General features: G+C 25.5%; 2 protein-coding genes and 1 pseudogene across 2 annotated transcripts in view; 2 read left to right on the top strand and 1 right to left on the bottom strand.

The window, feature by feature from the left end:
* LOC145836094 (uncharacterized) overlaps positions 1-3940 on the top strand; it is a 4738-nt gene extending 798 nt beyond the window's left edge. The window contains exons 3-6 of the mRNA XM_082943897.1: positions 828-949; positions 1743-1852; positions 3065-3210; positions 3456-3940. Of these exons, the coding sequence (XP_082800023.1) occupies positions 828-949; positions 1743-1852; positions 3065-3210; positions 3456-3940 (863 nt within the window). The remainder of the gene's footprint in view (positions 1-827; positions 950-1742; positions 1853-3064; positions 3211-3455) is intronic.
* A 19941-nt stretch (positions 3941-23881) lies between these two features.
* On the top strand, positions 23882-32673 carry LOC145831240 (hippocalcin-like protein 4). Its single transcript, XM_082938399.1, has 3 exons — positions 23882-24090; positions 27743-27911; positions 32064-32673. Exons 1-3 carry the CDS (start codon positions 23882-23884, stop codon positions 32262-32264), a joined length of 579 nt encoding a protein of 192 aa, XP_082794525.1. The 3' UTR covers positions 32265-32673.
* Positions 32674-35670: 2997 nt separating this feature from the next.
* LOC145836100 (visinin-like protein 1 pseudogene) lies at positions 35671-60345 on the bottom strand (annotated as a pseudogene).
* Between the last annotated feature and the right edge of the window lie 11744 nt (positions 60346-72089).

Genomic DNA, 72089 nt, shown 5'->3' on the forward strand with positions numbered 1-72089 from the left:
TTTTTGTATGGTTTTCATTTTAAAACAGGTGTAAGTAGAAAATAAGTATTTAAAAGTATTAATATTTATATACTATTAATAAATAAAAGTTTTATTAACAGTTTTGTTAGAAAAAAATCAAAAACGTTGCAAACAGAGTAGTCAGATATCAAAAGCACAAAGTTGCTGTATTAAATCACACGGTTGACACGCGAATCAGCTCTTATCGCGTGTAATAGCTAGAATTCAATGTAGTTTTAATAAAAACACTTCATGTTTTGTCACAAGACACAGTAATAACTGATGTTATTAAATCAATTTAATATTAAAACTACTTCACATGCTACACAGTGGCAAACACATCAAATTGACAATAAAATTTCTATATTACTTTCAAATTTATAAGAAATATATTATTATTTTTTGAAAGTTTAATATTATTTTAGATAACTGAATTTAGGAATTTTTGTTTTTGATTGTGCGTAAAATTAATTTTCACACTAACTTGACTTCAAAAGTGACTGTTTTAAAAAAAAACATTTGACGGCTGATAAAATTTAAATTCTTGTCTTATCTTAAACTGACAGCTCTTACGTTAAACTTGACTGATTGCAAAATCTAGTGCACAGTTTAATTATTTTTATAACTTTATCTAACTTGTGCGTAAAGTTTGTTAAAACGTTTTAGATTGCTTTTAAACTTCAACCTACTAAGCTGTATTTATACTTAAACAAAATAAAGTTTTAACCAACTAATGTTACGTAGCAACCCATTAATACAATGTTGATTGTAAAAGGCTGTTATTCAGCATTGTATATAATTATAATTTTATGGTTTTGTATTTGCAGACACAGACAGAGCAGTGAAAACTGAAATAATAAAAATGATAAGTCATCTCAGTAAGACATCAAACAAACGGGTCGACATTCAGCACGTAGTAAGATCTACAATGGCAAATGTTCTGCTACAAGTAAATTTATATTTAAAATATTTTAAATTTTGATTTACGCAGCTACCTATTTACACGCGGGAAATTTTTATAAATTTTATAAATTTAATAATTAAATTATGCCTTAAATTATTTTTTAGCTTTTATGTTACAAAGATATATCAAATTAGTATACGATTTTATAGAAGAAAGTCAAATTATGAATTTTAATTATATATGATTTCTAAATATATACTTTTTTTGTTAAAATTTTCTAAGCATCTGTAATTAAAATAAAATTCGAAATTATATGTATAAAGGTAAAAGCAATAAACCTAATCTGAATTAAAAAAAAAAATAATTTAGCATAAGCTTTAGTTTTATTTTAAATTGTTTATTAAATTTATCCATCTATAAAACTTAATTAAAAGTGTTTTCAAACAAAGATTAATTAAAATACCACAATTAGGAGATTAATACTATTGAGAGCTTTAAATTTAATTAAGTTTTACAAAGTATTTTTCGGTTGTATGACTGTGTATAAATTTTAAAAACTAAAAATTTTAAAACATTGTTTTCGGGCTGTATAGCATGCAAGAAAAGGATTTTATTTCATAAATCATTTCATAATCTTAGAATTTATCTAAATTACTTTACAGAATTAAAAAATGGAAGCATAAAATTTTTATTTAGTTTCTAATAATTAGATTTTAATCAGAATAAAGTCAACATTAAGATTATTTTTGGCATAATTTATTTTTAATTATATAACATTTTATTTTATTGTCAATACCATCACTACAAATTAGGCAAACAATTATATATATTTTACCAGACACTGTATTCCAAATCGTTTGATTATGGAAACCCAGAGTTAGAGAACATTATGAAACTGTGTTGCATTGGAAACACAGAAAGAGATAAAGGAACTGGAAAAGTATTAACGTTAGACTGGATAATACATTTTCCCTCAATTAAAAGGTAACCTTGATGTAATTGTATTTAAAAAATACTAAATTTTATTGAAATTCACTTAAATTATTAGCATTTTAGAATAAAAGTCTCTAAATTTATCAAAAACAGTGTTCAGTAAATCACATAAAACAAATAGACGTGAACACTAAACTAACTAAAATTTAGCAAATAAAACTTGACTTATTATACTTTTTTTTTCATTATTAAAGTAGATGGTGTAAAGGTTGTTATAATTCTTTTAATAAAAAATAAAAAACATTTTTATTATTAAAACAATATTTCATTACATATACGAGTATTTTTCACACATTATTAAACAGTAAAAAATTATATTTTTAAAACATTAGACTAATGAACGCGAAACGAAATGAACACAATCAAGTAAAGAAAATTTTTAACAATTTTCACGAGCAACGGTTGTCTGGCCCCGATGAAATAAATGATCTTTCCTCAGCTTTTAATAAATGCAAGTAAAACATTATAACTTTAATTGTAATCTCATTTAAAGATACAGTATATGTACTAAAAAAGACTGACAATAAAACGTGTCGTTTATTTACAAAGCTGTACAGTATTTTGTTACAAATGTTTTAAATTGTATGATTATAATTTTTTTTAGTTTTGAAATAAAATGTTATAGAAAATAAATGTAGAACAGTAAACATTCAGCACGTTTTGGAAATTAGTTTTAATTAAAAACTAATTCCTTTAAAACTTCTTGTAATTACAAGCCTTACACGTTAAGTGTGAAATTAGTATGACGAATAAGAATAACGAAATACAATTTTTTTAGTATAAAATAACTGTTGGGTAAATTTACAAGTTTTCAAATTTGTTAAAAAAAATAATATAAAAAGAAGTGTAGCATTTATTAAAACTTTCGTAAAGTAAGAGTTAAAAAAATGGTTTAAGTTAATAAAAAACAAATGAAAACAAGTCTGTTAGAATGATTATTTATTGAAACAGAGAGTTTCTTTTTCATAGAGCTCCGATACGGATAATTTTGCAGTAACAGAAAAAGTACTAGGGTTTGTAAAAAAACAATGTTAAGTTAGTAAATTGTCAGTATGTTTATAAAAAAAAGATATAATATTAAATAGTTAATTTTTTATTGAAAATTATCTATAAAAAAAAAAACTTAAACATTGTCTTGACAACAGTTTCACCTGAGCCGAAATTCAGGGATGAGTTATATTGCATGAGCGAGGATTCCATGACGGGTGGTACTCAAACGACGAAATGTCAATTTTCCTGGATTTTATTAGAACTTCTTAAAAGCGGCGAAGCGTTGCAGAAAGTCGAGCAGGAAATAGAAATTGTTTTTAAAAGTTTGTAATTAACAACAAAACCGTTTTTAATTTTTGTTTGAGATTTTCTTTTAATTGTTTAAAGAGTTTCTTTATACTTTAAGTGCTTCACAGGCACAGTTGTCACAACTTTTATTTTGTTCTCATGTTTCAATGTATATTTCAAGTATTAGGCTACTTTTTGTAATAAATGTTCACCGGTTACATATAGTTTTTACGTGAAAACATAAATTTATAAAAGATTAATATAATGTTAATTCAAACAGACAATAATGACTACTTCGACAAGGACTTGTATTCAGAACTCCATTACTGCAAAGCTGTAATCGAGGAGGGGCTCAGATTGCGACCCATCGCCCCCACCGTCACCCCTCACTTCACCACCCAACATTCCACGTTGCTGGGCTACCACGTCCCCAAAGACACCAACATCCAGCCCAACCTGTGGTCCGTTCACAGGGACCCCGTGTTCTGGTCGCCCGACCCAGACAGCTTCAGACCCGGTAGACATTTGGACGAAAACGGTCGGTTCGCCCCAACTGGCAGGGTGCTGACGTTTGGATTGGGGAGGAGGCAGTGCGGAGGGTACAAGCTGGCCAAGCAGGTCATTATGACGTCACTGGTTAACTTGATGGCCCACTTTCATATAAGGACTGCCGACGGGGTGGTTGCTAGGGATTTGGGGGAGGGTACCTCCGTTCTTATTTACACTCCGCCAATGTTTGAAGTCGTTCTCACACCTCGTCATTAGTTTTTGCACTCGTTCTGTTTGGTCGAACTTGTTTTTACTTTTTTATGAGCAAAAAAAAAAATTGTTTGAGTAACCTTTATTTCTATTTATAGAACATTTGGTTTACAATAAGCTTAAACAATTCTTGAATATGACTTCATTAATTTTAATTTATACTGTTATTTGTTTGCAATAAGTTTTTAGAAAACTAGAATTTTACTACTATAAAAGATTCAAAGAACGATATTTTTATTTGTAGCCAAAAGTTGATATAACAATTCAGCTTTTTTTACTATTAACAAAGTACAAGTTCCTGTTAGTTTTTATTGTTTAAATTTTCTAAATACTTTATTTGGTTTTTTATTTTGCGAATAAATTTATTACTTTACCCTTTTAAATTATACTTTGACAAAAGTTTTATTTTGATTGATTATGTGATGGTTAATTGAAATTTTTGGTTTAATAAAATACAGAAAACACTTATTTGTTAAAAAGTTGCAAAAATGCAAAAAGTAATCAAAAAAAAGTTTTACAAAATCATTTAGTTATTTTAGATTTAAAAAGGAATTACTAAATTATACTACATAATAATTTTTTTTATTCAATTGAAGTAATTCTTTAAAGTATAGGCTCCAAATAATATTTTAAACAACTATGTTAAAATTATGAAAACTTGCCTTAAAGCACTCAAAAGCTGAGGAGGTTTTTAACATATAAACAAAAACGTAATGATATTTTTTTTTAATTGATTTAATCTAAGATAATTTTTCAACAAAATCGGCGAAAGTCTGCAGAACAAGTCCGGACTTTCGTTTGCCGTGAGACAAGCTCAAATTTAACAAAAGAGTTGATCATGCCAATTCGATCATCAGACCACAAGTTTCGGTAGTCTGAGACCGGTTTCGTCCTTATTAGGACTCATCAGTCAGTCACAACCGAAAAACTTGTAGTCGTCAATCTACAAACGGTTTGTCATGCTTTCGCATGAAGCAACCATTTGCTGGCAATGATTAGTGACGTCAGTATTGTCTTTGCCGTGCAACGTTTAAAACATTGTCCACTAGGCAAGACATCTGGTACGCTCGTTTTAGTACAATCAACAAAATCGGCGAAAGTCTGCAGAACAAGTCCGGACTTTCGTTTGCCGTGAGACAAGCTCAAACTTAACAAAAGAGTTGATCATGCCAATTCGATCATCAGACCACAAGTTTCGGTAGACTGAGACCGGTTTCGTCCTTATTAGGACTCATCAGTCAGTCACAACCGAAAAACTTGATCGAATTGGCATGATCAACTCTTTTCTTAAGATAATTTTTATTAAAGTTTTGACTATCATTATTGTTTATTTTTCTTAAATTTAAGAGAAAAGTTGCATAATCATTATATTGATTCTGTAGAACTTCTTTACTATTTTATATCGTACTTTAAATAAATATAAAGTAATGTTTTAATTTTTGCAAACTTGAATATCTAAACTATTTAAATGTGAGGTTAAGAAAATAGAATTAACTTGAAAAATTAGTTTTTATTTCCAGTTTTAGTTCAAAAGCTATTAAAACGCCTTTGTTTAAGCATGAAAATAATAAACGAAAATAAGAAAAATTACTTTCTATAAGATTGTAATATGTATAAAGAAAATTACTACTTCAGCTTTAAAAAAATACTTTTTCGTAAAAGTTTTCTTAAAGTTTTTATTGCAGTTTCAAATTAAGTATTACATTATAAATAATTAAGTTTAAAGATCTAAATTAAAATGTTGTTCTAAATATTCTTCTAAATGTTGTTCTAAACTTATTTTCATATCTTATTCATACGTTTTTATTTTTGACACTATATTTGAATAATCTTCAACTAGTTTAAAGTAGCTGTAATAAATTTCTGAACATGTTTTACTAAATCTAGGGTAGAATTTTACTTTATCTTTTGTTTATCAAATAAGTAAAACAAGTATAAAAGCATAATAACGTTATTTAACTATTATTTAAAAGTTTTTTTTTAAATAAAAGTACTTAATATAGTACTACACTCTAAATTTAATATAAATTTTAAATTTATTATATACCTGGAAAACTTTTATAATTCTTACAAAAAATTAAATAACAATTTTTTTTTAATGTTTCAAATTAAAACAATTTTAAATAACTTAATGAAGCTTTAATGAAGTTTTAATGACATTTGAAATCAATTTAAAATATTGCAACATAATATGTTACCGAACACCGTTGTAATTTGTAGAAACATGTATCTGTTACCATGTGCATTTATGTTTTATTCACGCCAATTCAAACATAATTTTTTTATCTACAATGCAAATAACGTGTCTATTGTCAAACTACGACTGAGAGTCTTTTTATTTAATCTTTGTCATAAAATTTTGTTATTTTTTGTAATTCTTAGTGATATAAAACATAAAAAAAAAACTAAAGAAAAGTTATATAAATAAAAGGTAATTAGTACTCTATAAACTATAATGATACAAGTATTATAAGAGATATTATAAAACATAATATAAAAGTATTAAACTTTAAAATGTACCAGCAAATGTTAAAATACTATATCACGATACTGACTTGTAGACTTGAGGTATTGAATAAATAAAGTAAGCAACTACTAAAGTAAAATTTTGATAGATTTTACACAAGCCTAATAAGATAGCTAGGTTTTAGTTTTTTTTTTATCAAGGTATTTGAATAAAACCTGAAGAAAACAGCTGAGTCTTGTTTTGCTTTTAATACCTTGCTATTTTGTCGTATAGCTCATGGTTAGGTTTTGTTATGTTTTACAAATGCTCTTTCAGCACTTTTTAGGCACTTTAGATAGATTTTAATTGGTAGTTGCTAACAATATAAAAAACTTGTGTTTATAATTGAAAAGTATGTTTTAGGAGAAAAGCGTTGTTGTAAAATATTTTAAAGAAAATAGATTTAATGGGTGCGCATCTTATTTATATTTTGTTCTTTTTTGTAGTACTTTTTTAAAAAGAACTCTTTGAAACTGTTTAACACAGATAAACATACATCAGTTAAATATATAAAAGTACTGTGTAAATTTATGTTAGTACTAGTAGTATACTTTGTACATTTATGTATTTAAACTAACCTAAAGTGATTTTTTAAAATTCAAACTTGCATGTGCGCTATAGAAAACATATGCATAACACTTAGTCGTGTGCAGCTATTTTTTGGTTTAAAAAATTGAGCAGTTTGATATCTCAAAGAAATTGCGAAAGTTTACCTAGGGTTTGCATGGCAACGAAAGATCACCAACGAGGAAGTTTTGAGACGTACTGGCCTCACCACTGTTTACTTTACTCTTAGTCAACGAAGTTTCGGTCATGTTTTATGGATTGGCGAAGAGCGTTCTTGGGTTTAGATTAAGTATAGAATTGATCATTACTCTCTTATTCATTACTCTTTATTAATTATTTCAGTGGCGTCGCGTGGTATTTTTCTTAGGTGGTGCAGAAAAAAAAAAACCGAGTTGCCAGTGCTCGATTTGCCCCTACTTGAGTTGTCCCTGCTCGAGTTGCCTCTGCTCGAGTTTTCCCTGCTCGAATTACCTCTGCTTGAGTTGCTTCTACTCTAGTTACTTCTGCTCGAGTTACCTCTGCTCGAGTTGCCTTTACTCTGCTTAGCTTTGTTTTCATTTTTTGTTTAGAATAGCTTGTTGAATGATACTTAAGCCTGTACTGTTTTAGTAAATTTTCAACTTAGCTTACTTACCGCAAGATATTGATTTTGCGGTAATTCTTGAAGAAATTTAGCTTTTTTGAGTTCATTTGCGGCAGTCTGCTAAGAGTTTGCGGTAGTGTAGTGAGCAAAATGGTCGTTTTCTAAATTTAAGTTTTATGAAAGATTTTGTTCTAAAAAGAAACGAAAACGTTATAGATACTTAATTTTTTCTTACAAAGTTTTAAGGTTGTGCATTTGCGGCAGTGCAACACACCATGCGACGCCCCTGCTCTCAATAATCATTTATTTTAACTAAAAAAGGCAGTGTGTAGCTAAACTGCTAAAACGTCTATTAAATCTGATTATTTGAGCATCGGACTATTTGATCGTTTAAAAACATTGTATACTGTAAAAAACATCGTAAAAGTATTTAAAAACAAACTCGATTTTTAACCTATAAAGTTTAGTATTTCATTTTTAGATCTATGTTTTAACTATGAAAAATTAGAATAAACACAAGAATGACACAAAAAGTGTTGTTAAATTTTTGAGTTTTACATTTTTTATGGTCAATAAACAAATTGGGAATCAACTTTTTAATTTGACTAATAAAAAAATATATACTTATTAACTAAACTTTGGACTTTTGATAATATGACCTATAAGCTAAAACTGTATACAAGTTATCTGTTATCTACATATTTCACACTAAAAGGTAAATACTTATTTGCCTATTAAAAACAAAGATGTATTAAAGAGCTTTTACTTATATAGTTTTTTTTTTAATTATATTTACACTGGACAATAAGTAAACTGAACTGACTAAAGAAACGCGAAATAAGAATATTTATAACCTTGTGTATATAATTATAAAATAAACTAAATCGCTAGTCTTTGCTCTAGTTAAGATGAAAAACTTGAGTCCAGTTAGTTAGCTAAATTTTGTTAAAGTTAACAATTAATCAGTGAAAAAACATGTAATTTTCACAACTTGAATGAGCTTTTATTAGTACAAAAACCCTTAATGAATGCTGACAAAAACTAAAAAGCTTTCTAAAGACTAATTTAACGTTTTTAAAAAGTTATGTTTTTTATAGAAAAAAAGAAAGAAAAATGTGAACGCTCACAACTAAGGTCAATGTATTGGTGTGGAGAAAGACCTTTCGGTCATCGAGCTGCACACCATTTACTTGTAACTAATTCTTTGAGCTAACTTTAAAACAATAATGAAAAAAAAGACAAAAACTTGGAAAGTAACTTTTTATACATTTTTTTTTAAGTTTAAAAATGGTAAACACCCTTTTTTAACCCATTACTGCCAATATTGACCATGGAAAGCATAGTCTACTATGGGCTCCACACCGTCTCCTTCCTTAGATTTCTATTTTTATGATCATGTACATTCACATTTTTCTTGTTGCCCTTTCTACAAGAGCAACCACAAAAAATGCAACAAATATCTCAAAATTAAATAAATGGGGAGAGTTAGTGATGTAAGTATACATAAAGCATTTAGTTATGTCATAAAACTGTAAGAGCACCATGTATTTTAAAATAGTGTCTTTAAATTTCTAGTATATGTGTTTGTAGGTGAATTAAAATAGAGAAAAAAAAATAATTGTTTATTTGTTTTATAGATTTGTAAAAAATTCAGTTTTAATCAATAAGATTAGCACTAATAATTAATAGAATTTGTTTAAACTAGTTAAAATAAAATCACTCCTAACAATAAACAGCTAAATTTCAAAAACAAAATTATAAAACTTAACAAATATTCTGAAAAAATAAGGTAATAACAAAAGTATTTTAATTGATTTATATAAACTGTTTGTAAACCTAAACCTAATTTTTAACAAATAAAATTAAATAACCAGAATGTCTAAAAAATATCAAATTTTTACACCTAAATTTAGAATCTATATTTTCTGAAACAAATAAACAATTAATATATAGTTAACAAAAAACTAATATATAGAATTTAAAATAAAAATAATACATCTACTTGTTTAATCACACTGTCAATGAGGACAAAATAATACTTTCAAGTTTCATGTAAAAGAAACAAATTAAAAAAGTATATATAATAAATAATATAATAAAAATCTTAAAACCAACATATACCAATTCAGCTCTACCTTCACCCAGTTTATAAGACCAACAGCAATCAGCCCAAAATAAGTACAAACGCCAATACAAAAATATAAGTTTAACTATTGGTAAAGATTAAGCTTGATATTTTTCTGATTGTCTTTTAAGTAAGTTTTATCTCATTCCATACTGAAATTCTCTAGGATAGCTCTGATCTATTAAGTTTCTAGGCAATTGTTCCCATAGTTTACAACCAAGGTAAGATAATGTTTTAAGACCAAAGAGACTATTTACTCTGGGAAAAAAATAGTTTGATGACTTGATTTAATTGTTGTCAAAATTTGAATTGGTAGACTGTAAAAACAAAATTATAATCAATTTTGATACGTCAGCTAAAGATATATTTATAGAATATCGGAAACAAGTGCCTTTTTAAAATGTACAGCTAAAATTACATTGAATATTATAAACGCAATTTATCAAAAATATTCTTGTTCGATCTCCAAATTTTTATTCAAAAAGTTAACAATAAAGTTACGTAACAATTAATTATAAACAAACTGGTTTAAAAATTAATTCAATTGTTGTCTTTTAATTTTCACGAGACACAAGTTACTGCCACCAAGTCGGACAACGTCGTAGTTGTCTGAAAATTAATCAACGCAAGATGAGTCACCGCCTTAACAAGAAAAGAAAAGAAGACCAGGTCGTCGACATGAAGCATTTGGCGCCAGTATCCATCGTGGACACGGGCAATACTTGGCCGAGGGCGATCCAATCGCCCGTGGTCCACACCGCCGTCAACGGAAGCTTCCAGGGACCGAGAGAAGCGGTGAAGCTCGATCCCTTCGACGACTACTACAGGACGAACGAGAGCGGGCACTTTGTGTGGACCGACCAGAACGTAGTGAGGCACGGCACCGAGATAGACAGGACCATCCTCGAAGATAATGTTTACGAGTTCGGCGTGGAAGACATCATGCACACCGACGGCTTGAACAACTTGAGGGAGCCGAGCGAGAGGTTCGATTTGAAGAGAGTGCAGGGTTTCGGGTTGGAGCTGTTCGCGAAGAAAGAAATAAAAGAAGGTTTGTTCGGCGATTTCAATTAGGTTACTAGTTAAGCATGAAAATGCAAAGTAGGTCAAAGTTGTGTTTAAGTCTTTTTTTTCTAGTTAATGGTATTTTATCTTTGTTCAATTGTTTATATTTGTTTATCTGTGTAACCTACTTAATACTAGTAACAATTTATAAGTAATTGTAAACTAAAGCAGCTGGTTAAAGTAGTTAAAAATAAGGACTGTGAACAAAACACCAAAGAGTCATTTGCATGAACCATGTTCAAATTACCAAAGTAAAATGTTCGCAACACAACTTTTTCAAACGCACAGTAAACAATTTTTCAAACAGGCGTGACAATAGGAGAGTACACGGGCGAGCTGATAAACGAAAGGGAGTTCATCAGGAGGGACCTCTTGATAGGCTTCAACAAGCAGATCAACTTCTTCTACCAAACCGGCACAGGAATGACCATAGACGCCAACCCGATGGGCAACCACACAAGGTGAAGTAATCGTTACACTATTTTACGATAGAATTTAATAAAAAGTTTAAGCATAAGTTTTTGCTTTAAGATAGGTACATAACAGGTAAAAAAAAAATTGTAAAGTTTTTTTTTGTGATAAATTAATAAATGTTTCTCTATTTATCTTTAGAAACCAACAGTAGATATAGTTACTATAATATTTTTGTTGTCACTGAGAATCTCGTAAATCTCGTTTCTTAACTGAGTGAAGTATTGCTTTATAAAAAAATTATAAACTAATTTGTATATAGAAGTTAAAGAAAAGAAAAATAATAATATATTAAATTAAACTATATAAAACTTTGAGCTTGCGCCGCGGGCCGTAACTCACCGACACCTGAAAAAGTAACACTCTGATTAAACAGTCATAAGTGTTTCAGTATCACAACAATCATTAGTTCATGTCTTGCTTGAACTTATTAACAATTCTTGTTGATATAAGTAATTTTGTAGCGATTTGAATCAAATATTTTTTGAAAATCAATCAACTGCGGCTGCGTGAATAAAAACTGCTAAAACAAGCCTGAAAGCTTGAAACAAAGCGTAAAAAAACATCATTTTAAAGGTTCATCAACCACAGCTGTGAGCCGAACTGTTACGTAACTTGCCACTGGCTGGAGGAAACCGACCTGCCTAAAGTCTTCGTCCACGCCCAGAGGCAGATCAGAGGGGGAGAGCAACTTTTCATAGACTACAGCACTGACTACTTCACCGACCTGAGGTGAGGGCAAAAAATATCGTTCAAGTAAATGTTTTTAGTTTTAAAGACGCGTGTTCAAAAACTACTTTGAATGTAAACCACACGCGTGCCGAGCAGTCGTGTGTGTGTGAGTGACCTTTTGTAAAAGCCGCGCGTAATCTAATGCTTTAGTTTGAGTAAGTACAAGTCAAGAATTTAGTCGTAATATTTTTTTTTTAAGTTCGTGATCAACATTTTAACTTTCACAAAGGTGCTTGTGCAACACGGACAGCTGCCTGGAAAACACTAGGAAGCCGAGAAGGAGAGATTCGCTGTTCGAGAGGACGCCCTCCTACGATCCCGAAACATGGCCGGAAGAAAGGATGAACGTTACTTTTGTGTATTAAAGCAAATCAGACGTGCATTTCTTTGTCTTATATTAAAAGTTATTTTGACAAGTTTAAGCAGTTTTCGAGGCTGCTCGGTTAAGTTAACTTACTAAAAAAGGCTGCAATGTAACTTCAAGTGGCTTGCTTATTTTCTTATTCTATAGTTAAAGTAATTAGTAGCAGTTTATAATACAATTTAAAGCATTTTTTCAAGATTGCATTCCCGTATAGTTAAGCTAAGTTTTTATGAGATTAAGCATTGTAATTAAAGTATTACACTTTAAAAAGCTAATGAGTACAAAGCAGTTTTACAGTTTTGAAATTATAATTTTCGCAACAACCAGGTAAATATTTTCATCTCAAATCTTTGACAAAAATCAAAACGTGTTTCATCAGTTTAATTTTTTCCCGTTTTTTTATATCTTACTGTTATGCTATTTAGCATGGAAGCTAAGTAAGTTTGTTTAAAGATTCTTTAAAATGTTACCAAAACATAAGTTTGTTACATACAATTACATCTACCATGTTATATAATTGTTTGAAACACTTTATACGACTTTTCTACGTAAATATAAACATGAGTTGTATCTATAAAACTAAAGTTTTGTAAATAACTAAAGTTTTTACGCATTACCTTAAAAGTATTTCGAACGAAACTTTTAATAAAACTACTAACAAACTCAATAAACTGACTTAATTAATTTTGAGCAATAAAAGTTGAAACTTCATAATAACAAATAAATTTCGTTTTAACTTGTACCCTTATTAGTATGAATATTTTAACTTTTAAGTCTCAACACTTAACAAAATAACTCAAAGTAAAACGTTTATATAATTTAAATTCAACAAAAATACTTATTTCTGTTTTTTTTTTTGTATTTCTTATGTTGAACCTAAGTCTTTATGATACCAAAAAAACGCCAAATTTAAAAAACATTTAAAAATTGCATATATGGTTGCAAAACTCGAGCTAAATGCATGTGTTAAAATATAAAATTTTTAAAAATAGAACAATAATATATGGCGTTAGCAGTATCCACAGCACTTAGTAACTTGTTGGTATTTTGCCTGAGTTTTATACTTTTAATCTCTTTGAAACTTACAAAACAACTTGCTACTTGCAAGCTCTTTACCATTGAGAGTTTATAAAAACATTAAGTTTGTACCTTAAATGATAAGTATAAAATTAAAAACACAAACTTGCATACAAGGCTACTCAGACTGATTTAAGTATTCTGCAAAAAAAATTGCTAGTAGATTTTAGATTTTTATTTCATGGTAAGTAATATTTAATACAAAAATTTTTTTGTCTATCAAAGTCCAAATACTAGTTTAAAGTAACTGTAAAACTAATTGTTATCGCTTTGTTGCTTTATTTTAAAATACGTGGAATTTAGAATAACTAAAATTTAATACCGTTTGTATTCATTCGATTTACAGCAATAATTAGATCAGGGGTCGGCAGGCAGTTGGTGGTCGCGGGCCAAATTTCAAGTTTTCAAAATCTTCGCGGGCCACAGTTTTAGTTTTAGTGATATTTGAATAATCTTTTGGCTTAGTCTTGGTCACACCAGAGATAGTTTTTACTTTTATTCACTTTATTACTTTAAATGACTTTCAACTACACATAAAATGCTTATTTCATATATAAATATCTATTGGAATAGAATTTACATTGTTTAATATACTTAAGTCTTAATAAAATATGTACTTTCTTAAACACTTGATGAGTTAAGCTTAATAAGTTATTTTTAAGATGTAACGTTAAAAGGCGTTAAATCCTGGAGATCCTGATAAGCTAAGCTTATCGGAATATATACCACAGATGTTCTTGTGTTAAAACTTTATTTCAACTAACGGCGTTTCACTGCTCTCAAATAAATTTAAGAACAGTTCTTAAATTTATTTGAGAGCAGTGAAACGCCGTTAGTTGAAATAAAGTTTTAACACAAGAACATCTGTGGTAAGTTATTTTTATTATTTTACTTACAACCTGAATATTTATTAACACCTAGCTTGAAAGACATTTATCGGTTACTTAATACATTTTTAATATTATGAACCACCTTTTCATACTTTAAAAAATTTTAACTTTTGAAAATGGCTTTTGCGTCTTAAATAGTTTGCACTCTTTTGAAAACTCAGTAAATAGTTAATTAGATAAAATTAATACCTATCTATACTGTAGATAAGCTAAATCAATTTTTTTAAATATAATTAATGCTCGAATACTTAAATAAAACACTTTATTAGTAATTAATTAGTCTTTTACACGGTTGCCACTTTAAAAGCAAAAATGTCTGAATTATATTAGATGTTTATTAAAAAATAAAATAGCTAAAAACTTTCTGTTGATCAAGTTTAAATACATAGCTAAAACATCATTATTATAAAAAAGCACAATATGTAAATAGACAAAAAAATTACGATTAGTAAACTACACTACAGTCATAAAAACTATCCTGAGAATTTGAAGATTTATTCAAAGTGTTCGAAATAAAAGTTTCAGATACTCCTGAGTTTTATAAAAAATTCATAAACAGCTTTAACCTAGCCTGAGTTTTTTTAAATTTTTAAACTAGCCTGTTTATTTGTCAACCCTGTTTAAAATAAAGTTCAAAAAAATAAAAAAATATCGAGGTTAACAGTGAATTAATTATATTAAAAAAAAATGTTATGATTCAGCTTGAATGGACAATTAAGTTTTTAACCATTTTAACAAATGTATAAAAATTTATTAAGCTATTAATGAATTGCAAAAACCTATTTTTTGTTGAGCATTATAGCAATTCTTTATTTGCAATAAAAATGTAGCATTTAAAAAGAGCAAGTGTGAATTATAAGACGAGCTATAAGAACTATAGTACATTAGTTTGGAGTAGTTGCGAGAACCGAAAAAAAAAGACAAATCGTTTAAGTCAGTTTCAAGAACGCACATGATTATTTTCATTAACTACAGACTGATCAGAAAAACTATAAAGGCAAGTTATAAAGTAGCAAAAGTAATTACCCTTTAGAGATGAAGACTTATTAAAATAATTTGTGTTGGTTTTAGTAAAATATTTTTGTTTATTTCTTTAATATCAACAAGAAGTCGTTTTAGAAAATGTCTGAATATTATTAAGCCGCATAAACCAAATTAGGACTTAAATATATCTGTTAAAATGAGAGAACTGATATAACATATATTGCTTATTTTAGGATTTCGTTACAATTGGTGTTACTAATTTTGACAATTAAGATGAATTTCTAGGTTTAGTTCCAATACAAAGCACAACAGTAGGTAAACACATTTTAAAAGCAAAGGTGCAATGCATCAATATAAACTTTTTAAAAGTAAAACTTTTTGCTTCTTATTTTAGTATAGTAGTAAGTTAAAGGTAAAAAAAAACTGTCTTAAATAATATATAAAAATTTAAAAGATACTGTTAAGCTACTTAAAATGTGTTTTTGAATAAAAAATGTTTATATGGTAGATTTTTGGTGTCAAATCAAAATTTCATACTTTACATGTAAAAGTTGTTTGAAATTATAGGTTTTTTCGATAATTCTGAAATTAAGAATTTTTCAGATTTTTAAGTATAAATTGTCAAATTCCAAGCTTTTTCGGGATTTTTGGCATCACTAATTGTTCACACTTGTATGTAAACATTTAATACAAATAATAATTTAAATTATATCTGCTGCAAGACTTAAAATTCAAAATATATTTAATTCAAATCAACACTGTACATTGAACAAAACATACATCATAAATTTAGTTTACCACTCTTTAAAGCAAAAAACTCAGTCCGAGTGACCAAAACTAGCATGATGTTTTACCATACAAAAAGCAATTCAAGCAAAAAACTGAAAAATTACTAAATTTGCCTGAGATTTGAAGTCTTAAAATAGTCGTAGTCTGAGGGTGTGGCAATTTTTATTTGTTTATTTGTTTGATTTTGAACTATTATGATTAAAAATGTACAAACTTAATAAATAAACATTTTCAATCTAGTTTGTATTAAACAGGTAGTTCCAAAAAACATTTTTTGAAAAATCAAAAAGTAAACCTATCAATAAATAGTTTATTTTATGTCATATATTTTGTTTTTAATGTGTCTGTAAAAATTAGATATTACAGGTAGAAACAATAGTGTTATAAAATTATGCATAAACTAAACTTTATCTTGTTTAGTAAAATAAAAAGTGGTTTAAAATATGAGCATCTTTGTTCATTGGTGTGCATAGAAACTAAACTAAAAATCAAAGGTGCAAAATCAAAATAAAATTAACTTTATTATTTATTGTTATGTTGTTTTAAGTGTTTTTGTGCACACTAAAATATAACATTTAGTAATAAAACATCTATGATAGAAACTTAGGTATAGAAAACGTGCAAAAAAAAAAAAACTGAACTGTAAAGAAATGAGTTTTAAGTTAATTACTGTGCATTACTTTTGTGCAAAACGAAAAAAAATTGCATTTGATTTATTTACTAAATAAGTGTTATATAACTATTTTTTTAATTCTAAGCAATTTTTAAATTATTTTTCAAGAATAATTTGCTGTTGTACAAAAAAAATTTTTATGAAAATGAGATAAAACCTAGTGGAATGCTAACTTGTCTTTTTCACATTTTGAAGCTAAATCAGTAAAGTGTTTTAATTGTTTTAAAATGTTATACCGGGACTTAAAACTAAATTAATCAAACAAAATTAACTTAAAAATTATTTTTGCTCAGCGGGCCATATATACATGCTCGCGGGCCGCAATTTTTTTTTTGCGGGCCGCATTCCATTTAAAAAATAACGTGCTCGCGGGCCGCAGATCTACCCTTTGAGGCCCGCATTTGGCCCGCGGACCGCAGTTTGCCGACCCCTGAATTAAATTCAACAATAAACATCATTTTTATAAACCTTGATATTGAAATTTTTATAATTAAAAAAAAGAGTTAAATTGTTAAAAACTTACAAGGTTTAAAAAGTAAAAGCATTTGTAAATCCTTATGTTTTAGAGATTGTCTCAAAAATGTAGAATAATATATTTAACTTCAAAAATTCCAAAAATAGTAGCTAAAGGTAAGAAAAAACAAAAAAATTAGTTGCTTAATGAAATAAACAAAATAAAAACAAATTTTGTTTTATTTTAAAAGATATAAAATATAAAACTTAACTCAAACAACCTTTTAACTACAAAAAATCACTTTAATATGTTCTTCGAACTAATTTTAGTGATGAATCATTTCAAACTTACGTGTTAAAGCAAAATTAAACGTTTTTTCTACATACTAATTTGACTTGTGAATTTTGTTTTTCTCTTGAAACACTCATTAGTGACAGTGTGCATATTAGATTGACGTTTATTAAGTGAAGTTGTTACGAAATGTTTTTATTAATCAATTTGGACATCTAGCGAAAAAGTTTAAGCCAAATAGTGTTTAAGCCAAATAGAACATATGTATTTATTTCATTGTTACAATTTAAAACTAACTTAAAAATGTTTTAGTTTAAAATAGTTTATGCTATTTTGTTGTTTGATATTGACTATTTTTAATACTTTTGTCTTGCCTGAAGATGCATGATATTAGAATTTCTATTAGGTTCAGTAAGTATATAACTGTATTAACAAAGTTTAATAAGTTAGACAATTTTATGTAAAAAATTACAAAATTACCAAAAAAATTATCAATGAACCTTTTAAACCAAATAAAACGTGTTTGGAGCTCATTAAAAACATTTTTTGATAATGAATTTCAAAAAATTAACAACTTAATACTTAAAAAATAATTAAGTTTTACTTGAAAGTTACAATAATTTCATTAAGTGAAGTAAAGTTAGAAAAACTTGCTATGTATTTTACAAATCATAAAAATGTTGATACTTTACGTTTAAAACATATACAAAATATTATAACAAAACATTTTTTTTTTGAATTATTTGTTAAAACACAAATGTTTAGCAATTTTAAACTCTGTTAAAGCTTTTGATGCATTAGAAGTTTAGTTTAGCTTTAATTAACAGTCTGCCTGATAAAAATTTTGTTTAGTCTATTTGTGTGCTAAAGCCTGTATATATTATCTTATGTTAAAGTTGGGTAAAAAAATTTTTTGACATTAGACCAAATCCAGACAGTAACTGATAAAATATTGATAAGTTAGAATTAAAGCCGCTAACTATGTAGAAAATTTCCGTCAAAAATATGACTTTTCAGACGTAAAGCATTTTATTTTGTTTAGATTAACCCTGTCTGAATAAATTGATTATTTTTCTCCACAAAGAGTAGATTGATTGTTTAAAATAGTATGTATTTTTTTTGTGTTTAATGAGAGTAAGTTTTAAATTAGCTATTTTGTTTAGTACATTTGTGTGCTAAACCCTGTATATATTATCATATGTTAAAGTTAGGTATAATAAGTTTTTTGATATCAGACCAAATCCAGACAGTAAGTGATAAAATATTGATAAGTAAGAGTTAAAGCCGCTAACTATGCAGAAAATTTCCGTCAAAAATATGACTTTTCAGACGTAAAGCATTTTATTTTGTTTAGATTAACCCTGTCTGAATAAACTTCTTATTTTTCTTTAAAAAGGATTAAGTAGATTGATTGTTTAAAAGAAACAATTTTTTTGCTGTGTTTGAAAAATATCAGTTTTGACTTTGAAAATTTTTTAGCTTAAAAAGTTTGATTTTAAAACAAAATTAAAGTACTCTAGTGAATTGTTTGTTAGTTATATGCTTAAACCGTTAAAATATACGTCAACATTATAAATTAAATTGTTTTTAGAACTGGAAGTAAAACCCTAGCATTTAAATAGAAAAACATTTAAAAGTGAGGTTTAAAAAGTTTATAGCTTGTTTATTTATACAGTCAATAACATTATAAATAAAGTTTTCAAATAAGTTATTATGATTTTATAAAATATTATTTTAATATAACTAAAAGCTTAAACTACTTAAAACTAAAAATATTAAAAAAAACTTACATTCAAAGTTCAACCTGAACTAAAAAATAGCAGCTAGAAAGCATTTTTGCATGCAAGTTTATCATTGAGAAAATGTATTCAGAAGGGGAAATGAGTCAAGTTGGCTGCAAAATTTTCAGCTGATTTATCACCTAGCAACGACTTAAAAGCTTTGTTGACGTCTAATTAAAGCGGTAATTACTCGCTAAAATCGCTTGTTGATAGAACATTAGCTCTAACTCGACTTGAATCAGTGTGAAAGTGTTTTGTTTCTTCAAATACATAATTCTTGCACTGTGTATAGAAAGTTGATTATCCTTCTAACGCTATCTACCTTTTTTCTTCTTTTTGTTGAGCGTCACCTGCGTTTATTTTTTTTGCGTTGCTCTTGTTTTAAAAGCGACAGTTGCTTTCTAATGAGACGCATACAAGGTAAGCGGAGGCTACAGAAGATAACAGAAAGCTTTTAAATTGTCAAAAAAAAAAGAAACATCTAATCTAAAACAGAAAAAATATTTGTTACTACATTAGAGACGAAACTTAAGTTTTGTCATACAACCTAAAGTTTTTTCTTCGTTAATTCGTTTTTTAGCGTTTTTTTTAAATAAAATAATATTTTATAAAAAAAAATTTCAGATGAAAGAAAAAAGGTGTGTTAATTTAAAAATACTATAGAGTGGAAAAAAATAGACTAAAAGTGCTAACTTTGTTTAAATGTAAAGATTCAGTATGAAAACTTAAAGTAAAGATGTAGTAAAGTAACAACAGTTGTTTATTAGTTTAAGTTTGTTGTATCCGTTATGATAAGTATTTAAACACTAATACAAGACTTGTGTATTAAAAAGTAAATTTTAAAAGACTTGAATGTTTATAACTATTAAAAAATAGAGCAAACAAGTTTATTAAAAGTCTCAAAAAAAAATTAACAAAGAAACTAAGAGTTATATAAAACTTAAAATAATTGATTTCTTTTAACAGTTTAAGTTTGCCAATTATTTATTCAACAGCTGTTGAGTTTTATCGCTTCTAACGTCTGGGGCTCGATTAAAAAAACCAATAAAAATCAGTTTGAAAAAAAAGACTTAACGTTTCGAAAAAATAAGCAAAAAACAAAAGTTTTTTTTTATAATTTGAAATTGATTTAAAAGCAGCGAACTTTATCAACAGCTTAACTTTGAAATAGTTTTGAATATTTAGTTTTGAAGGGAATACTAATTACTAACATAAAGTTCAACTTTATTACTATCACGGTTTTGAAAATAAAGAAACATAAAAACTTTGTGAAGTATGTTTTAAAATAAAAAATATAACATGCTTCTTAAAGCAGTATAAACAATCTTATTTTAGTGATTTTGAATGTATTATAATTTCCAGAGTTTGAAATAAACAATACCAATTTTACATTAGTTGCTATTAACTCTTTGTAATAAATTTACTGATACTATTAATCAATTGTTTTAAAAAGTAGTTGTATAAAAAAACCTTAATAAACATTAATACCTGAAATTTTCAAATTTTTTCAATAAAAGTCAAAATTGGTGTATGTCGATTAAAAAAAAGTTTTTCTTTTTTTATATTTAATAAGATACATTTTTTGTATGTCTTTTTTGCTTGCCTAGTTATGTTGAGTGAAACAAAATGTTATTTTATTTATTTTTTTTGTTTTAGTTGTTGCTTAGGAGTTTGCATTTACAGTGAAAAAAATGTTTGAATAAATTAAATATAAAGTATATAACACAACTGAGTCTATGTTAAACAGTATTGTGAGGCTTATAGTTCATGTTTTGGTTAAGCTTTTTATGAATTAAATTCATATTTTTGATGAACTTTGTAAACTTCTCAATATAAGCTTACAAAAAAAAACATCACGCTTTTGATTAAGATATCATACAGTAATTTTTATTGGCTTATTTTAAATCATAGAAACAAGTTTTAGTCATGCACTCGACCTTTTGTACAGTTTTAAGTTTTTATAAAAAACAAAAACATTGAGAGGAATGAGTATAAATCAAAACAAAATTCAAATTTGATTGGATTTTCCCAAATACATCAAAGAAAAGAATAGTTGTAAATTATACTAAACTGCAGACATTGTTTTATTTACAAACTCTGTGTGTTCTGTTCATTTGTGTACATAAATAAATATTAAAAGAAAAACTCTTTTGTTGTAGTGTATTTTTGACGTAAAATAATTTTACTTTTTAGTTGGTTGTAAATTAACGTTCTGAATTAAAGGCGAATTTTTTTTAGTAGACGTTAATATTTGATAAAATATATTTATTGTTATACAGAAAAAAAAAAGTTTAGAAGATTAAAATTTTTGAATTGTTTTAATATATTACGTTTAGTTGTTAAATTGTTTTAACGGTTAGTATGTAATATTTAAAAAAAAAAAGAATATTAAAAATCACTTAAATTTTTTTTTTTAATTTTGAACAATAACTTCGAAAAACATTTAAAAGCAAATACTCTATATTTGGAAAAGTATAAGTTTTTGTATTTTGAAAAAAACAATTGAAAACCTAATATGACGTCACAATAGATTTTTGTGGTTGTAAAATATTACCTTTGTAAAGTCAATAAAACTTTGGTGACTTCTTGTAAGTTTGATTATAAGTTTTATACGTAACTGAAACTTGTGTGAATTGTTTAAATAATATAAAATTTAAATAGTCGTTTTTTGAAACAGAAAGTTATATATTTGAGCTGTTAGTTATTTAAGAAATTTTGTTGAGCTTATATGCTTAGACAGTAAGATATTTTCATAAAGGTATAAAATAGTAATAAACCAATTTGGCCATGTATTTGATATTTATAAATTTGATTGAAAATTTTCGTTTTGATTCAGTTTCAAAACCCTTCACTATGTTTATTTACTCTAAGAATGCAATATATACTTTGTCTAGACTCTAGACCGAATAATGGAAAAATAAACAGCTTAGAGTCAAAATAATTTAAATCAAAAAAGATCTGAAGTTTAAAGTGCTTCTATCATAAACTATTCATAACAACCACAGTAAGTATGTATTCTTTTTTACACGTATTCTAGACTATAACTTTACATCTTTCAGAAGCAATAAATCGGTTCTATGTTTTATTTTTGTTGCAATAGTTGACTAATTACTTTACAAAAATTACTAATGTTTTTACTAGTATGAGATAATAATGTCGATGTTCTTATAACACATAAAACAAAAAAAATTCGGAATTCTGGTATACACAAAAATAATAAAATTTTTAGGCTACTTTAGGCTTGTAAAATTTGTAAACCTAGTGTTTTGACTTCAAAAGATTTGAATTAACCCTGTAAGAAACATATCAACAAACTTTACAATATATAGTTGTTTTTAATTACAGTGTCATACATGTACATAAACAAAAATTGAATAAGATTTTTGTTAAAATAGAATAAATTAAAAGTGCATTATAGAAAAATTTAAAGTAAAATTCAAAAACAAAGGTGTTGAATAATTTATGCTAGTATTTAAAAGTGTGTAATTTAGCTCTGTTTGCATGAAGTAAGTACTTTTTATAAACTATTTTTATTATTAAATAAATAAATAAAAAGGAATAAAAATATAAAGATACCAATGCAATATTTTTGTAAATTTCACAGTGAATAATCATGCTGCTTGTCTTTTTTGTAGTAAACAAATCGATTCATGTCATCTGATTACACGGTTTTATTATGACGTCACTGTATATGTGAACTTGTTTACTGTGCTTTATCGTGTTTTTGTGCCGAATCTCAATTTGTATTTGCGGTTTTTCCTTTGTGATAAACAATCTCACCTTTAAAACATTTTACGATTGGTTGTGTATTAATGCTGTTGATTTTATCAAAAAAAATTTTTTTATGGTTATTAAGTGTTCATTTAGTTTTCAATGTTCAATAGAATATTATAAACAAGTTGTGTTTTGGTATAATCAGATGTTAAGTTAACTTCAAAAAAAGGTTCGTTTGTTTGTGTAAAACTTATTTAGTATATTAAAAATTAATTTAAGAAAAAAAATCATAAGGGCATATATGGTAAGAAAAAACTGAAAACAGTTAGTAAACACTTTTAATTAAAATTTTTAGATGCTAAACTTTGTTAATTTAAAAAAAAGTAAATACTGTTTATGATAACCAAGATATTTGAAAGTAAGTTAGATGTTCTTATTTTTGTTTTTTGATAAAAACGTTGTTAAGCTCTTATAATCTATTGGACATTCACAAACTGTTAACTATGACAAAATTGAATTAAAATTCTTTAGTCTTCTAACTTTTTGCAGACAATGAAGTAAAAAATAACTTTATGCTTTTATTATAGTAAACTATTGAATAAGAATTAGTTTCAAGAAAAGTCTATTTTATTTACTAAAAAAGAATGTAAAAAGTAATTCGAATGTAAACTAAATAACTACCTTTTTTTAATATAATAATAAACAGTATGATTTGAAAAATTAGATTAGTTATCAAATAAGTATTAATAAAAAATGGGAATTTACAGAAAAAAACAATTACAATAGCAGAATAAACTAAACACAAAAAAAATGTTGATTTTTTTTTGGTACAGATATAATAGTAAAACATCTTACAGTAAAAAATAAAAACAACAATTAGTATGGGTAAGGGAAGTTCGAAATTATCTCCGTCAGACCTTCATGAGCTTCAGAGCACCACAGAGTTCACAGATGTTGAAATCAGGGAATGGTACAAAAGTTTCAGAAAAGACTGTCCGAGTGGAATCCTGACGTTAAAGGAGTTCGAGAAATTGTACAAGGACATATTTCCGCAGGGAGACGCAAGCGCATTCGCTAAACATGCTTTCAGGTCAGGGGAATTTGTTTGTTGTACCTACAAATAAGTTACAAGAAGTTTAGAAAAATTAAAAGACAAATTTAGACCTATTAATTGCTGCTTAACACGTTTCTAAACTATGGTTATATAAAGTTGTATAACTAAACTTACTAAAACTTATAATTTTATGAATCAACAAAATAAAAATGATGAAATTTGAAACAAAGAAACAGCTTTAAATCAGTTTAAGAAACTACTAAAATATGCATTTTTTTTGATAATTTTACTTAAAGAACTACATTATTGCCTTCATCGTATGTGTATCTAATTTTTTACACTGTTGAGTTATTGTTTTATTTGAATCTGCTGTCCAGTGTTAAAAAAGAGTTAACATCAACAACAATGATAAAAAATAAATATAACTAGTTTTTACGCAGTAACTTAAATTAAATTTTCGTTTGTTTAAGTAGTTGAGTTTTCTTTTAGGGTAAGATTTAGATTTAATTTAGATTTTGAAGGTAAGTTCAAGCCCTAAATATCATTTTCTTGGTTAGTGTTTCCGTAGTCACATTTAACAATTAGTAATAAAGCTTTTGCAATCTTGCGCATTTTTTATTAAAGATATTTAACAGGTTTGTGCAAAATAACGGAATATTAAAACAGCAATATTTACTAAGTAATTTGTTAATAAATTTCCTTTTACTTCTTTGTTAACCTTTTTTTTATTGAAATAGTAAGACTAAATTTAACCACAACTAAATAAAACATTCATGTTACAAGTTTAATAATAGTCCATAAAAGCAGAAAATTAAACTGTTATTGAATAACTAAGCTCAACTGTTTTTTTATTCAAAGCAATAGATAATAAAAGGACATTTTTTATTGATACTTACAACTTTATGCCGTGTTTCTAAAAAGTTTTTTCATTGTTTTTACTATTTATTTTTGTCTTATATGCTTATCCGAAGTTGCAACTAATCATTTCAAATAACTATTTATTTACTAAAATAGTTATGTTAACTATAACATGACATTTTGTTCTCGAATGATTTCAACAAACAAAAATGATTTGATTGTAAAGTTCAAATTAGTTAACTTGTAAGTACCTTACTAACATTTTAACTAAAAATATTTTATTTCAAACTTTTTAAGATAAAAAATTAACTCTTGATAAGCAAAAATAAACTTTTACTTACTTTTGCAAAATACACATAAAAATTGATTTCAGCCCATATTACTTACAAGGATTGTAATTTTTTATATAAAAAATCATTAAAAATAATTGAAGTCTACAATTTTTAACAAAGTATATGGTTTTTAAATTGTTACTCAATGTTTTGGTTTTAATATTTTATATTCAAGTAACAGTTTTTTTGTCTCAATGATTATAGTTTAAGAGAATATTCAGATTTAATAACACATTGTTTAATTTTTTTTAAATCTACAAAAGCATAAAAAACAAAGATATGTGTACAAAAAGTGTTTATATATATATATATATTTATTTATTTACAGTTTTTTTAAAAGCTCTGGTCAATAGCGTTCGTCAAGTTGAACTGGAGCTAAAAATTTATTTAATTACATGTTAAACAACATCTTTTCACAGCTGTTTCGTATACGAGAAATTTCTATACCATATATTCCTCAGTAAAGCTAAAAAGTTATTAAACATGTTTTACAGAAATAAAAAAATTAAAGTTTTTATAACTATTATGATTTTAACCACAAATTTTAATTTTTATTTTAACAACAAATACTTTAGTTTAAATGGAAAGTACTGAACAGGACGAGATCAAAATTAAATTCTAAATTCGGCTGTGGACTTTAAAACTTAGAAAAAATCGAAGTTAAAAATTTGCACAAAACCATAACACTAAACAAGAAAAGCGAAAGATAAAACTAGGCGTTCAATTACCAAAAATACTTTTTAGCAAAATCAAACTTAATTAAATATCAAATTAAAGTAAACTAAGCCGCGCAGTTTAAAATATTTTTCTAATGCAATCGTTCCTTTACATACTTTACAATATATTTAACAGCATTTACTTAAACTTATTCTAAATTATTGAACCAGTAAAAATCTAAAAACAGTGTATTTTTTAAACTTAGCTTACTGCACAAAAATAGTGATTCATAATACTTATAAAATTTTCAAATTCTAAATTTCTGTAAGACATGTTTAATAAACTTTAGCTTTACTGAGGAATATATGAAATAAAAATTTCTTGTATACGAAACAGCTGTATAAAAAATTTGCTTATTATATAATTAAATAAATAAATAAATATTATTATAAACTGGAAATTTCAACAGTAACGGGGAAATTTTAGCAAAAAATAAAATAATTTCAATTTAAAACATAGCTGCACTGTCTGCAATATGGAAAAACACGAGACCTCAAAATTAAACTTAAATATAGCTTTAGACAATCAAAATAAACTTTTAGTAAATTTTCAAGCTTTTATTTTTAGTAGTTTTGAACGCTTACGCAAACTAAGTGTGTATTATATTTTTCAATGATTTATATAGTGACAAAACAGTCCTTAAAGTTTTTTGCTTAAATTTCATGTACATTTTGATTTACGTTTTAAGATAATGTTTTAATATACTATCTGGGGAGCTGTTCTTTCAATTAGAACAGTGAAAAAGTTGTATTACTAAAACGTATTGCTGTATTAATATATACATCTATATATGCATATTGATATACTGATTAACTTAAAAAATTAAACTATTCAACACGGAGCCCACCTTAAGGGCTTTGATAATCAAAAAGTTATTTCAAGATTTTAAAACTTTCAAAAGTCGAGTTTCTACGCACTCCTCAACTGCAAGGTGTTTTTTTTTGTGCTTTATTTTGAACTTGTTTTGCAGTTGAAGAGTGCGAAGGCACGAAACTTGAGTTCTGCAAGTTTTTACATCTTGTAATAAACTTAAATATATCAAATATACAACGCTGTAAAAGCTTTCGAAATAAAAACAAACTATTTGTTTTGTTATATAAGAATGTTTTGTTGTACCTTAAAGACAAGCCTAAACAACGCCACGCTTTTACACTTTCTTAAAAAGTTTCACCGCAAAGCAAATAAAATATTTTTAGAGAGCACCCTATTCTAGTAGCTATTGTTTCACAAACAAATACTTTGTTTGCATATACTCTGCACGGCATAAATTCAACAATATTTGGAAGTATTTACAACAAACGTTGAAAACAAAAAGTCTTAGCACAAAAATAAAATCATTAAACATAGTAAAGAATAAACAAAACAATGCTTTTTTGAAAACACTTTAATATTGGTCTAAAACATGAAGTTATAATTGTAAATTAGCATAAAAAAACAAGCAGCGTCTCCAAGGACTGTTATAACAGTAATAAAACGCAATTATAATATAAAACTTTGATTACGCCACTTGGATCATAAGACCACGAATTCTTGTCATCTGACAATTCAAGCGTTATGCTCAAAACTCTATGTTAATTTCAGCTTGTCTTATAGCACATGAAAGTCTATACTTTGGCTTTGATCACTTTCACCGATATTTTTTTTGACAATATAACATATTACCACTATTTAGTATTACCGAGGCTCGAATGCTTAGTATCTAAAATACACTTTTAACAATATTTAGTATTATGTAAACTTAGTTTTATTAGCTTTTTAAATTGTAAAACCAAACACTGTAGAACATTCGATTCAAACGGTGACGGTTCGCTTGACTTCAGTGAGTTCATGTTCGCCCTGTCAATTACGTCACGTGGTACATTTGAAAGGAGGTTGAGGTGGGCCTACTCCATGTACGATCTCGACCATGACGGGTTCATATCGAAACACGAAATGCTCACCATGGTCAAGGTTGGTTTTGTGTGTTTACAAAGTTGTACAATAAAAACGGTATACTATCAAAATCCACCCGCGTTCAAAATCCACCCGATCAAAATCTACCCGCGTTTAAAATCCACCCAATTTTTTTTTATTTGTTAACTTATTTCATATATACTTTATATATATATTTTTTAATTTTTTAATATCACTGTTACCCCTAACCCTTACCCTTCATCGGTAAGCGGTTCTCGAATTTAACTGTGTGGATTTTGAACGCGGATGAATTTTGATCGCGGGTGGATTTTGATCGCGGGTGAATTTTGAAGGTTTTGAAAACAGAGCCTTTTTTTTCATTTAATGTTACTTTGCTTGTATAAACTCTGTTCATAAATAACTTTTTTCCACAAAGGTACGATTTCTATGACCAAAAGTAGTTTTTTTTACAAATGTTCAAATAAACCATCAAAAAAAAAAAGAATTCTATTAATTTAAAATGTTTTTATCTTTTATGAGTTTTTGTAGTTTTTTCTATTGCTTTACAAAAAAATATAGTAGTTTCCAAACATTTTTATGTTGTCTCAAGAGAAGTTTTGTAAATACTCTATTATATTATGTTTACTCAAATATTTAAACTCTAAATAGAAACATAACATACACTTATTTTTAAACATGTTAATAGTTGTAGAGAAAATTTAAATAAGTTGATGTAGATTATTTTAAAACAAACTTGAAGCTTAATGTAGTTTTTATGTACAATTTTGTTTACTGTTTTTTCAATCAGATTTTATCCTAGCTTGATCTTTACGCTTATAAATGATTAATTAGTTAGCTTGTTTACAAAACACTCGCGTAAATTCAATTAATTAAAAGTAACGTTTTTACGAAGACTACCTTTTGTATTTTCTGTATTCATTATAAAAATGAAAACATACAGTAGCAGTATACTAGGATGCTAAATAGTTTAAATTCCTGTTTTTAAATTAAAAAATATCTAAATAGTGTCGTCTGAACGAAAATATGTTTATTTTGTAAAAAATAAAACCAACTTACTTAAGAGCGAAAGTTCAAACGGAAGCATTCTGAAAATCTCAGCAAAAAGCTAATTTAATTTAACAGATGCTTTCCTTTTCAAAAAACGAATCAGTTTGAACCTAACGCTTTCATTCAGAGTAGAAAAAATTTAATATAAACCCGCACACACTCGAACGCATGCAAATTTAATTTCATAAATTTGATTCAATAAGTTTATTTCGCCTTCTATAGGAGCGCGATATATAAAAAGATTTAATCGATTCACGACTTCAACTTGACTAACGCTGTTTAAATGTATTACTAGCACACTGTTTTTTTAATAAAACTATTAAATGCATATATCTTTGCAAAGTTTACCAGGCCAAAAGATCCTGTTTTATGACGTAACACATGTTTGATAAAGACAATTAAAACTTATGCAAGCTGTTGATATTTTTTTGTGAATCACAAAAGAGCGAGGCTTGGCATTGCAGTTCTAAAAATAAACGCTGAATCGAAGTATTTACGTAACTGTTCGATTTTTAAAAGAGGTGTGGATTGAATAAAGCAATTAAATCAATGAAATTTCTCGCACTTAAAATGTTTGTTTAAGTTTACTTTATTTTCCTTATCGAGGATTATAAAGCATAACACTAAAGTGAGCAGTATTAATTTTAAAGATAATTGTTTTAGTTGGAATTATTTTCTTGTCAAATTGTTCGCTAGCTAATTTGATAAAAGAAAGTAGATTGCATACAAACTTAATTAAAACATAACAGTATATTCCAGTTGTAGACCGTTTAGAAAATTTTTGCTACACCAGACCAAATTTTTACCTTAAAACTATAGTTTCAAACAACTTTAAAAATATTTAGTACAAAAGTTGAAAGTTGAGTTTCGGGTCAAACAAGGTTGACCGACTATTTTTTGACTGGCACGGTTACAACTTTGACTTCATGAAAGGTTAGTGCTGGTGAAAGTCAAATGTGGTTACAACGTGTTGCAGTAAACTTTTCTACACAAATATTTTTTTTTAATTTAGTAAAAAATTCTGCATGAAGTTTTGACTTTAAAATGTGATACTGCGTTGTTAATACACTTTTACCGAATTGAATAATTTTAAGTTTTGGTTTTAATTTATTTAAAAAAAAAAAGATTTAAAAAAATATTCATTTTCAAAATCAAACGATATATCTGTTGACGTAAATGATAAGGAAATTTTTACTAGCATATGATTTTATTACGCATCAGTTTAATTTTAAAATAAATCATTAAGAGATATTTTTTGTTAATGCGTAGTTTTTGAACACATGCTAAAAAAGTAAATTCATTTAATTGCAAACGTTTTCCAAATAATAAGTTTTTTAAGATAGGTTTATTTCTTGAAAAGATAAGTTATATGCAAAAATAATAACGAATATTGTAGTAACAGTATTGACAGTAGTAACTACATATTTAAGTATATATTTAAAAGTATTAGTTTTAAATTTATAAAATAGCAAAAGACTCGTTAAAACATAAAACTTGTTTAAAGAAAATAATCAATACAAAATTAAACTAAAAAACGTGATTCTTTTCACGTAATTAAATTATTTTCTTTGTGTTTATCCTGGCTGTAAACAAAAAAAAAAGATTAAAACCTGTTTTTTTTTTATATTTTAATGTTTGCTACAACTATATAGTCAATTTAAATTTTTAACTTTTAATCTATCTAGTTATAGACTTTTATTAGCATTGAGCTAAATTAAAGCACCAGATATTCCTAAAAATATTTATTTGGTTAAACTGTAGTTGTATTTACTTAAAAAATTGAATGTGTTAAAATACTTTATTGATTGTAGTTATGAAGAAGGTTATTATTATAAGTAAATATCTTGGCTTTAATATTAAGCTTAATTACAATTTATATAAAAAAAAACCAACATCTTATATTATTAACTCTTAAAGTTGAGTGTTTGTTAACAAGTTTATTCCTTTTTTTTAAACTATTAGTTTAGTTTAGAGCATGCAAGATCACACGTTTAAGTTAATTATATCTTACACTCGATGATGTGTCATTAATTTTTTTTGTAACTGTTTATTTTTCCTTTTTTTCAAACCTATTAAACAAACAAGTTTACAAATTCTAACTTTATTTGTTAAACTTTATAATTTAAATGCTAAATTATTAATGCTATAAATGCTAAATAAGTTTAAATTCAGGATTAAAAGACAGCTTAGATATTTAAAATCTAAGACTAATAAGTTAGTTTGTTTAAATTCAATTATTAGCAAACATAAAAAAGCAAAAACTTTTAAACTGTTTTATTTCTAAAAATTCAATTACGATAAAAAAGAAACGTTTTTAAAATAAAAAACAAATTATTGCACCTACAACAATTTTCCCCTTGATAGGTTTTAGTGGAAATTTTAATAGTTTACGTATTTAAAACATTTGAATGTTTGTTTTCAATAAGTAATATGTGAACAAAATAGTATGTAAACTAATTAATTTGTTTGCACATATGTTGTTATCAATACATTACGCTTTTAACCAACCATCTCAAAACAAGAACATATGTTTGGAATATATAGCATGAAGCAAAAATAGGCCAACAGTGTCATGTATTTTATAGCAAAAAAAAAAACTACGTCTAGTTATTCATAAGACAAAAGTTACTAATGAACATGTAAAAACTTATCGACATAAGGTTACAACAACGTATATTCAATTATTTTTATTGTTTAGCTTATTGTTAGTCAATTACTATAGACATAGTTGAATGAAAAAAAGTTCATATTTTTTTCTTCTCAACTGATGTAAAAATGTTATTGATACTTCACAGTACAGTTAGTTTCGGTCTTTTAAAAATTTTGAGTCAAATTCAAGTATTCTTATTTTAATTTAAAAAATGTTAAACAATTTTAACATGAATTAGGTTTTACTGAATTTATGTTATAAAGTTTTCTAAAGCTTTTGAATTTTTTTTCTACTTGAAAAGTTTATAGCTATTACTTGGAAACAAACTTGTTTATAAATTTTGAATCAAAAAAAATCTTATAAGGCAATGTTAAATATGGTCGGCAAGGTAGTGTAACTAAATTACTTCTCGTTCCAAGAAGCAAAACACAAATTTAAACTATTAAAATTCAAGTGTTAAACTCAAAAACAATTAAAATTGTATATTGCAGGCAATATACAAAATGGTGGGCCAGGATGAGATCCACAAATCGATGGGAGCGGATCTGACTCCGCACGAGAGGGTGGAGGACATATTCACGCGGATGGACAAGGACAAGAACTGCAAGATTACTTTTGACGAGTTCAGGCAGGCGGTCAACAGGGACCCTTCGTTGTTGATGCTCATGCGTCACTCGTCCACTACTTCGTAGTGCTTGTGATGACGTCACAATACAAGATTTGGTACATCGAATTAAGAGTTGAAAATTACGTTGCTTCGGCTTCTTTATTTTTCCCGTTTATAAAATTTTGTAAAGTACAACCTAAAGTTTAGTAATTGTAAACAAATTTTTTTATTACATTTTGAAAACAAATTATAACATTGAACGTTAAACCTAACTAATGCATATGCTCCGCGTCTCTAGTACGTCATAAATACTTTTAATTTTATCGTTCTTTTTGATACGAATCGGTAGCTGTAGAGGCAAGTGGCACTAAGTTTAGTAGCAGTTTAATAGTAGTTTAATATTTTTAAATATTACTGAATAATTAAAATATTTTTTATCAAATTTTAAAATGAAAGTTAATATTTTACTAAACTACACCTTTTATCTGGAAATTTAATTTATACGGCTACCCCAAATTAGCTCCTAGTGTTTATTTACTGTAAATAACACTGATGATAGCTTTTTGCTTGTTTGTTTTTGAATATGAAACGGTTTTTTACAAATTAACCTCAAACTTAATCGTGGTTATTTTTAAACTAAAAAACTGTTGTATAGATTTTAATACAATATTTCAAACTTCGTTCTACTGAACTCGTTATAGTTTATAGTATGTTTAAGTTCATTCACCTGTAACTTGTATGTTTTAATTAAACGAGTTTTAAGTAATTTACAAAGAAGTGTACTGTTGTTTTTCAATAAGTTTGCTTTGTTCTTGATTAGTCTTAAACTTGTTTTGTTAGTTTATTTTTATATTAAAAATATTTTGTTTATAGATTCTAAAGTTCATTTAAAGTCTTTTTTTACGATGGATAACACAAAACGGATTATTTTAGCTGCCACTTTAATGTTAAATTACAATATCTTTTAATATTCAAAACAAATTTTTAGAAAAAAATATTGCTTTGAATCAAAACTAGAAACTTAAGTTTGTGATAAAATTTATCAAAATATTTTTTTTATTAAGCTGTTATGTCTGAAAACAATTTTTATTTACTTAAATCGTTTATAAATAACCCAAACGGTTGTTTTTATAGTCCTTAAAACTTGTTTTTAAAATGTTAACTCTTTTTTTTTAATTTCCATACCTTTTAGAAAGAATACATTAATGACTAAGTAGTGGTAACTAGATATTAGCTTTATTTTAAATAAGACTAAGTGATAATTGATATGTTTACTTTTAGTTTTTGGTATTTGTTATTGTTTTACGTTCAAAGTTTTCTTACCGTTGATTTTAGCTTTAAGTTTACTGAACTATTTTTTTTTACAATTTTTTATTTATCATATATTACAGAGCATATGCTATGTATTTTCATTAAAGTTACTTACATCTGATAATTTTGTTGTAATATCTACTTGCGTTTTATTTTCAAACTGTTTATGGAGTGAAGCTTTAAATTGAAATAAATTCTTAAAAATATTAGACGAAAATATTGCATTTTAAAATTTTCATAACATTAATGTCCGACTTACAAGCTAAAAAATTTATATAACAAAAGTATTCATAAAAATTTGAGTAATTATTTTAATGAAACGAAAATGTTTTTATGTTTTTTATTGCTGCGATAAATCACAAATGTTTCAAAAATTTTAAATATATTCTGCATAAAATAAAAGCAATGTGTACAAAGTTATTAGCTTAACAAAAATAATATTTGTACAAAATAGAACTTTTTTAATAATTCCCGTTTACTCCCAAATTTTTTTTAATACTTCCTGTTATTCTGTACCTAAGAAGTAAACAAAAACTTAAATCAGAACAAAAACATCACTTCAAAAAATAATCTTTTTTGACAGTAAGCTTCAAAAATAAGTTTTATTAAAGTCAGCTTCGAAAGCAGCTTAAATTATATTTTTTCGAAAGTGAAACTAAAGTTTTTAAATGGGCTGTCAACTATTTCCCGTATAAAGCAAAGAGCTATATAGTTTTGATTTATATTTTAGATTCTTTAAATAACTTCAAAGTTTTCTGCTGCCTAGCACTGCATTACTGTTTCAATTCAAATGAAGGTTTAAATAAGTCTTTTTTTTTTAAGTAGCCTTTATTTTGTTATTAAAGTGTTTTTAAATAGATAAACAACCAAGTATCAGTATACTATTAATAAAACGTTTTAGTTTTAAAAACATATAAAACTAATATATATACTTATAGGAGTATATTTCTATGTTTTCTTTACGCTTGCTCACCAGCACGAAATATTATATAACTCTTGTTTGTAGAAAACAGCTTTTTTCTATCAAGTTTGTTTAAAACAGCATAATATAGCTTTTGAGCATTTTTTCTGTTTTGTTTTCCTTGACTTTATTTACATCTCAAACTAATACAACTTAAAATAGTATAGCTTGAGTAATAACCTTGTTTTATATGTGTATATATGTGATTTGCATGCTAATATTATGAATAAGATGTTTATGTTTAGTAATTGAGTTTATTTAAACTGTTTAGTTAAATTTTTATAACAATTCTAAAAAGCATAACACTAAACAACTATCAAGAGGGTTGGAAACGTACTGCACGCAAAAAGAAACGTCCTGTCCGCTACGTACTGTACAATACGCTTGAAGGTTGAGTCAAACAAAACTAATCTTTTTTCGACAATTTTTTTATAAAGGACTCTTAAATTTCTTTGTAGTACACAATAGTTCTTAAAAAATGATCATTTTGTTGTAATTTTGCTAATAAAGAGTTTTATCAATTGTTACAATATGTTTTTCAAATTTATGCAGACTTAATTAATGCGTTTTTAATAAGTTCGTCCCGCAAACCCTAAGTAATTTTTAAGCTTCTAGTAACGTATTAAAGTATAACTGTACATAAATAACACTGAGTAAAATTAAAAAAAAAAAGTATTAACGACACAAAAATTATCAATACCTCGCATATTACCTATTAAAAAAAATAATAAAACTAATACAGTTTTATAAAACTTATTTTACAACAATAACTATTTATTTTATTTTTAAGTACAACTTTCAAACTACTACATGCACCTCTATTATGTTTATTTATTAGTTAGTTTATTAAAAATAAGCTAGTGAAAATAATAAAGATAGCACAAGAAAATACGGAAAAAATGTGATCAAATGGTTATTAAATTGGTTTGCAGTTATACAATTAGTTAAATAATCATTATAACTACGAGCCAATGAGATAAACAACGGAATATAATTGATACTATACAGCATGTAGAAATTTTTCTACATTGATCTTTAGCTGTAAAAACAATTACCAGTTTTAGTCAACAATTAGTCTGATATTTAGCTTTTATTTTGTTACTTGCTAAAACCGTTTTAAAAACAACAAATTAAGTTATATCCAACAGTTTATAACACTGATTTTCTTGTAATTAAAATAAAATTCTCCCACATGTGTATTATGACGTCATCACAAGCATTACGAAGTAGTGGACGGTTGACGTATGAGCATCAACAACGAAGGGTCCCTGTTGACCGCCTGTCTGAACTCGTCAAAAGTAATCTTGCAATTCTTGTCCTTGTCCATCCGCGTGAATATGTCCTCCACTCTCTCGTGCGGAGTCAGATCCGCTCCCATCGATTTGTGGATCTCATCCTGGCCCACCATCTTGTATATTGCCTGCAATGTTTGCTTTGTTCCTAATATAAAATTTCTGACTTAACTACAATGGTTTGAAATTGTACCATCTTGTGGTACAACTTAATTTATTGCCTTTAATGTGGATGGTTTGATTAAATTAATACATAAAGTCAACCATTATTTTTTATCTAAAAAATTGGTTTTATACTTTAAAAACTTTAAAATTAAAACTCCAATAAAACTGAAGTTGTAGAAAATGTTGACAGCATGAATTTTTAAGAGAACTATTGGCTTTATAACTAAAATGGTTACTACATGTTTTCCACCGAAATATTATAATGTGTTACTTAAAACTAACTAAATTGCACAATAGTTAAATATAACTGCACTTTCAAGCTAGCAAATAAAGTAAGTTTTGAAGTGTGTAAAAGTATTTATATCTACATTGACAGTGATAAATTTTACATAGTTTTTATAACAATTTACAAAAAAACATTGTAAAATCTTTTTAATCTTTAGGATAAATTATTCCAACTTTGTATAAGAGTTTTTTTTTACAAATGTTTTATGCTAAATTGGTGTACTTCTGCTGTATCACCTGAATCCCAAACAAAAGTTTATTTTTGACACAAATTTCGATTAAAAGCTTGATATAATTGCTAAAATATATATGTGCAAATACATAATTAATTTCAAATTTATTTTATTCAGATACTACTTAAAAAAAATAGTTATGAAAAACATAAGTTATATCCTAAAAAGCGTATTTAGATTTTATTCAATTCTTTATAGCAACAGTGTGGTTTTTGTTTAATACAAAAAACAGGTAGTTAGTTTTCACTTTATTTTTGAAAAAGATAATTTTAAAATATTCGCCTTTAGGTTTTACATATAAAATTAAATATGAATTAAATCTAAGCCAAAGCTGGGCAAACTGTGGCCCGCCGGCCGAATGATGAACTGAATTTCAAGTTGGAAACATACCTCTAAAAACAATAAAAACTAGTTCTTTTCATAGTTAAAATTTACAGCTAAGTTTTTGACATAATCAGTAATTGTTAGTGCTTAATCACTGCTTATTTTATCAAAGTTTTGATTCAAAACAATAACTATTTTAAATTACGACGGCCCGCGTAATCTTTTTTCTATGGAGTACGGCCCTCAAGCAACTACTTTTGTATGCGACTTATACAAGGCTTAGAGTAAATAATATTTAAAGAAAAATAAGTATACGTAAAACGTTTAGGTTTTTATATCAACTATAAGTTAAAAAAAGTTTTTTATTTAGGAATTAATAAAAAAATCTACTAAATTTTGTCCATATAAGCACAAAAAGACTTAATCATAAAACTGCTCTAATTTTTCGGAATATTGCTCCAAAATCGGAGGTTTACAAACAAAAGCATAGTGAAAATAATTTAATTAGAAAAAGGTATCGTGTTTTCTAGCATACTTAATTTTATATTGATTTTTTCTTTTGCAAAAATAAGTTGAATTAAGTTTGTTAAAAAGAAAATCTTTTGTTTTCTTTTTTATTTTAAACGATACATTTCAACTATATAGATTAGTATGTAGTTACTACTATGTTAATTAAATTATACCGTATGCTACGACTATAAAATAGTAATCGATTACTAATTAGTAAAATTTTTTCTATAAATTTTACTTTTATTCAATTTAGCTTTTATAAAAATAAGTAAACAACATAAAGTTTATTGTTATTAATTTTCCTGTGAACTTAAATGAGTTTATCTTTTAAGCATGTGTTCAAAACTCACAATCTAAATAAAATTTATTTGAAATTAATTTTTTTTTAATTTAAAATGCGTTATAAGTCATGGGTTGTTTTTTTTTAATTTATATCAAAAAGTACAATTCTTGATAGTATCAAGGAAATTATACTTGAAAAAAAAAAAAAAAATTGAGTTTTATGAAATCCAAAGTTCTATTTTTATAAATAATTAATCAATTACATTGTTTAAAATTATATTTATTTCAATAAAAAAAATAACAACTTAAATGCTTCATCAATTCATAATTTAAGATCAGTATTTAGATAAATTTTATTAAAAGTATACCATCAAATTTTTGTGGAAAAAAAATTGCAACACATTACAAACAAGTTTAGCTTTTACTAGCAGTAACCTTCGATAAAGTTTAAACTGTTTATAATGCGATCCAGCCAAAATATTATTTGTTAACATTATTTGACCCGAAAGTAAGCTCTCAACTTTTGTTCAAAATATTTTGAAACTTTTACAAAGTTATAACTTTTTTTTTTAATATTGATGTTTTATGTTAAAAATTTGTTATTCTTTCATCAAAAAGAAATTAAATTCTTTGTTTTAGTAAGTGGTTATATATGCTTGAAACTTTATTCAATTTTCAGGTTTTTTAATTTTAAAAGTCAACAATAAAAATAGTTTCATATAAATTAAAATTTTTAAATAACAATTTTTGTCTGGTTGATGCTTTATAACTTTAACAGTGATTACAAGGTACAAATGAAATATTAAAAACAAATTAAGCTTTTAAGTGCGAAAATTTTTATTGATTTAATTGCTTTAATCGATTTACATCTTTTGGAAAATCGAAGAGTTACGTAAAACTTCGATTCAGCGTTTATTTTTAGAACTGCAATGCAAAGCCTTGCTCTTTTGTGTTCTACAAACAAATATCTAAAATTTTGTAAAGTTTAAATTGTCTTAATCACATCTTTGATACGTCATAAAACAGGATCTTTTAGCCGGTTAAATTTAGTGATTATTTTGTATATGTATATATTGATTCATTTATCTACTTATATAAAACCAATAGTTTAAACAGCTGTTTCGTACGTGAAATATAAAACTTCATGTACTCCTGAGTAAGCTACAGTTTTTTACAAAAGTAAACAGAATTTTAAATTTTGATTTGTTTTATAATAATCATGACGTAGTAATGATACAGTTTATTGTACAGTTAGCTGAATTTTAAAATTACACTGTAGTTGTTAATATTTAAAGGGCAAGGTTATTTACGGCAATTGCAAAGTTTATCTTTTATGGTGCTTTTATCGTCTATATTGTTTTTTTTTAATATTTTATTGTTAGGTGCTATTATTTTGGTTGTGAATTTACTTGTACAACTGTATGATATTTTAATTGTGTTACGGTTGAATATTTTATTGTACGGATGGTTTTCGTCATATGATGTGGTAATCATATTTAAGAGTTGTTTACCTATTTTAGAACTTACATTTAGACTAAATGGTAGGTTGAACAAATGTCTCTTTTTTTTGTCTTTTATTTCTTTTTAGTAAAATGGTTGTATCGTATTTTAAGGTTTTATTATACTTGGCTGAATTTAATGCTTTTTGGTATTTTATTACCGTAAAGAACCTTGCCCTTTAAACAGCCAATGCCTAGTGTCAAATATAATATATAAAGCAACAATAACATCAAATAAAACAACAAAACAATGTTTAGGATCCAAAGGAAATACTTTCAAACAAAGATACAGAAACCATAAATCATCATTCAACAATATTAACAAAAGACATACAACAGAACTAGCGAACTACATATGTAGTTTAAAGATAAAAATACAGACTACAAAATTAAATGGGAAATATTAAACAGAACAAAATCAAAACTTAATACTAAATTCGGCTGCAAACTTTGTAACTTAGAAAAAATAGAAATTTATAAATCAGATAAGAACATAACACTAAACAAGAAAAGCGAAAGACAAAACATATGCATTCATTACCAAAAATACTTTTTTAGCAAAATTAAAACTAACTAAATATTAAAACGAAATAAAATACAAGCCGCAAAATAATTAACATTTAAAACATTTTTCTAACAGTTTAAAATAATTTTCTAACAGTTTAATACATCTTTCTAAAAATCTAAAATAACCTTTTCCAAACTCTCCAAAATGCAAAAAATAACATCTACTGCGTACTTTTCAAATTCAGCTAACTGTACAATAAATTGTGTATCATTACTACGTCATAATTATTATAAAAAAATTCGAAATCTAAATTTTTGGTCACTATTGTAATAAACTGTAGCTTACTCAGGAGTACATGAAGTTTTATATTTCATGAACGAAACAGGTTCTAAACTATTGTTTTTATATAACTAGATAACTATTTAGTTTCAATTTAATTTGTCGAGCACTATCGACCAATACTTTTTATAAAATATATAATATATACCTTTATATAAATATATGTTTAAGAGTATTATAAGTAAAACAATATACTAATAGGATCAAAAAAATAATATTTAGCTAGCTAAAGTCGTCAATCGATTGGAATTTTTATATCGCACTCCAAAAGAAGGCAAAAGTTTAATAACTGACATTAAAAAATAAGAATACACTAAAAACTAATTGTCTTGTTTATTTTCCAGTTAATAAAATTTGAAAAAACTTGATAAATTACAACATTTACAAAATTTATCTTGAGACATAAAAGAACGTTTTTAAGCTATAAATTTGTTAGGAATTTGATTATTTAAATTACTACTATATAGCAAATAAACTTTCCAATGTAATGGAATATTTTTTCGTATACTGTTTTGATAAAATATAACCACGGTAATACTTACCACGGTATTAAAACTATAAAATATTTATATATTCTTTAAAAATACTTATATATTAAAAAAAAAAAAATATTTCTAAAGTAAGCTGTAATCAAATGAAATTTTTTGTATAATAATTTAGAACATAAAATGTTAATTACCGTTGTTATACTGCTTATAAGATTAGTTGAAAAACGAAACTCAAATTCAAAATAAATCTTAAATTTAATAATTATTCATATTTATACAAACTTTGAAATGCATATAAAATTGACCATACGACCGAATTCACTTCTTTGTAAATAAGTTTATTTAAGCTTACACTTAAATATAATGATTATAAATATTAATAAAAATGAAATTATTTAGCAACAAATAATAAAGAATACCAACACGGTTTGCATGTATTTTAAAATGCTACTATTTAACAATCTAAACTTAACCGTTTTTTTCACCAGTTTTATGCATAATTTAAACTTTTCATTTATATAGTAGCTATTGGTTTTTAGTAGAAAATATGTTCTAATAATGATTTTTATAAATGTGTTAAGTTATTTTTATAATTTGACTTCTGATAAAGATTAAAAACCTAAAATATTTTTACTATAGACATTAACTTGTTAGGGTTTTTTTTTAATTTTGTGTGTTGTAATAATCTAATGAAGAAAGATTTTTTTTAATTTTTAATACTATTTTTATCATAAACTATACTTTTAATTTAAAGAAGTACTATAATATAACATGAAAGACTAAATATATTAAGAATTTTACAACTGTTTAACTTAATTACTTAAACAAATTTATTTTATGAAAGATGTGAGTATTTAAAGTATTTACTTATATTTGAAAAATATGACTCAACTTTACACACATAATTTTGTTAAATTAACTAGTATTTTGTAGCTACTAAAAATATATAAATTAATACTGTTTTATCAGACTTCTAAAATGGGAACGGGTCAAAACTGCACGAAGGGACAAAATTGTACGAAGACATTTTTGCACAGATATAAATAAAATTATTAAAAAAAAATTAAAAGTGGCTGCGTTAAAAATTGTCTGCTCGTGCAAAATTATCTAAGTGCAATTTGGTCCCGTCGTGCAGTTTCGTCCGCTCGTGCAAATTTGACACCTGACCCTCTAAAACACACTCATTATTTTGAGAACCATAACAAAAATATTTTAAACAAAACACAAGCAACCGTATAATGTTTTAAAGGTGAGATTCTTTATCAAAAAAGATAAAACGCAAATACAAATTGAGATTCGGCACAAAAACACGATACAGTAAACAGTTCACATGTACAGTGACGTCATAATAAAACCGTGCAGTCAGATGACACGAATCGATCTGTTTACTACAAAAAGCAAGCAGAATTTTGATTCGCTATGAAATTGAAGAATATATTGCATTTATAGTTATATATTTTGGTACTTTTTTGTTTGTATATATGAATTTTTAAAAATATTTAACTTTTTATAATATAAAAGAAATTCAATGTTCATGCTTTTATTATACAGCATAAATTATTTAACACTTTCATTATTTTTTTTGGCTTTTTCATCTAAGTACGCATTTTAGAATATTTTATTTCACTTTAAAAAATGTATGTTTATGTATATGTTAAAAACAGTTAAAATTTTTTTTTTAATCTTTATTGTCTTTGCATATTTGAAATGATATTAATTTTTGTCTTTTTAAAGTGTTAAGTATTTTTCATTTTTGTAAATATTGTAGCATAAAAATTTTGTTAAACAAAAAACAATTAAAAGCTTTTTTTTTACCTAAAAGTTAGTCAATGTATAGTGATTATTTTATAAAAAAGGAGAACTGTTTCTAAAGTTTAAAAGTGTTTTCCTTGTCAAACAAACAAAAAGTATTATATTTGAGTCTAGCGTTTGTGTTCAGAAATGTCATGAAATGTACATTACACTTTTAAATATAAAATACTTAATGATAAAATCACTTCTATTTATACATAGTTATTTGAGTACTTTGAATCCTTATTACTTAACTTGGACTTTTATATTTCTATAGTTTAGACACATTTTTAATAAAATTTTCAATTTTTAATTACAAAAAATTAGTCAAGCTTTTGGTTTTTTAATAAAAAAAAACAATTTCAAAAGTATGATAAAACCGTTTAAGAAATTTTGTCGTTTTTGAATTCAAACGTTTACTTACTTGCTACGTAAAAAGAATTTATTTGCAAAATTTACTATAACAAAACATATTTTTTTTAGTATTTGTTTATATAGAAAACTGTAAACAAAGCAATCTCTACATTATATTATAGTTTGCAATGACTCTTAACTCTAATGGTTTAGGTAAGTTCCTTCTAGATTTCTTTTTACTTATACCTATTCTCTAACTTTGTTACGAAAATCATAATACAAAAGATCTAATGTAGAATTAAAAGATTCTCCATGATTAAAAAAAAACTTCAATTAAAAAACGTAATAACTAATCTTTAAAAAAACTATTAATACTCAAATGTTCATTAACTATAAGTTGTTTATCAAAACTTAACGTTAAAAATATACATTTTTTTATCACTTTTACTAAAAAAGTTATACAATACTTTAAAACATAAACTATTTGTGTTATCATTTTATTTATATGCTTAATGTGAAACACTATTATCATTTATTGCAAGTTAACACAACTAGTTCTAAAAAAAGTATTTTCAATAAATATTTTTTGAAAAATTGATCGATTAATAATAAATTTTGGAAAAATAATTTATAAGGTTGATTACTTTACAAATGATTGTTTATGATAAAACTTAAGAGAAAAAATTTATAAAAACTATGTCGAACTTAGTTAATTTTTATTTGAAATTTTACAGACTCTAGTATACGCAAGTTTAGTAAAAAAATGTTTGTTTGTTATACCAACTTCATACATAATATCACAAAATATATCTTCAGTTTGAAATTATATTTTAAAATCTAAACTGTGGTAGTACAGTACAGTATTAAATTTTCATACTAAACTTTATAATTACGTTTAATAAACAACGATTTTTAAGTTTGCAAATTTAAGCTGTGCATAAAAACTACCCCTGTAAACTTAAACTTTATTTGTATACAAAAGACTTGTTAATTTTCATCATTGTATTTAAACCACAATTTCAAATGTAATGTTTCTTTCTTAACTAATTTTTTTATCAAATTGGTGTTTATCGGTTTTTTATCGACCACAATCTTTCGAAGCGGGAAAAATCATTAGCTGTTAAATAAATAATTGGTTTAACTGAACTATTAGAGATAAAATATTTGTTTAGATTTTATACTAAAACTTATTGTGGATTTAAAAAAAAAATACTTAATTTTTAAGGATTTTTATCAAGACTTGTTTGCTTTTAAAGTTTTAGTACAAACTGTGCTTGTTCTAAACTTAGTTTGTTTTTGTTGTATTTTTACATTTATTTATTTAGTTACATATTTTGTTTGGTACATAGCATTTGAAAAACTATTTTAACCAAATCAAATAGACATAAAGTATCAGATACTGATGTTTTTTTACTACATGTTTACATCAACGTTTTAAAGTTGATAAGTTAAGCAATTTTTGTGTATTTTTTCATAGGAAAACTGAAACAAATCAAAACTACTTTTAATCAATAAATTTCAAACAAACTAAAACGTATAAAAAAAGATTAGGTAAAACTTCACACAGCGTGTCAAAACTCCGCTTTTACTTTTAAAAAATGTAAAGAAGCATGCAAAAGGATTAAGTAGTTTATGATTTTTGAATTTTTAAAAAAGCTTTCTGTTATTTTCTGTAGCTTCCGCTTACCTTGTATGCGTCTCATTAATAAGCAACTGTCGCTTTTAAAACAAGAGCAACACAAAAAATTTAAAGCAGGTAAAAAAAACAGGAAAAAGCAGGAAAACAGGAAAAAAAAAGTTTTAGAAGGAACTTCCTATACGCAGTGCATAAATACTTATGAATTAAAAAACACACTTTCACAGTGATTAGGTCGAGTTAGAGCTAATGTTCTATCAACAAGCGATTTTAGCGAGTAATTACCGCTTTAATTAGACGTCAACAAAGCTTTTAAGTCGTTGCTAGGTGATAAATCAGCTTAAACTTTTGCAGCCAGCATGACTCATTTCCCCTTTTAAATACATTTTCTCAATGATAAACTTGAATGCAAAAAATGCATTCTATCTCTTAACTTTAAATCACAGGTTATAAACTCAATAAGGTTACTGTAAGTTTAAAACCAAAATAAGGTTAATATAGAGTTCGATTTTTTTTACACTGTTATAGAGCGCATAAACTCTTTATAAAAGTTATGATTTATTTAAATACGTGGTTAAAGATGTTTTTGACTAATCATAAATACCTTTTTTTTAAGGCTCTCACATAAGGTCGAAACTTATTTTTTATTCACAACAAAAATACTAACCTTTTAAAAAACAAATCTACTTATTTCTTTTTTGAAATAGATAAAAAGTTTATTTAGACGGGGTTAATCTCAACAAAATAAAAAGTTTTGTCTCTTAAAAGTCATATTTTTGACGGAAATTTTCTGTATAGATGGTACTACATTAATTATAATTTATCAACGTCTTATCTGTTACTGTCTGGCCTTATTAGATATGAAAAATAAGCTTTTGTACATGTTTTTTTGAAAAGTATTATAGTGTATACAGTTTAGTCAAAGCATATTAGAACAATTTTGCTAACAGAATAATTTAAAGGTAGTATCCTTAAACCAATTTATAATGAAACGTTTTATTAGAGCAATAAATTAGTGATTTCTTTTGTTTAGTTTAGAACAAAACTAGTTTACTTTTACAAATGGCACTTAAATAATTATATTTAAACTAAAATCATGTAAAGTGTTGGTTTTATCAGGAGTACAACAAGTTTTTGTTGTTTTTAAAATAATAATTGGATCATCTCAAATAGAAAATTATTACTAAACATGTAATGAATGGATATATTTCGTAACTTAATTTCGTTCAACGTTAAAAGAGAAATTATCTGTAGTCATAATAAAACTTATGATAAATATGTAGAAACTCTAAAATAAAAAAGAGATATCTAAACATAAAAGAAAATTAATATGAGCTAAATGATTTTATATACGAAGTCAAAAAATGTTTTCGGTAATTACTTTAAACTTAAAGTGTTATTTAAAAGTATATACACATTACACAATATTTGAACAGCATCTTATATTATAAAATATATCTCACTAACATGAAGTAACAAAAGTTGCAAACACTTACTATCCTTCTAGGGTAGTTATACATGGACTTAAATACCTAATAACTTAAAAGGCATTTAAAGAACTTCAAAACTGAACAAAGGGACATTTTACTAAAAAAAGTCAATTTAATAAGTTTAAACAAGAAGCATGGGATCTTAGTTTTATATATTTGTTAGAATTAACTATAATTATTTTAACTTGAATCCTAGTTATTAATTATTACAGTAATCAGGTTAGGTGACATTTTCCCCGTCCCGATAAATTATAATATTTTCTTCTATATTTAGTTTTTGGTTGAAAAATTAAAAACAAAGTGTTTTTTTTAGCTTTTAATTTTCCCGAGTTAATATTTTCTGAGAAGTTTTCAATCTATTATTTAATGCTACTCTTCTTTATGTAAGGTTTTTATTTAGATGAGTGTTTCAGTATTTAAAGATGTATGATTATTTCAATCATTTCAATTAGTTTTTTAAGAATAAAAAAAAATAATTACAAAAGTTCAAACTATCTTTTCTGTCTATTGCTAGGTTTCAGTAAAAATAAAACAATTCCGATCTTGTAAAATATCAATAAGATTTAGTAATGTTTTTAGGAATAAAACAGTTTAAAAAAATTCGGGTTTAAGGTTTACATAACAACTAAACTTTAAGTTAAGTCTATGCCTTTCTCTATCACTATAAGGGGTCTGAAAACTGCGGCACGCAAGTATAATGGTGTACTTTTAAGCTGAAAACATGCTCTTTAAAAACAATAAGAAAGTTTTTGTAGTAATAGTTTACAGTTAAGCTCTTGATTAAACAATCAGTAGTTCTCAGTGCTTAAATATTGCGTACTTTTAAAAATATGTAGTTCAAAATAGTATTTTACTTAGTAATTTTTTGAAATATTTTATATAACTACTGCCAAATGAAGAATTTTTTAATAAAGTGCGTCACGCGACCAAATACTTTTAGAAAAATTGGTCCGCGACTCATACAAGGCTGCCAACCCCTAGTCTGATAAGTTAGTGGCAAAGCAGCTTAACAGTCATGGTTTTCAAACAAACATTTTTTCATTAAGTATTTTATACTTAAACTAAATATATATTACTGAGTTATAAAAATGAAAAGTTTGTAAAAAACTATCAGTAAAAGGTAAAGTGCTTGCATGAAAATTTTAAAGAAAAAATTCTTAGTTTTAAAATTAAATATGCTACCTTTTTAATATTAGTTCCTTTTCCCAATACATGAACAAAACTAAACTCAAACGTTATCATTATTTTTCTTATCTACTGTTTTACACTTTATGATTTTTGAAGAAATATGGTAGAAAAGTATTTAAGTGATTTTTTTTGTTATATTAAGTACAAAACAAAGAGACTAATTTATAAACTTTAAAACAGAAAATTAACCTTTTTAAACGCTCTTTTAAAAGAAAATAAAATTTAGTTGTTAGTTTAATATAACTAAATACCGTAATTTTCTTAATATACAAACACTCTCACTCTTTACTTACTATTTCTTTACTCTTAATGATTAATTTTGCAATAACAGTTTGTATTTACACTTTAAAAACTATTTTCATAGTGGAAAATAATTTTGTATCAATATAAAGCTTAGTTTTACAGTTCTTGAAAATTCCTAAAAATAACTGTATTGAGTAAAACAAGTCTACGTAAAACCTTTATAGGTGTTTTTTATCAATTTTAAGTTACAACAAGACATTATATCAACTATATCTTAAAGAAACATTAAAAAACTACATTTCATTAAAGCAGAAAAATATTGAATCATAAAGCTACTTAAAATATTCAGAATGGCAGGTTAGCGAACAAAAAAAGAGAGAAAATAACTTAATTACAAAAAGAGGCTACATTTTCCGGCTTGCTTAATTTTGCATTGATTATTTTTTTAAATACAAATAAAATTATTTATTATAAAAGTTGTAAAAAAATATATATTGTATTTCTTTTTAATTTTTAACTTTATTTATTAACTATATAGATTAATTTCTAAGTACTACCGTGTTAAAAAAATTATAACATATGATACAAACATAAAACATTTATCGAGTATTAATTAGTAAAAACCATTGTAATAATTTTATTTGTATACAGATCAGTTTTTTTGAGAAATAAGTTCTTCAAAAAGAATTTTTAATTACTAATTTTTATCTAAGTTTAACAGAGTTTACTTTTTTAGCATGTATTCAAAAAGCACGCTTTAATAAACATTATTTAAAAATAATACATTTAAATTTAAACTGCGTTGTAAATCATATGTTGTTTTTTCAATTTCCGTCACCAAAAGTAATTTTAATCAATAATGTCAAGGAAGTAAAAAAGTTGCTTGAAGACTTAATTTGAGTTTGCATGTATATAAGGTTCTTGTTTATTATACTAAACACCTTTCAATATATTTATTATAGCCATATTAATTTCAATAGAAAATACCTTAATAATACAAACACTTTTATTAATTGATACTTTAAACTGGTTTTCGGATAAAGTTTAACTAAAGTTTAACATGAAAGTTTTGTATCAGACTTATTTTAAACAAAATACTGCAACAAATTACGAAAAAATTTGACTTTTATTATTAATAACCTTCGACAAGTTCGTGGTCCTTTCAAAACATAGTTTTTTAACTTTAATTGACCCGAAAATTTTCTTTCAACTAGCTGTACAATATATTTTGAATTTATATTATTTTTTTTTTATAAAAATGATTGCTGTCTTACATAAAAAAATGTAGTTGTTTTACCAACAATAAATAAATTTGTAACATTTCTATGCTTAATAGTTTATTTAGTTTATAAAGTCGAAAACAAATTAATTTTTACGAATACAATATCCTTAGAATTTTCAAACAAAAAAATTGTCAGGTTGATGCTTAATAGTTATTACAAGTTACTATTTAAATATAAAAAACGAACTAGATATTTAAGTGCAAACATTTTTTTATTGATTTAATTGCTTTAATCGATTTACATCTTTTGGAAAATCGAAGAGTTACGTAAATACTTCGATTCAGCGTTTATTTTTAGAACTGCAATGCCAAGCCTCGCTCCTTTGTGTTTTATAAACAAATATCAACAAATTTTGTAAAGTTAAAATTGTCTTAATCAAATCCTTGACACTTATTAAAACAGGATACTTAGACCGGGCAAATTTAGTGACAATGTATATCGATATATGTTAAAGAGTATTATGTAGAAAACAAAATACCAGTAATATTATATAATTTAATATTTAGCTAGCTATAGTCCTGAATCGATTGTAACTTTTATACAGTGCTCCTATAGAAGGCGAAATAAACTTATTGAATCAAGTTTAAATAACTAAATTTGCATGCTTTCGAGTGCGGGTTTATATTAAACTTTTTCAACTCTGAATCAAAGCGTTAGGCTCAAACTGATTAACCTTTTGAAAAAGGGAAGCATTTGTTAGATTAGATTAGCTTTTTTGCTAAGATGTTCAGAATGCTTCCATTTGAACCTTAGTTCTTTATTACACTGTTTTTAAATTTAAAAAAATTAACGTATTTTTGTTCAGAAGCCAATGTTTGGATTTTTTCAAGTTTAAAAAGTAGTTTTCTCAAGCTAATATATTTGAATTTTCAAACTAGTACAGACAAGTGTAATTTATTATTTACGGAAAAACGTTAGTTTTGATTGGAATAGACACGGATATTTTATAAACTAGTTGGTAAAGTTTGTTTTTTTTTATAAGCGTAGAGGTCAAATTAAGGTAGCAACTAATTTGAAAATCTATAGACAGAACTCTAAATAAAGTCAAAATTTTAAATTTAATTGATGTATAAGTTATTAAGAACATACTAATATATATTGCTATCTTACGATTTGGATTAGAACATTACTATTATGCTAAAAACTAATACATAAAATCTAGTAGTATTTTGAATCCAGAATACGAAATGCAATCATAACCATAAAAACTGTATCTATTTTTATGACTTTATTTTTATTTTACTTAAATCAACAACAATAAAGTTAACATTCAGTTTTTAAATGAAGAAACTCACAATCAACTATTATTTTTTTCATGAAGTTCAAAATACAAATATACAAAACTAACTTTGACCATTAAAATCGCACTTTTTTGTTTAAGATTCTTGTAAATACCTTTTTACCGTTTATATGAGCAAAACAACATTATTTAAAAAAATATAAAACGCTCTGTTTTTGTTGAGTAGGCCCACCTCAACCTCCTTTCAAATGTACCACGTGACGTAATTGACAGGGCGAACATGAACTCACTGAAGTCAAGCGAACCGTCACCACTTGAACCGAATGTTCTACAGTGTTTAAAACAGTTAACAAAACTAAATAAGTTTTTATGATAAAATTCTTTAAAGTTTTTTACAGTGAAATAAGAGTATTCTAATAACCTAAAAAAGTTGTGTTATATAAAAAAAAATTTCATTAAGTAGAAAACAATTATATAAGGTAAATAGTTGAATAGGGTGATAAATGGAGAATATTTTTAACAAAGCAAAGCTTAAAGCTTACATTGTATTAGAAACAACTTTTTGTTTGCACAAGTGATGTAAACCGAAAAGTTAGTTTTTTAAGATTTTTATCACTTGAAAGCTATTCTTTTATGAAAGCTTGCATGTATCTAAAGTATTTAATTATAATTTTGTAAAATCACTTAAACTCACACAAATAAAAGCTTTGTGAAATTAACTTAGCTTTGTAGTTAACAAAATATTATAAAGTGCTAGGCGAATACTTACACAAAATTTTAATTATTCTAACGACCTTCTAAAATAAAGTAATTACTTTAACGATAACAAAAACCATTCTAAACAAAACACGAGCAAACGTGTAATGTTTTAAGTTGAGATTGTTTATCAAATAATAAAAACTGTAAACACAAATTGAGATTCGGCACAAAATTTAACACAGTAAACAAGTTCACATGTAAAGTGACGTCATAATAAAACCGTGTAGCCAGATGACACGAATCGATTTGTTTACTACAAAAAGCAAGCAGCTTGATGATTCGCTGTGATATTCACGAACATATAGCATTTATAATTATACTTCTTTAACAATTTCTGATTATATGTTTAGATAAAAATGTTTGCTAAAATATTTTTCTTTGTAAGCCAAATTTATTTTGCACACTCAATGTAAAGCATAAATTATTCAGCACTTTTTTTTTGGCTTTTAATCAATCAAATATGTTTTTTAAAATATTTCATTACAATTAAAAGATACACTTAATGTTTGTTTATATATATGTGACAGACCATTAAAAATGTTTATGTACTTTTTGATACATTTTAAAATTAGTAATAACATTAATTTTATGCTTTTAAAGTATTAAGTATACTTTACTAAGTTAAATGTTGTATTCTCTTGAACTTATTTATATGAAAAATCATTTAAAACTTGCGTTTCTTTATACAGTCAAATCCTAAAGTTTATTTTATGTTAAGATAACTTTTTCTAAAGTTTATAAGTATTTTCTTTCTCAAACAACAAAAACAGAGAACTAAATTTTGTTTCAGAACTTGTGTCCGAAGATTCGAAAAAAATTACAGGACACTTTTCTATAATAAATACTTAACGCGAAAAGCGTTTCAAGTACAAATATGTTTTGAGTATTTTGACTCAATAATTCTTAATTTGACTTTTTTCTGTTTCACACAGTTTGCTAAAGAATTTATGCACTTTTAGAGTACAAATAAAACAGGCTTTATTTTTTAAATTAAAATAAAACTATCAACTAAAGTTATATATAGTTTTCAATATCAACAAATTTAGCTGTTAACTTATACTTATATAAAACTATTCAATTTTTTGAGCAGAACAGTTAATTTTATTAAAGTAGAACAGTAGCAACTAAAGTTTATATATTTTTGTTTCTTAAAAGCACCATTAAAACTTTATTTTCTCGAGTTTCAACAGTAAATAAAACAAGTTTCAGTTTCAAATAAAACTTCTTCTAAAAAGGCGCGACTAAAAAACAACACAATAAAAACTTTTAATGAACTCAATTTTAAAACAAGGATTTATGTGGGGGCGACTAAATTTAATTTCCTAGATACACCCCTAGATACTGCTAAAAATACATTTAAACCATACCAAAAAGAAAACGCTAATTTGATTCATATTAACAATTCGTCGAACCATCCGTCCATTTTCAAAAAGAACCTCCCAAAAATAATCGACAAAAGACTTAACAGACTATCAAATACTGAAGAAAATTTTTAAAGAATCAATGACCGGATACCACAATGCTCTAACTAACTCCAATTTCAAACACAAACTTAAATACTCAAACTACCTAGGTAATCAAAATTAAAAGAAACCAACACTTACAAGAAAAACGATCTACTTCAACCTACCCTACTTCAATCTATATCAACCTAAACTATTTATAAAACTATTAAACTATTTCTCATTTAATGTTTATCAAACACTTTTATTCAAGATTAAATATAAACAATCTAATAGTTCTTTCAAATTTATTATATAGTTCGAACTTCGCTTAACGTATTTTTACAAATAACTTTACCATACAACAAGTACTCGTTTTTTTAAAAGTTAAAAAACACGGTAATAAAGACAAAGTTGTTAAAACATGAACTCTGCCGTTTTTAAATATAAACATTTACTACCTACATAAAACAAATTTATCTGCAAAAACTTCTAAAACAAGAGAGCTTTTCTTTCAGTATTTGTTTATATAAAAAACGTATAGAAAACACAAACTTTGTGAACAAAACAACCTCTACAGATTAGTGTAATTTACAACGACTCTCTTCTTTGATGTGTTTATGAAAATCCACTTAGACTTAAGTTTGATTTATCTCGTTGTCTCATTGTGTTGGTTTTGTTCAAAGTATTTGAAATCAAAACATCTATAAAGTATTAAGTAGAATAAAAGTAATCCCCATGAACAACAAAAAGCTCCAGCTAGATAACTGTAATATTACCACTTAAATAAGCTATTTATCAACAAGTGTTTTTAATGTTATCCATTTACTTATAGGTTTTTAAAAAAAGTATATAAAAAATTTTTATAATCAAATCAGGCAAACATAAATTATAAATTACTGTTGCCGTGTTTACTACATACTTACAATAACTTATTCAAGTTGATAAGTTAAGCAATATTTTGGTAATTTTTTTTTTGAAGTTAAGAAACTAAGACGGATCAAATCTGTTTTTATCAATAAATAAAACTAACATTTTAAATAAATTAAAACCGTCTAAAAAACAATTAAATTGCTCTTTAAATTGTGTGTAAAAGTTTTACCTTCACTTTAAAAATGTATAAGAAAATTTTTTGTTTAGAAAACAACGATTAAGTATATTTTGATTTTTTTTTCAAACATCTTCTGTAGTTTTTGCCTAACTTGTATCCGTCTCATAAGAAAGCAACGCCGCTTTTATAACAAGAACCAAACTAAAAAGTTAAAGTAAGTCACTTTGAAAAAGCAAGAAAAAAAAAGTTTTAGAAGGAACTTTCTAAACACAGTGCATAAATACTTATAAATTAAAAAAAACACATTTAACAGTGATTCAAGTCGAGTTAGAGCTAATGTTCTATCAACAAGCGATTTTAGCGAGTAACTACCGCTTTAATTAGACGTCAACAAAGCTTTTAAGTCGTTGCTAGGTGATAAATCAGCTGAAAATTTTGCAGCCAACTTGACTCATTTCACCTTCTGAATACATTTTCTCAATAACAAACTTGATGCAAAAATTTTTATAGTTGTAATCACTAAGTTAAGGTTAAAAATTTAACGTCAGTTTTAGAAAAACTGTTAATAAATTAATTTCTTTTAATTTTATAAAGTGTTTAAAAATTAATTAAAAAAGTTTTTGAATGACAGCAAAATAACTAAATAATTTTTTCAACTCTCAGTTAGACAAATTTTCAATTTTAATGTAGCTTTATTTGCAGTTCTATTCAGCATAATTTTTATTACATGCTTCAATTTCTTTAAAGTAATTAACTAAATAAACAGTAAACTACATTCAAAGCTTTAAAGTTAAAACTTTTAGATATAAAACTATGATCAGGTATTTTATAAGTAACGTTTCAAAGTTTTAAAGATTCTTCTTAACGTGTTTTCCAAAACAGTTCATTCTTGAAAAACAAACTATTTAATCAAAATCTTTGTTAGATATAAAACTTATTTTCACTAAAAACGAAAACAATATACCTCATTTCAAACTATCAGTCAATGTTTTGTAGAGAAAAATAATCAATTTATTCATACAGGGTTATCCTAAACAAAACAAAATGCTTTACGTCTGAAAAGTCATATTTTTGACGAAAATTTTCTGCATAGTTAGCGGCTTTAACTCTTACTTATCAATATTTTATAACTTACTTTCTGGATTTGGTCTGATACAAAAAAAACTATTTTACCTAACTGTAACATGAGATAATATTTACAGGGTTTAGCACACAAGTATACTAAACAAAATCGCTAATTTAAAACTTACTCTCAATAAACACGAAAAAAATATATCTTATTTATACAATCAATCTACTTCTTGTAGAGAAAAATAAGAAGTTTATTCATACAGGGTTAATCTAAACAAAATAAAGTGCTTCACGTCTGAAAAGTCATATTTTTGATGAAAATTTTGTGCATAGTTAGCGGCTTTAACTCTTACTTATCAATATTTTATTAGTCACTGTCTGGATTTGGTCTGATAATATAGAAATACTGTAACCTTAGTTTATAGCATAGTAGTAAGTTGAAGAAAACTATTTTAAAACAAACTTTTAATGAAAGCTATAAAAAGTTTTTATTAAATTAAAATCTTTAATGTAGTTTTAAATTATTAGTTGTCTTTGTTTAACTTATTTAATAAAAAATGTTGTCTAATAATACTTAATATATGATTTAATCGCAAACTGTCAAAGCTTATTTTATTGTAAAATATATTGATTTTTTTTGACTTTATAAACCTTAATGAAATTTGAAAAACTTCTTTCTAAAATAAAATTGCTTAATAACTGTTTTTATCGAAGTTGCATGCTTTTTTTATTTGGTTAAAAAATTGAATGATAAATTACTTAAATGGTTTTATTATTCTCTTACAGATAAAGATTCTTTAAAAAAAAATCTAAACATTAAAAAATTAAAAGAAGTCTACATTATGCATCTTTAAGCAAAAAAAACCTTAAATATGATCAGTATCAAACAAACACACATCTTAAGGTATTTTAAACCAACATAGGTTTAAAGTTCTTACAATAAGAAAAGTATACAAGTCGTACAATATTTAACTTAAATATTCAATATCTTTACTTCAAAAACTTCAATCTAGTAAATAAACTGTCACCAATGAGTGTTTCACAATATTAATAAATGGTTTAGAAGAATAATTTATACATAAGTGCGTAAAAGTATACTTTAATCGAACTTAAAGGAATATTAATAATGTTTTACTTAGTTTCCTCCTTTATTTGTAGTCTGCTTATTTTAGTACAATGAAAGATGTTCTTAGCATTTTTAAGAGCAGCAAATCAAAAAGTTCTTGTTATCAATGACTAAAAATATAAATGTTAAATAGTGTAAAAGTATAGTTGAACTTTTTTTTATATACTTTAACTAAAATTATATTGATTAAGTACTACTTATAAAAATTAAAAGTAACAGCTTTTAATTAAAAGTAAAAATACATTGCAATTTTAGTTTTTACAAAGTACAAAGTAATGTTTTGTATTTCCTTAAAATAAAACCAAATTTTAAAACTAAGTACCAAAAAAAAAACTATCACGCCTTATAAAAATAATTTAAAGATAAAACAACCAGCCATTGTCAGAAAGAATTGTTATAATTTGAGCATCCCAAAAAATTGATTATAACACATGTTCTCGATAAAACATTTCTTACTGCAAAAGCCACATAAAAAGTTTAATGATTTGCTGAGATCAAAAGCAATGTAGAACTTTTTTTGCAAGAAACTAAATATTATAAATTTAACGAGTTTTCTAAAACATTGTTACAATCTTTGAACAAACTATAACTACAGAAAACATGAAAAACAGTTTACTTCAATTAAAAAAATATTATCGACATTTGTTAAAAATTACAATGAGTTTATTTTGATAAAGTTGTTTTATTACCGATATTCTTTAGCGTTATTTTAAGTATTCTTTAAATGTTTTAATATAATAAAATTCACAAAATAAATAAACGTTTTTTTGTTAACAAACTAATCTAATAAACTAAATTTCATTTTACAAATTAAAAATGGACAACGTTGAACAAGACTATTCAAACTCGGACTTAGTTGTCAAAGAGTTCAAGTCAACAATAACTTATAAGCCTGCGACTCAATAAGAAATTAATATTTGAAAAATTATAAAATGTGTACGTGGTTCTATTTAATGCCTAAGACAATTTATTTTGAAAAATCAAGTATTTTTTTAAGTATGGTTAGTATATGGATAAAATCATGGGTACTTTTAGTTTAGTTTTAATAATATTTTAATACTTTACTTTTCTATCATAATCTTATTAATAAATGTACGAATGATAGCTGCGTATGTTGTTTATTGAATGACAAAAAATACGCTCAAAAAGTTTGGTCCCAGGACCTGGTGTACAAAAAACCTTTCGATTATGAGATATTAGACCTACACTGAATTTTTTTTCAATTGTTTATAACTTTTTGAGTTGTAGCTCTTTAAACTGTTTTTTAGTGAACTTGAATTTTATGAATTTAAACTGTCATGTAACCGTTTAACAACTACTTAATTTTTATCACAAAAACACGCTATTAAAATAAAGCTGAGAGTTTTGATAAAAACTATTTTTATGTGATATGTCAGGCTGTAGGTGCTCGCGGGCCAAACTTCAAATTTACAAATTCTCGCGGGCTGCACTTTTAGTTTTAGTGATATTTAAATAATCTTTTGGTTTTAGTTTTAGTCACACCAGAGAAAGTTTTACTTTTGTTCACTTTATAATTTTAAATTACTTTTAGCTACATATAGTGTGCCTACTTGAATTATAAATATTTCTTGGAATAAAATTTGCATTGATTAATATAGTTAAGTCATAATAAACTTTGTACTTTCTTAAACGCTTAATAAGTAAAACTTAATATTTTTATAATTTTACTTACAACCTAACCCTCTATAAAAACCGAGCTTGAAAAACATTTGTAGGTCACTTTTATACATTTGTTATACAATAAATCATTTTTAATATTTCTAAAAGTATCAAATTTACAAAATAATTTATCTTAAATAATTTGCTCTCTTTAAAAATTCAGTAATTAGTTAACTAAACAAAACTTTAACCTATTTTTATTGTAGAAAAGGTAAAACAACTTCTTTAATATAACTAATTCTCGAATACTACGAATAAAACACGTTATTAGTTATTATTTAGTCTTTTACATGGTTGCCACTTTAAAAGCAAAAATATCTGAGTTAAATCATATCAGCTCAAGTTTATTAAAAATTGAAAAAGCTAAAAAACTTGCTGTTAATCAAGCTTAAATACCTAACTAAAGTATCTTAATAATAAAGAAGTACAGAATATTTAAGTAGACATTCTGTAAAATACAATTAATAAACTACACTACAGTCATTAAAACTCTACTGAGAATTGAAAGATTTATTTTAAGTGTTTAAAAAAAAACTTGAAAACACCTGAGTTTGAAAAAATGTCTTAAACAGGTTTAACCCAATCTGAGTTTTTAAGTTTTTAAACCAGCCTGTTTTTTTTAATTTTTGTAAGTCAGCTTAAAGGACAGCTAAGTTTCATTAATATTTTTATCAAAAGTATCAAAATATTATAACGACTAATGACATAAAAAGACTTGTTATTTTGTTAAGCATTATAGAAAATGTTTGTCTGTAATAAAAATATTGAACAAGAGCTATAAGAATTAAAAACGTTGTTACTTAGAAGTTACTGCAAAAAACCAAAAAAAAAAAGATATCGCCTAAGTTAGTTCCAACAAAGCTCATGAATATCTTCAGTAACTACAGGCTGATCAGAAAAAGCTATTAAGTCAAGTTATAAAGTGACAAAATTAGTTACAAAAAAGAAGATGCCGTTTAGAACTTTAAACTTTTTAAAAAAGCTTGTGTTGGCGGTAGTAAAACATTCTTGTTTATTTCTTCAATGACAATAAGAAGTCATGTCTAGTAGATGTGTAAATATCTGAAGACTATAAAGCTGCAAAAATCAAACTAAGAATTTTTTCATTCTGTTAAGATGAGAGCACTGCTACACAAATATTGCTCATCTTAGAAACTTTAATAAATGTGTTTTTACTAATTTTGACATTTTGGAATAATTTCTAGGTTTAGTTCAAATGCAAATCACAACAACAGGTTAAGAAATATAAAAAGCAAAGGTAAATGCACCAACATAAAGTATTTATAAGTATTTTTTGTTGTTTCTGTTTTATATATAAAGCTAAATTAAAGGTAAAATATCTGTATTAAACAATATAGCAATATTGTGAAGATGCTATTAAGCTACTTTAAGTATATTTAATAAACAAAAATATTTATATGGTAGACATTTTGTGTCAAATCAAAATTTCATTAATGTACACTAGAAAATTGTTTTAAAATTACTGGTTTTTTCAAAAATTCTCAAATTCAAGGTTTTTCAGATATTTAAAGCCTAAATTTTCAAATTTCGAGCTTTTTCTGATTCAAGTTTTTTGGCAACATTGGTTGTTTATTTTTAAAAGAATACAATCAATATAAATAATATCTCAAGCGATATCAGCTGCAATACTTAAGATTTAACATATATTATAATTTAAACCAAAACTGTAAATTGAACAAAACATCATAAGTTTAATTTACCACTCTTTGAAGCAAAAAAGCCAGCCTAAGTGACCAAAAACTATCTTGTTATTTTAGCATACAAAAAGTAATTCAAGCCAAAAACTGAAAAAATTACTAAATTAGCCTGAGATTAGAAGTCTTCAAATAGTCATAGTCTGAGTATGGGGCAATGTATAGTTGTTCATTTGCTTGAATTCGAAATACTTTGATTAACAATGTACAAACTTAACAAGTTTACTAACCCTAAATATAGTTTGTATTAAAGGGTAGTTCCAAAAAAATAGCAACTGTGTATATTAGTATGCAACGCATAAGAATCAACTAAATTTGCCAAAAAGCATTGCTTTAAAAATAAAAAGGTGTACCTAACAAAAACTGTTTTAATTTATGTCATATCTAGTTTTAAATGTGTCTGTACAAGATTATACATTACATGTAGAAACAAAATTTAAGAAAATCATGCATAAACTATACTTAATCTAGCTTAAGTATTAAAAAAAGTTAAAAAGTTAGCGTTTTAAAATATGAGCAGCTTTGTACATTGGTGTGCATAGGAATTGATTTAAAGTGCAAAGACAACTTCTAAAAAATAAAAATCTGTCAAAACCAAAATAAAATATATATTTTTATACATAAGACAAGTCTTTTTCAACAACACAAATATATTTCAACAATTTTCTTCAGTGTGATTACAATTGTAACAAGGTAAAACAAATTTTAAAGTTATATAGCCTTTTTAATTATATGAGAAATTATCAATCAATTAGCAAAAAAAACCCTAAACTATAACAAAAAATTAAAAACAACAAGGAAAACATAATTAACTGTAACAATTTAAAACAAAACAAAATTAGTCTAATTTAAACAAGGATAATGAGTAATCAAACTCTCTTTGTTTGCATAATTCTGGCTTGTCCAAGTGAATATAAATAGCTTCTATTTTAATTAAATCAAAAATGTTCGTGCAACTTCTTAAAACTTTGAACTTTGTCTCACTGTAATTATTACCACATTTAGGATTTTTTACTAAGTGCTCTGAAATTGATGATCTTTTTGTTGCGTTTAAGGTTGCAATACTCATTTTCTTCGGTTGATTTTTGATATGGTCTTTCACGCACTTAGGTACGTGCTCTTTTATTCTTGTTTCTAAATGCCTAGAAGTTTGTCCTATATAACTGTTTGCGCAACAGCATTTATACGTGTATACCACGCAACTTTTGTGTTTGTAGGATATTAGATCTTTACCTCTAGGATTTAGGATAGCAGCAGATGTTAAAATTACTCTTGGTTTAGAAGCATGGTAAACTTTTTCTGTCATATTCTTGATATCTCTTTCAACTTGTTTTGATTTTTCACCCACATAGGGCAAAATTAATAGAACAGGACATTTCTCTGGTCCATAAGGTTTTGTGTACTTTAGTCTTTTCAATTCAGTTTTGAATACCTTATCAATCAACGGATTAGGGTATCCGTTCTTTATTAGTAATTCTTTTATAACCTTAAGTTCATTCTGAAATACCTCTGGCGAACATATTTTATTTGCTCTATGAAATAGGGTTTTAATCAAACCAATTTTTCTTCTTTTACTGCAATATGATTGAAAGTTAAGGTATTGACCAGTAAATGGTTTTCTGAAAATAGACGTTATGAAATTATTATCCTTTCTTTTGATTAAAACATCTAAAAATGATATTTGATCATTTTCTTCATTTTCTTTTGTAAATTTAATAGCACTATGCAAAGAGTTTAACCTCTCAAACAATAAATTACTAACTTTTACACTATCACTGATAACAAAACAATCATCCACGTACCTCATGTACTTACAATTTGAATCGAATTCTGGTAGAACTTTGTATTCAAGATAGCCCATAAATATGTTTGCCAATGTAGGTCCTAATGGGGAACCCATTAAGAACTTTTGCAAACTTAAGCCAGAACATAGTTCTGTAATTAATTCAAAAGAAATCAGAAGTAGTCTGACTAAGATTAAAAGTAATGAACATATTGTCATTACTAAACCTGACAAAGGTTCAGGAATCGTAATTCTCAATAAAGAGGACTATAATTCTAAAATGTTGAACATAATTAATGATGAGAAGAAGTTTTTGAAAATAGGTCCTGTAGGAGATAACCTAACTATAGTTAAGTTGGAAAAGAAAATTATTCAAATATTAAAAGATTTAGTGGATAAAAATGAACTTTCTCAAGAACATTATAATTTAATTAGACCGGTAGGTTCCATAAGACCTCGTTTATATGGTTTACCAAAACTACACAAAGTGGATATACCTCTGAGGCCTATACTTTCTATGATAAGATCTCCACAACATGAATTGGCAAGATACTTAAATAGTCTTTTGGATCCAGTGTTGAAGTATTTTTCTAGATATATTATAAAAGACTCTTTCAAGTTTGTAGATGACTTAAAACTCCAGGGAGCTAAAGACACGTTTCTTTGTTCTTTTGATGTAAAAAGTCTTTTTACAAGTGTACCTTTAAATGAAGTGATAGATATTTGTGCAGAAATGTTATATAACCTTGAAAATCCGACTCTGAAAAGAAGTAATTTTGTTCGACTAATGAGACTCGCAACAGAAGAAGTTGAATTCAGTTTTAATAATATATTATACCGACAAATTGATGGTATTGCCATGGGTTCCCCATTAGGACCTACATTGGCAAACATATTTATGGGCTATCTTGAATACAAAGTTCTACCAGAATTCGATTCAAATTGTAAGTACATGAGGTACGTGGATGATTGTTTTGTTATCAGTGATAGTGTAAAAGTTAGTAATTTATTGTTTGAGAGGTTAAACTCTTTGCATAGTGCTATTAAATTTACAAAAGAAAATGAAGAAAATGATCAAATATCATTTTTAGATGTTTTAATCAAAAGAAAGGATAATAATTTCATAACGTCTATTTTCAGAAAACCATTTACTGGTCAATACCTTAACTTTCAATCATATTGCAGTAAAAGAAGAAAAATTGGTTTGATTAAAACCCTATTTCATAGAGCAAATAAAATATGTTCGCCAGAGGTATTTCAGAATGAACTTAAGGTTATAAAAGAATTACTAATAAAGAACGGATACCCTAATCCGTTGATTGATAAGGTATTCAAAACTGAATTGAAAAGACTAAAGTACACAAAACCTTATGGACCAGAGAAATGTCCTGTTCTATTAATTTTGCCCTATGTGGGTGAAAAATCAAAACAAGTTGAAAGAGATATCAAGAATATGACAGAAAAAGTTTACCATGCTTCTAAACCAAGAGTAATTTTTACATCTGCTGCTATCCTAAATCCTAGAGGTAAAGATCTAATATCCTACAAACACAAAAGTTGCGTGGTATACACGTATAAATGCTGTTGCGCAAACAGTTATATAGGACAAACTTCTAGGCATTTAGAAACAAGAATAAAAGAGCACGTACCTAAGTGCGTGAAAGACCATATCAAAAATCAACCGAAGAAAATGAGTATTGCAACCTTAAACGCAACAAAAAGATCATCAATTTCAGAGCACTTAGTAAAAAATCCTAAATGTGGTAATAATTACAGTGAGACAAAGTTCAAAGTTTTAAGAAGTTGCACGAACATTTTTGATTTAATTAAAATAGAAGCTATTTATATTCACTTGGACAAGCCAGAATTATGCAAACAAAGAGAGTTTGATTACTCATTATCCTTGTTTAAATTAGACTAATTTTGTTTTGTTTTAAATTGTTACAGTTAATTATGTTTTCCTTGTTGTTTTTAATTTTTTGTTATAGTTTAGGGTTTTTTTTGCTAATTGATTGATAATTTCTCATATAATTAAAAAGGCTATATAACTTTAAAATTTATTTTACCTTGTTACAATTGTAATCACACTGAAGAAAATTGTTGAAATATATTTGTGTTGTTGAAAAAGACTTGTCTTATGTATAAAAATTAAAATTAGCAGACATATGTTTAAAATATATATTTCTTAAATTTTTTGCACACTCAAGTATAAAATTTAGTAATATAGTATCTAGAAAGGAAACTTAGGTATAAAAACATTAATAAAAACCTAGAGTGCAAAAAAATGGAATTTTAGTTAATTACTGTTCAATACTTTTGTACAAAATGGAAAACATTGTACTTAGTTTATTTGCTAAATATGCTAATACATTATATACATTTACATGTTCACGGGCTGCATTCCATTTAATAAAAAAACGTGCTCGCGGGCCGCAGTTTGCCGACCCCTGGTTTAGAGTTTATTACAAGTTGTTGCATACATTGAATTCAAAATTATTTACAACTTTGCTTTGAAGAGTTTTCATTAATTTTAAAGAGTATTTTCAAATTATTATTTAAAAATTCTATTTGAATTTTTTTATTTATTTAAGCACTAACGAGGTCCTTGACCGAAACTTAGTTTGCGTAATAAAGTCTTGAAAGGATATACATGTAATTTACTAAATCAAAAAACGAATAGAAAATGCTCACGATGCATTTATTAACATTTAAACTGACTTTTAATATTTTACCACTTAAAAACATAAAAAACACATTTCAATAACATTTTATTAAGGATATTACTTAAAATAAAACTAAATCTTAAGAATAAATCTAATTATTAAAATTTTAATTACAAAGCACAAAAATCAAACTTGTAATTAAGCTTTCAAAGCCCTAACGTACATAAAATCACAATGCATGACTTAAATTACATATATGTTTTATAATAAGTAAATAATTAACTAAACATTGTTTTAGAAAAGAGCAGTCGAGTATTTAAATTAAGATCTTATACAGATGTTTTAAAATATTTAATAATTAAACTATGATATAAATTACAATAAAAGTAAAAATGTAAAACAAAAAACAACAAGGTGGTTATATGCCAAGTTTAAACCTGCAGTAAAAAGACCTTCAGCCGTTCTATTGGGCGTAGTAGGTAAAAAAGCGCGATCTATTTGTGATTTGAATACAGGTTTCCAATTAAACGTGGAACTTAAACATAAAAAATATGAAGAATTATAGTCGAAGAATAGAATGAATAGATAAAATGTCGGAGAATAGAAAGTGACATGTGTAAATTAAATATATAGAAATATATGAATAACACTATACTTTTACTTAGGATACATAATTATATTAGTATATAATAAGTGAGTGTGTGTGTTTATGTTAAAGGTAAATACATTAAGTGAGTGTGTGTGTTTGTGTATAAGGTAATTATACTAAGTTATGTTTTTTTTTTTTAATTAAAAAGTAGAAATATCAAATGAGTGTGTGTGTTTATCTAAAAAGTAAAAATATTAAGTGAGTGTGTGTATTTAAATAAAATTGAAATATATTAAGTGATTGTGTGTGTTTATGTAAAAGGTAAAAATATTAAGTGAGTGTGTGTATTTATGTAAAATTGAAATATATTAAGTGATTGTGTGTGTTTATGTAAAAGGTAAAAATATTAAGTGAGTGTGTGTATTTATGTAAAATGAAAATATATTAAGTGATTGTGTGTGTTTATGCAAAACGTAAGTATATACAGTGAGTGTGTGTTTATGTAAAAGTAAATAGTTTTGACAAAATTTTAATATACAATAAATTATTAACAATAGATTACATATTATTATTTAAATTATTTACAATAGAATACATATTACTTTTTTAAGTTTTTCACAATAGATTACATATTAATTTTTTTAATTATTCACAATAGATTACATATTACTTTTTTAAATTAAAGTGCTCTACTACTTTTCCCAAACATTGTAGTATAAATTAACTAGCTAGTCCTAATGTTCATATACATTGTGACGTAGTTATAAGAAATATTTTTTCCAATATTTAAAATTAAGGGTTAGTAACCAGTAAAAATTTAAAATTTGTACTTCCTTTATTTTCATGTAAGTAGTTTATATTATGATGTGTTAATTTAATTATTCTAGACTTGATAATTACAAATATTATATAGTTTTTTTAACAGTCGGATTTAACATTAAGTATTTTACCTATTATTAACCATTAACGTATAAAAAGCTGAAGCAATTTTTTTTATAATTGACACATATAATTACCTACTTTAGCTTCTATTCTTTCCTTGCAGTATTTAATTTTTTACAGAGCTCTGTTGAAGTATATTAACCCGTTAACACACAGAAACATGAGTTAGTGTAACACAAGAAGGATACTGTATAATTTGTTATTATTATATATTCCGGTGAACCTTTGCGCTAGGATCTTTTGTTAACAAACGCTTAAATTTATATTTTGAATAGTTATTACTCTTATATTTACTTTATACTTTATTGAAAAAGTATTTTATAAAAACATTAATAAAACAACGATTGAAACTTACCCGATTTATAAAACATTGTATTTTTTATAAAGTTTATTTAAAGAACTAGCTTAAAAATATATAACTAAGATAGAAGAAGTTAAATAACTTTATTATTTATATTTGTTGATACTCATAGGTGTACAAGAGTATGAAAAGCTATACTTGTTTCGAATGAATTTTTATTTTTAAGGAACTAGCTAGAAAAATTAAATACACTTAACTGCAGTATAGTATATCTTTATAAATAAACATATTGGACTTAAAAAATGACTACAATAAAAATAAACTGTTAAGGCTGTTTAAGGATTTGTATTTAATCAAATTAATAAAAAACAGTATTAATAATAAATTTTCTAAAACGTACTGAAAACTCTGAGTTTAAAAGGTCATTAGTTAAATCAAACAAGACTAAAAAATCGTTTACAGAATAAAGTTTTATGAGCTATTTTAAAAAGACTGTAAAATTCATTAATGTAAACTGGTTTAAATTTGTACGTAGATCTGATTTACTTTCCTTTAGTTAAAATACCGGGTCATCAATTTTATTTTATTGCGACGCTGAATATTTTATTTTCTTTTAGTTATCATCACAAAGTTCAAACTAAGTTCAGTAAATTTGATGCTGGAGGTTTGCTATACACTATCGAAACTCAGACAAAAGTCATCACTAATCCTCATTTTCCTCCATGATAGGGATCATCCTGATTAAATAGATTTTAAATTTACACTTTCATACGTTCAAAATCGTGTATTTTATGCAGTGTGACTTGTAATTACTCAAATAATAAAGTTGATTGTTTAGTATCAAAAAAAAAACAAAACATGTTTTTTACAAATACATTAAAACAAAATGACAAATTTTGCTTCATAAAGTTAAGAAAAACATTTTAGAATTTACTACAAAAACAAGTAATACCATCCGCTTTGGCACATGGATTTGGTGAATTTGTCTTTTGAAAAAGATGGATTGCCGAAAGATCCGTCAGTTTTCACTACATTAATCAGAAAATCTCGCATTTCGTCATCAACTAGCTGGTTTTCTTCACACGCTTCTTCATCTTCTATTTCTAGTTCGACAATTTCATCATTCCCGGTAACAGGATGCCTTCTGCTGTTTACGTTTTTTTTTCAAAGCAAAATATGCACTCATAAATAACTTAATGTTATATTAAAGTGACAGTAGATTTTCAATCAAGAAGAGTTAACTGCGATTAGATAACATATTTAAAAACCTAGAGTTTTTTACAACTAAGGTTAGGATTTACTTATAAAAAAATTGCTGAAATTTTCCAGACACATTTAACAACGGTAGTTTTAAACTGCAAAACTAAAACTTAAAAACAGTCTTTTACAATATAAACTGTTGTTAATGTTTTATAAGTTTCGATGAGTTTTTATACTTTAATTATGTTTATCAGCGCTAAAGAGTTCCCATGATATTTCTTTTAACTACAAATTTATTTTTTATTCTATATCAGTTTAAAATTAAAACTTTTGTTAATATACGCAAAAAGTATAAAAAGCATGTTAACTTTTAATAAAAAAATAATGTTTGATCTTAAATAAAAACAATCTTTCACAAAGTTTATGCTTCATTAAGCTAATTTGCCGACATGATTGAAACATTTGTTTATACAAAACAAATCACTGATTTTAAAGTAATTAAATTTTACTTAACTCACACAACAAACTGTAAAACTAAACTACTTATAATTATCCTTAAATTATCATAAACTGCTAATCTTATAAAGTTCATATTAGTATTATTATTTTGTTTATATAAAACATGATTGAAATAATTTAAGCTTTTTAAAATATTCTGATTTGTGTTTCTTCATTTACACTAAGATCGTCATATATCTAATTTCGACTACAAAATGCAAAGATAAATAACTTTTCAACAAATGGGTTTTGAAAAGCTTCATTTACAAAGTTTCTAATTTGCAAATAAAGTTGACATTTAACTTAAATAATGAAGACAAATTTTAATACGTTGTAGTTTTGCGATATTCAAGGTAGTTAAAATTTATAGTGTAAATTGTAAGTAAATCACTAAAACAATTTAAGTTATTTTATTATAAATTATTTTTTTGATTTCCTTAGTAAAATATCTATTTGGTAAAATGAATTACTGTTTAAAAATTGAATATAAATATATATATTTTTTAAATTTTTTAGAAACCCAACCATAAAATAAAAAAACTAAAAGAAACCCATAACAGTAATTGATAAAAGTTGCTTAAGTCTGGATAATTTATACTAAAAATATATCGAAGTAAAAACAAATGCTTTATTAAATCATATATCAAATGGAAAAGGACAGCAAGTCACTAAAATACTAACGCTTGGTAACTTCCACTAGAGAAAACGTTTGTTTCATCAAAACCTTCAGCAGTCCCTCTCTCTATAGTCCAGTTTTCAACACCTGCTAAATCTACTACAGCATTAGTATGAACTTTTTGGGTTTTGTATATTTCATTTTGTAGTTTCTTTTCTTGCCTATTAAAAAAAAACGCTTAATGACTGTTTGAAAACTTTGCTTAAGTATGTACATACGTTTTTTATTAGATTGTTTTAATTTAAGTGTTTTATCAAAAAATCATCATATATATTAAACAAAAAGTGTATGATTTGATTTTATACAAAAAGTATTCAGTTATCATAAAATCTTTATATAGTCACTGAACAAATAAAACAATATCGATTTGTATTTTTTCTTACGTCATACTTAAAAATTATGTTCAAGTTTCACAAATTCACAAGTACGAAAGTTATATAATTTTCTAACACATAATAACCAACATTATAATGTCAAAAATTTTAAAGATTTAAGTAAAACAACTAATTTAACAAATATTAAACATCTTTGACTATAAATTATTATTAGAAAAGTTTGGCAGCTAAACTTTTTATTGGCACAGAGTTTGTAACAGGAAAAAATTAAATAAGCAGCTGAACTTTTTTTTTTTTTTATTTACTTTTATTTATTTTTAATACTTTTTTTTTCATACTTATTATCACAATTTAAGAACAAAAGTCATATCAAAATGCATTATTGAAAATAACTCACTTTCTATAAAACCAAAGGCCGACCACAATAGTCACTACAAAAACAACGGAGACAACCGTAACTCCAACGACAAGCGGCGAGTTACTTTGCTCAGAGTGGGAAGCTGTATTGATGCCAGTAAAATTTATGTATTTTTTTAATATGTTATTATTTATACTTAAAATAATTTTATTAACGTAAGTCTAGAAAAGCCTTTTTTATGCGAAGCAGTTTAAACGTTGTGACTTATATTAAAAAAATAAACAATATTATTTAAGCTCTTCAACAAAATAGATTGAGCAATGTAATTCATATAGTCTTTAAATTTATATTATATGTACTTAATTCGTTTTGTCGATACAACAAATTAGTGCGCATGTCTGTTAAAAATTAAATACATACTATACTCTGTATAAACTTATTACACATTTTATAAAAGTTGTTATCAAAACAAACAATTTTGAGCTGGTATGAGTTTTTTCTTGCACGAATGGTTGTTGAAATGTTTTCCAAGCACAGAGTACGTCTTGCGAATACACATGTTGCTTTCCTCCGGACAGTTGCGACATTTATAATCTATAAAGCAACTTTGTTAAGTACTAAAAAGTGTTATGGTGTTTCGTAAAGTAAACTGTAAAACACTTTCAAATAAAAACCGACTTAAGCTTTTGCACGAAAAATAGTTAAACCGAATTTAGACCAGTCCACAACTAACTAGTGGCAACAATATCTTTGATATTGGAGCAGTGATAGTCTCTTGTCACATCGCTTTTGTCGAAATAAAATGATATCGAGCACATTTGATCAGTCCCGTTACAGTCTCTGCATTTTCCTATTCAACTCAAAAAAATGAAATAGTTTCTTTTTTATTTTACTTACTTATAATTTTTTTTTTAAATACATAAAATTATATGGTTTTAATATAAATTTATTATTTTTATGTGCTTTATAAGTTAGAAGGAAAACACTTTTTAATTGTTAAACTGCTTAAGACCAAGCTATTTTAAAGTCATATATATATATCTACCAACTTGGAAGAATTTTGAAATAAAAAATTGATACTTTTTAAGACATTGAATTTTTGCTAATTAAGATCCAATTTATTTTTTCTTAATTTCTTATTTATTTTACAATGTTTTTAACCCTGTTTTAAACACTAACCATTTTTAACAATTTCAATTCTAGTACAATAGCTTCTATTGTTAGATGTATGATAGAGACATATCTGTTTTCTGCTACATACACCACAGGCATTATTATGATCTGATAATTAAATAAATTTTGAAAGTAAATAAATGCAAATATTTAAACTATTATATTTGTTGTTTATATCTAGTCTATAAACAAAAAATTAATTGGTTTTAAAGTAGTAGTATTAACAATCAAACTTAAAACATTCAGAACAAATGTTTCTAAACGAAACAGCTAATATTCATTGTTTAATTCAGCGTAAAATATTTTTTTCACATATGGAAAAAAAAAGATATAAAGAAGTATTCTAACTAAAATAATAATTGCAGATAAATTATAGTAAAGTTTTTCTGTAGATTTTAAAACATAGTGTTTTATGACTTATACTTTCATTTAAAACTATAATGAAACAGCTAAAAACTTAAGTTTTTAGTTTAATTAAATTCTTATAAAAAAGGCAAACTTAAAAAAAAACAATTTCAGGTAAATTACTTGTTTAAACAAACAATAAAACTAATAAACTTTTGCAGAAGTTCACTTACAATCGTTATAAGTAAATTTATTTCAAACAACAAAAGATTTTATTAATAAACTGCTCTTTTTCAAAATACTTTTTTAAAGGTAAAGTTTTAGTCGTAGGCTTAAACAAATTAGACAATAATAAATTTTACTTAATAATACTACTTAAATAGAACTATTAATAGTCCTATAACATTTATCAAAGTTGAGATCTTTATTTAGTTGCAACTAACACTCTATGCAGGTTTCTCCGCTGTGATACTTCGGGCACTCACAAGTTTTATTACCTTTATCATCAACCAGACAATCCCCAAAATCGCAATGGTTTTTTTCGCATCTGTCTGTTTATAAATTGTTTATGATTAATTCTAAGATAAAACTTTGTTATAATAAATACTTTGCTTTTATAATAAAATGACTTTTGTTAAACTAACTGTTAAAATGTTATAGTTGTAGTACAACATTTTTACCATATTATAACGTACAAAAATTCAAGTTAACAAATCTTGTAAAATTAGTTAAAAAACAAAAACCAGTTTATTTAATTTAGGCAACAACTCGGATATGTCATAACTTGTCTGCAAAAAACACATTCAAAACACAACATTTGATAAAATTAATTACTGCAAAAACATACAAAATTGTTTTTTTAATTGTTTAGATCAATAGTAATGAAAAACGTTTTTTGTTAGAAACTAAATAAATATCATAAAATTAACTTTTTATCTAATACATTTATATAATCATGCAACAAACTCCAACAGATGAGCACTTAAAAAACTGTTTTTTCATTAAAGTTTAACATAACAGAAAACTTAAAATCTATAGATTTATGTAATTATGTTTAGTTTTTTCTAATAACACAAAAATTCTACTATAGAAAAATCTTAAACTTTTTTGAAAAACAAAATAACCCCTTAAAATAGATTTTGTTCTACAAATTTAGGCATGCAACGTTAATCAAGGGTGTAAAAAATAATTTATATAAGTTAGTTATTATGAGAAACAATTCGTACGTTCTAATTAGTACAAAAACTCAGTTTTTGCAAAGTTTTAATTGTTTTCAAAATCGGGTTAGAATATGTTAAAAATCATAGTTTTTTATTAATTTTCAAATTCTTTTTAAATATATTTATCATTATTTACTAACATAATCTTATAAATTAGAGCCTAGGTATTTTTTACTTTTATAATGTGTACTACTTTTTAAGTTGTGGCTTTTTAAAGTTTTTTTTAAAGAAATTGAGCTGTTTGTGTTGAAATTGTCGTTCATAACATAGTTAAATAGTTCAAAAATAATAAATAAATGCCTATAAACAAAATTTAAAAGAACTAGTGTTAAGTAAAGTCTAAAAGGTCATGTTAGTAATCGTTTAATTGATTTTATTTAGTACTAAAATAAATAACTTACTCATTTTAGACAAGAAAAGTTTAAAATCGTTTAACAAAAAATTTGTAATATGCTTTGGGTTTTTACATTTTAAACATAAAGAAATATTTTTAAGTTATTATGTATAAAGCTTATGTTTTGGTTGCTAAAGTCATTTTAGCAATTTAGTTTGTTATTTAAACCAGAACAGTAATATAAATTGTTTTTAAATATTTTATTTACTATTTATAAAGTTAATTAATTCTAAGATCACAAAGTTTTTATTGTTAATGACACTAATATTTAAAAATAAACTACCTTTATTTTGTTTAATGTTTAATTAGTAAACTAAAAAAAGGTTTTAAATAGTTTTTATATGTTATAACTTGAAAAATATAAGTCAAACTTTCAATTGGAAGAGATGTTGTTTTCTCAGAAGTCATTATTGCTAAATATGCACTAAGTACCAGCAAGCAAAAGCGTGTCTTCATTGTTGTTTACGATTCAAAAACAACTGTTTTAAAAACCTAAATTGACTTTTATTTTTATTTTTTATGTCAAAATAATTATCAATACTACATTATGTCAATTCAATTAATTGATCACGGTTTTCAAAAGTTATTACTCTATTGCCCTTTTGGCACAAATTTTCAAAATTAATCATTTTTTTATACTAAAGATTTTCTAATTACTGTTTAATTACCTCATTTACTTTTTAAGTTTCTTACTAACTATTGTCCTATGGTAGAAAAATTTCGTGCACTATATGTAAATAAACTTTAATAATTTTAGGATTTTTACCGAAATTTTAGCAAAACTAAAAACTTTATTTATCTTAAAATTTTTTTAAAAAAGACCGAAGTTTAAAACGAAAACAAGCAGGTTATATAAGTTTTTTAAAACATTTTTGCACGTTAATTTATTACAAACTAATCTCACTTTAGCTATGTTTGGTAAAGTAAATTATTACTAAGTATTAATTTTACTTTGAAAAACTAATCTAATGATTTTATACTTTTACTAAAAACTACTATTAGGTAATTCACTACAACAATATTTACTTCGAAATAGTTTTAAAACAATAATATTTTATCGTTAAACCAATCTATAAAGTTTAAAGCTTGAAAAAATATTCAAAAAATAATAATCTACTTGCTGAGAAAACTATATGTTCATAAATTTAGCTACATCACGAAAAAAAT

The sequence above is a fragment of the Thalia democratica genome, chromosome 1 (assembly GCF_965202585.1).
Source record: "Thalia democratica chromosome 1, ktThaDemo2.hap1.1, whole genome shotgun sequence".
Classification (NCBI taxonomy): Eukaryota; Metazoa; Chordata; class Thaliacea; order Salpida; family Salpidae; genus Thalia; species Thalia democratica.

Coding starts and splice junctions, on each gene's coding strand:
- LOC145831240 (XM_082938399.1), top strand. CDS start 23,882: ATGGGTAAGGGAAGTTCGAAATTATCTCCGTCAGACCTTCATGAGCTT. Junction 24,091..27,742: donor TTCGCTAAACATGCTTTCAG/GTCAGGGGAATT, acceptor CAAACACTGTAG/AACATTCGATTCAAACGGTG. Junction 27,912..32,063: donor AAATGCTCACCATGGTCAAG/GTTGGTTTTGTG, acceptor TGTATATTGCAG/GCAATATACAAAATGGTGGG.